Here is a 72,089-nt window from a genome sequence, read left to right on the forward strand (position 1 = left end):
TGAGGGCGTGTCTTGCTAAATTGTCAAGGCTGGTCTTAAACCTGACCCTCCTTCCTTAGCTTCCTGAACTGCTGAGCTTTCATGCATGCACCCATGCAACTACCACTTCCTGGAATTTTTTTAAGAAATAATAGGATTTTTGCTTGCTTTTCTTTGGTACCAGAAATTGAATCCAGGTGCACTTAACCACCAAATGACATCCCCAGCACTTTTTTTTTCTTTTTAAAGAGAGAGTGAGGAGAGAGAGAGAGAGAGAGAGAATTTTTTTTTAATATTTATTTTTTTTAGTTCAGTGAACACAACATCTTTGTTGGTATGTGGTGCTGAGGATCGAACCCAGGCCGCACGCATGCCAGGCTAGCTCGATACCACTTGAGCCACATCCCCAGCCCCATCCTCAGCACTTTTTATTTCTATTTTTTATTTTGAGACAGGCTCTTGCTGAATTGCTTATAGCCTCACTAAATTGCTGGGCCTAGCCTTTAACTTTCCATCCTCCTTCTTCAGCCTACTAGGCAGCTGGGATTACAGGCATGTGCCACTGTGCCTGACTATGATTTTTTTTTTTTTTTGGTCAATGGTAACCCGTGACTGCTGAATCCAATAAAGGTGATCTCCAGTGTCACTCTTATTGCTTTATTCTTGATATTTCTATTGGGGGATGTGACTTAGTGGTAGAGGGTTTGTCTAACATGCCCAAGGCCCTGAGTTGAATACTCAACACCACAAAAAAACAAATATGATCGCCTGTATTTCTGACATATTCCTTGACTGGTTTTTGTTATATTTTGTTTTGATGATAATGGTAATTGAACTTCTTCAAACTAAGCAAAGTGCTTTACCAATGACCTAATACCTTAGCTTTTGCATTTTTTATTTTGAGACAGCATCTCATTTGCTGCCCAGACTGGCCTCAAATTTAGGATCCTCCTATCTTAGCCTTTGTAGTGGCTGAGATTAACTCCAGATAACTTTTGAGCAGTGTCAAACACAAATACATTAAGTTCTCACTCTTTGAAATTTTTATGTTAAAATTCCTAACAAGGCTGGGCGTGATGGCACAGGCCTGCAATCCCAGTGACTTGGGAGGCCAAGGCAGGAGGATTACAAGTTTGAGACCAACCTGAGCAATTTAGTGAGGCCCTAAGTAACTTACTGAGATATAAAATAAGCCAAAAGTGCCCCTGGGTTCCATCCAGAGTTAAAATAAATTAATAAATAACATAACATAAAATAGAACACACATTTTTTGTCGGGGGGAGGGTTACTGGGGATTTAATCTGGGGACATTCTATGACTAAGCTACATCCTCAGCTCTTTTTTTCCCCATATTTTTTATCCTTGTACATAATGATGGCATTTGTTGTTACATGTTCATACATGAACAAAATATTTTTTAAAAAATTGGCCAATATCACTCCCTATCACTTCCCTACTCCCTTCCCACCTGCCTCCTCTGATCCCTTTTCTCTGCTGTTGTCCCTTGATTTTCATGAGATTCCCTGCCCACCCCCACGCCCCACACACACTTTTCCTTTTTCCTCTCTAGCTTCCACATATGAGAGAAAACATTCAACCTTTACCTTCTGTTTTGCTTATTCACTTAGCATAATGGTCACTAGTTCCATTTATATTCCTATAAAAGAAATGATTTCATTTTTCTTTATGGCTGAGTAAAATTCCTTGTGCATATATACCACATTTTCTATTCTTCCTTCTTTTGGGGGGGGGAGGGTGGTGGTGGTGCCTGAGGATTGAACCAGGGGTGCTTTACCACTGAGGTGCATACCCAGCCCTTTCTTTTTATTTTTTATTTTGAGAAAGAGTCTCACTAAGTTGCTTAGAGCCTTAATGAATTGCTAAGGCTGGCTTTGAACTTGCAAACCTCCTGCCTTAGCTTCTGGAGCCCCTAGGATTACAAGCATACCCCACCCAGCTAAACTACATTTTCTTTATTCATTCATCCACTGATGGACATTTAGGCTGGTTCCATGGTTGGCTATTGTGAATTGTGCTACTGTAAACAAGGGTATGCATGTATCACAGTAGGATGATCTCTTTAATTCTTCAGGATAAATAACCGAGGAGTCGCATAGCTTCTCTTGAGAAGCGTCTCTTTTCCAATTTGTTAATTGGGTTATTTGGTTTTTTGATGTTAAGATTTTTTAGTTCTTTATGTATTCTAGATATTAGGCCTCCATCAGAAAAGTAGGTAGCAAAGATTTCCTCCCATTCTGTGGGTTCTCACTTCACATTCTTTTTTTTTTTTTTAATTGTAGATGGACACAATACCTTTATTTAGTATTTTTATGTGCCTCATGCGTGTGCTAGGCAAGCGCTTTACCACTGAGCCACAATCCCAGCCCTCTCTTCACATTCTTAATTGTTTCTTTTGCTGTGCAGGAGTTTTTTTGTTTTGTTTTGTTTTTTATTTATTTTTTTTTTAAGAGAGAGGAGAGAGGAGAGAGAGAGAGAGAGAGAGAGAGAATTTTTAATATTTATTTATTTTTTAGTTCTCGGCGGACACAACATCTTTGTTGGTATGTGGTGCTGAGGATCGAACCGGGGCCGCACACATGCCAGGCGAGCGCGCTACCGCTTGAGCCACATCCCCAGCCCTTTGTTTTGTTTTTTAATATTTAATTTTTAGGTGTAGCTGGACACAATACCTTTATTTTATTTATTCATTTTTATGTGGTTCTGAGGATTGAACCCAGGGCCTGGCACTCGCTAGGCATATTTTTTAGTAGTAGGTGGACACAATACCTTTATTTTATTTATGTATTTGTATTTGGTGCTGAGGATTGAGCCCAGTGCCTAGCACATGCTAGGCGAGTGCTCTACCACTAAGCCACAACTCCAGCCCGAGTGTTGTTCTATCAAGATGAGAGAATATCTAAATACTCATGAGAAAAACCTAATATTGTTGCAAGTTGCCTTAAATTAGTATGTAGTAAAAAAAAAAAAAATGTGTGTGGGGATGAGGGTTGCTGAGGATGGAACCCAGGGTCTTGTATATGCTAAGTACCTTCTCTACCACTGAGCTACAACCCAGCCGCTTAGATTCTGGTATGTTGCATTCTCTCATAGTTCCATAGAATATCACACTTCCAGGGCTGGAGATGTGGCTCAGGCGGTAGCGTGCCCGCTTGGCATGCGTGTGGCCTGGGTTCGATCCTCAGCATCACATACAAACAAAGATGTTGTGTCCGCCAAAAACTAAAAAATAAATATTAAAATTCTCTCTCTCTCTCAAAAAATAAATTAAATAAAGATTTTTTTTAAAAAAAGAATATCACACTTCCAACTCAATATAGCTACATTAGAAAAGTTAAAAAAAAAAGTAGAAAGACATTTTTTAGAAGTGCTTGAGCAGGCTGGGGATGTGGCTCAAGTGGTAGCGCGCTCGCCTGACATTCGTGTGGCCTGGGTTCGATCCTCAGCACTACATACAAACAAAGATGTTGTGTCCGATGAAAACTAAAAAAAAAAAAAATATATTAAAATATTCTCTCTCTCCTCTCTCTCTCTCTCTCTCTCTCTTTAAAAAAAAAAAGAAGTGCTTGAGCACTGGAGCAGCTTAAATCATAACACCAATCTCTTGAAAATTCCATTTCCCAAACAAAACTCTTCCTAAGGCTTAAGTCTTCTCTATTTGGTGTTCACCCACAAAGATCATAGCAAAGAAATGGTGATAACTGCATGTAAATAGGAGACAAGGAAAAAGAGAGGAAGATCTTCTTGGCTTCACACTCAAAATAGCACCATGGGGCTGAGGGTGTGACTTAGTGATGCAGTGTGTAGCAAGCACAAAGCCCTGGGTTCTAGGTCCAGTACTGGATTCTTTTAAGTCACAAATTTTAGAACCAAGTATAATGACACACGCTGTAATACCAGTGAGTTGGGAGGGTGAGGCAGGAGGATTGCATGTTCAAAGCCAACTTCAGCAACTTAGTGAGACACTAAACAACTTAGCAAGACCCTGTCTCAAAATAAAATATTTTTTAAAAGGGCTCGGGATGTGGCTCAGTATTTACGTGCCCCTGGATTCAATCCCTGGTATCAAAATAAATAAAGGAAGGAAGGAAGGAAGGAAGGAGAAAAAGAAGTTTAGGGATAGGAGGTGAGTTCACTACAATTTGTGCTTAGCATGTACATGCAAGGCCCTAGGTTCAAGCCCCAGCCCTACCAAAACCAAAAATCTATATGGTGCCAGTTTTCCAGGGAAAAAGAATCCCACCTCCAAATTTAAAAATCACTATGAGATTTCCTTCCAATTTTGAGAAGTTAATGTTGGTCCTGTGCTTCTTATATTCTGAAAAAAATCCAGTAATATTGCAAACACCTTTTTCTCACTGTAACGTACACTCTTCCAGTTTTAGGTCTCAGTCAGCTTTTTTCATGAATGCATTCCAAGGACCTATGAGAGTGCTGAGCATATACTAAGCCATCAGTAAGGACTCAATTAATGAATTACTGATGGATTCTAATGTGGCCCAGTCTTCTTGCTAAATTTAGTAATTTGCAATAGTGACACTCTGAGTCAGTAGGTTTTCTGGGACTTCACTTTTTAGGTTTATCTACATAAAACTTTCTTTTTCCTTTTATTTCCCCTTTGAGTCCTAGCTCCCCAAGGCTGACCTGAGGTTGGACTCCTACCTTTTTCTTTTCTTTCTTTTCTTTTTTTTTTTTTTTTTTTTTATTGTGCAGGTATATTGGTACTGGGGATTGAACACAGGGCACTCTACCACTAAATTACATGCTCAGCTCTTGTGTTTTTTGAGACAGGGTCTTGCTAAATTATCCAGGCTGTCCTTGAATTTGAGATCTTCCTGCTTCAGCAAGTCGCTGAGATTACAGGCATGTATCACCATGCTCTGCCTTTTTAAAAACATACATATTTAATTTACATTTTTTGTGTGACTGGGGATTGAACCAGGTGTGCTCTACTACTAAGCTACATCCCCAGGCCTTTTAATTTTGAGACAGGGTCTCTCAGTTGCTGAGGTTCTTGCTAAATGGCTGAGGCTGGTCTGAAACTTCAATCCTGCCTCAGCCTCCATTGTTGCTGGGATTGTATGCACTTGCCACCACATGTGTGGCCGTTTTTTAGGAAAAAAAAAAAAAAAAAACAGGATCTCCATATGTTGTCCAAACTGGCCTCAAGCCGGCAGTTCTTCTGCCTCAGTCTCCCAAGTAGCTAGGATTACAGGCACATGCCAGGGTGCCCAGCTCCTGCTCTCTTACTTAAGAGCAGGTGCACCATATTGAGGAGCAGGAGGGCTTCTAGGCAAAGTCTGCATGTGTTTCACTCTCAGGCTGAAGCCCTGCTCCATGATGTTCAGTCCTGTGCCCCAGTTGTTGATGTCTACTACTCTGTGATTTCTTAGGAGACCGAATCCTACCACCTACGGGGCATTCCCCACCAGTTACCAATGAACCCCAGGAGAAAATATTACCCCAAATTTCAGAATGCAAGCTGGTAACATTGGCTTTCCTAGCCTGTACTTCTAAGAGGATGATGAGGACCAGCGTGTGGCACTGGGTCCTCCAATAGGGGAGTTTTTTTGTGTGTGGCATTGGGTTTCAAACCCAAGGCCTTTTACATGCTAGATAGACCTCTACCATTAACTCCCAGCCCTCCCCTTCAGCTTTTGAATCCCCCCAGGACTTCACTAGGCAGCTGACTGCCCTCCTGTCACCATTGTACTGATAATCTGTTTCACACAGGAGTTGCCCTTTCCTTTTCATTTGCTCCAGCTGAGTTGTACCTGCCAATCCAAGTGCCAACCCCAGTGCCAACTGAACCCAGAGTTCGATCTCAGTGTTAACCACTGAGCCATATACCCAGGCCTTTTTATTTGTATTTATTTATTTATTTAAATATCTTTATTGTCTAGTTGTAGATGGACAATACCCTTTTTTATCTTTATGTGGTGCTGAGGCTCAAACCCAGTGCCCCACGCATGCTAGGTGAGTGCTCTACCACTGACCCCCAGCCCGTATTTTAAGGAAGACTCTTAAGTTGTTTAGGGCCTTACCAAGTTCCTGAGGCTGGGCTGGAGCTTGGGATTTTCCTGTCTCAGCCTCCCAAGTAGCTGAGATGACAGGCATGTGCAGCCATGCCCAGCTTCCAGCTAAGATGTTTGTTTTTTGTTCATTTATTTCTGGTACCAGGGATTGAATCCAGGTGCGCTCAACCAATGCACCACATCCCCAGCCATATTAAAGAATGCCTATATGTTCCTCAAATAATAGACCTGTCAGTCATAGAGTGAAGTTTCTATTATAGTCAAAAGCAATTTCAGGGGCTGGGGATGTGGCTCAAGCGGTAGCGCGCTCGCCTCAGCACCACATTCCAACAAAGATGTTGTGTCCGCCGAGAACTAAAAAATAAATAAATAAATAAATAAATATTTAAAAAAAAAATTCTCTCTCTCTCTCTTTCCTCTCTCACTCTCTCTTTTTTTTTTTTTTTAAAGAGAGAGTGAGAGACAGAGAGAGAGGAGAGAGAATTTTTTAATCTTTATTTTTTTTTTTAGTTTTCGGCAGGCACAACATCTTTGATTGTATGTGGTGCTGAGGATCGAACCCGGGCCGCACGCATGCCAGGCGAGCGCGCTACCACTGAGCCACATCCCCAGCCCCCTCACTCTCTCTTTAAAAAAAAAAAAAAAAGCAATTTCAAAAATATCACCTGAGGACTGGGGTTGGGCTCAGTGGCAGAGCACTTGCCTCACACATGTGAGGCACTGGGTTCAATCCTTAGCACCACATAAAAATAAATAAGTAGCGCGCTCGCCTGGCATGCGTGCGGCCCAGGTTCGATCCTCAGCCCCACATACCAACAAAGATGTTGTGTCCACCAAATACTAAAAAATAAATATTAAAAAATTCTCTCTCTCTCTCATCTATTTAAAAAAAAAAGAATACTAATCTGTCCAAATGCTTACTCGAAATATCAATGACATAAATTCCTATTAATAAGGTAAATCACAATTTCACTTATGAAACTGGCAAAGATTCTTAAAAATTAATGGCACTACTCAGTGTGTTGAGGTTTTAGAAAATGACTCCTCTTATAATTGCTGGTAGGAGTGTAAATTTATATAATCTTTCTGGAAAGAAAAGCAACATATATCAAAAAGTTAAAATGTAAATTTAAACAAAAATATTTATTAAAGTATTGTTCATGATGGGGGAAATTAGAGATAATATACATAACTTGAGTAGTCACATAATATATCATCCAAAATGAGATTTTTGAAAGCAAAAGGACGCACTATTTATAATTATGCCAAGAAAAAAGGCAAAAATCAAGCCTGTTTCAGGCAAACTAGGATAATAATTGTTATCTTGTGTATAATCAATGATCCTGGCTTAACACTATAATGTTACCAAACACCAGAACTCAAATTGTTAAAATATGGTTATATATATTAAAATTCTATATCAATTTGGGAAAAAATTCTGAGAGCACTTATTCTCACCAGCCTGCCAGGCATAGTAAATAGCTTTCCTTTTAGGACTGATAGTATATGTCCCCCGAGTGCCCAGGGTAAAAAAAATTTTCTAAAGAGAGTAGTTAAATTGTATCAACTTATCTGGATTTTGCCAGGGAAAGAAATCTGTTTGTCTGTTTTATTTAAAGGGGGCCTCCCTGTGTTGCCCAGGCTGGCCTTGAATTTGTGATCCTGCTGCCACAGACTGCAGAGTAGCTGGGGTTACAGATACATGCCACCCAACAACACTTGAATTTTTTTTTTCAGTGCCAAAGATTGAATTCAGGGCCTCATGAGTACTACTAGATAAGGGCTCTGCCACAGAGCTAAATGCTAAATTCCTAAAATTGCTAACCCTTGGAAATAAATAAATATATGTACTGTGTGTGTGTGTGTGTGTGTGTGTGTGTGTGTGTGTGTGTCTTTTTTCCTGATCCTGGAGATTGAACCCAAGTGTGCTTTCCAACTAAACAGCATTTCTGGCCCTTCTTCTTTTTTTTTTTTTTTTTTTTTTTAAGACAAGGACTCCTGAGTCACATAGATTATAGGCATGTGCTACCCCACCTAGCTGGATCTATATATTTTAAAGCATGTGGATATATATATTTTAAAGCATGGAAGACAGATTCTGTTTTCCAGAAAACCAAACCTAGAAAATCTCAGGTCCACTGAAAATTTATTATCCATCCAATCCCTACCCCTACAAGACCTGTGGAACTTCCTCTCAAACCCAGGCTTATGCAAGTCAGTGTCCCTTTCAAGGAGAATTTCTGGGCTGGGTGTGGTAGTGCGCACCTGTAATCCCAGCAACTCCGGAGGCTGAGGTATGAGGATTGCAAGTTGGAGGCCAGTCTCAACAACTTAGTGAGGCCCTTAACAACTTAGGGAGACCCTATCCCAAAATAAAAAATAAAAAGGGCTGGGGATGTGGCTCAGTGGTTAAGTGCTCCTGGATTCAATCCCCACACCAAAAAAGGAGGAGGAGGAGGAGAGAGCTATGGGATGAATGGCCTGTGACACTATAGGCAACAATGACAGCCCCAGTTCAGCTCCTTTCAGATGGTTGCACACTTGGTTTACCTGATCCGCCTGCCAGCAAAGCACTACCCTCAACAAATTGTGCACATTTGGCTACCGCCAACAGATCCAATTGCGTCTCTCCTTTAGGCATTAACAAACTGGAATCAGATGTCAGATCCCGTGTAGGCTCACACAAAAGTCAGTCTCTAGGACTGATTCTGTGACACTCTTTATTCATTTAGCTGGGGTGGGATTAAACAAGTGTTTGCTGATCAAAATAACTATAATATATTGTTTTTTAAAAAGAAAGTTCCACAGAATGAGAACTGTCACCATGCAAAAACATTTGTTTTTTGTACTGAAGATTGAACCCAGCATGTTTTACCACTGAGCAATGCCCCCAACCCTTTTATTCATTTTTTGTTAATATTTTTCAGTTGTAGTGGACACAATACCTTTATTTTATTTATTTATTTATTTATATGTGGTGCTGAGAGTCAAACCCAGGGCCTCACACACGCTAGGCAAGCGCTCTACTGTTGAGCCACAACCCCAGCCCCCCTTTTATTCATTTTCAGCTTGAGATGGGGTCTCACTATGTTGCTCAGGCTTGCACCAAGCTTCAACATGTAAATTGTAATGAGAAAGATAGCCAGATACAGTAATACCAGCTACATGGGATGCTAAGACAGGAGGTTTGCAAGTTGGAGGTCAATTTTGGTAATTTAGTGAGACCCTGTCTCAAATTTTTAAAATATTAAAAGGGCTGAGACCAGTGACACAGTCCTTAATCTCAATGATTTGGGAGGCTGAGGCAGGAGAAACCCAAGTTCAAGGCCAGCCTCAAGAACTAAAACCCTTTCTCAAAATAATAAAGGCTAAGGATGTAGCTCAATAATATAGTACCCCTGGGCTCAATCCCCAGTACCAAAAAAAGAAAAGAAAAGAAAAGAAAACCTGACTCTATGATGTGCATGTGCATTTTCCAGCCTGATAGAACTTTGACCATGGAATTCTCAAAATAAGAACTACTGATTATTCAAATATACACTATGAAACAGAACATGTGAATGAATAAATAATTAAGGCTGAACAGATTAGTGCAGTGGTAGAGCACAGGTTTCCTGTGTGTAAAGCCCTGGTCCCAGCACCAACAGCAACCACAAGAAAATTTATTTTATTTTCAATAAAATTAGATAAATAAATTTAAAATTGGGAATTTAGTAAATTCAAGGATTTTCATTTTGTTGAAATACAGATGTTTTGGAAAGTTATAATTTACTTATTTACTTTTAATCTCTTTTAGGACTTTTCTTAGGTAAAGGCATCTGGTATTAAGAATATTTTTATCTCTAAAAAAAATCAGCTTCTGGGAGAGAAGATCCAAAACAAAACAATCATGAATGACTATCAGCAAGGGCTGGAAGTTGATGACAACTTCATAAAACCAAAAAGCTCCAGTAAGTAAAAAAAAGAATCTCGGTGCGGTGGTATACGCCTATAATCCCAGTGGTTTGGGAGACTGAGGCAGGAGGATCACAAGTTCAAAGCCAGCCTCAGCAAAAAGCGAGGCACTAAGCAACTCAATGAGACCCCGTCTCTAAATAAATACAAAATAGGGGGCTGGGGTTGTGGCTCAGTGGTAGAGCGCTCGCCTAGCACATGTGAGGCCCTGGGTTTGATCCTCAGCACCACATAAAAATAAATAAACAAAATAAAGATATTGTGTTCAACTACAACTAAAAAATAAATATTTTTTAAAAAATAAAGTAAATACAAAATAGGGCTAAGGATGTGGCTCAGTGGTTGAGTGACCCTAAGTTCAATCCCTGGTCCCCCTCAAAAATAAAGACCCAGGGGTCTTTACCGCTGAGCTACATCCACACATCTATTTATTTATTTTATTTATTTACTTATTTGTCTTTTAGTACTGGGGAACCCAGCAGTGCTTTACCACTTAACTACATCCTCATTATTATTTTTGTTTTTCAGACAGGTTCTTACCAATTTACTGAGGCTGACCTCCAATTTGTAATCTTCCAGCTTCCCAAGTTGATTATTTTTCCAAGCTTATTACAAATATTTTATATCAAAATGGCAAAATAGGTGATAAAAAAAAGAAAAAGAGAAGATGCCAGATGTCGTGGCACATGCCTGTAATTCAATTGTTTTAGGAGGCTGAGAACAGGAGACTGCAAATTTAAGGCTATACTGTGCAACTTACAAAGAACCTGTCTCAAAATTAAAAAAAAAAAATGGGGCAGGGGCTGGGAATTAGGTCAGTGGTAGAACATCTCTGGGTTCAATTGATAGTACTGCAAAACATAAATTAATATAAATATTTTTTAAAAAAGGACTGCAAGCGTATATCAGTGGGAGAGTGTATAGCACTCACCTAGCATGTGGAAGGGAGTGGGTTCAATACCCAGAATAATAATAGTGTCAATAATAATAACAAAGTCAACTCCTAGAAATTCTTTACTGATTCTCATTTTAGATGACACAGGCATATCCAGTTCACAGAATAATTGGATTGGCCTGAACCAAAATGTAAATCTGCCTTTGGAAGATGTTGTTGATAGCATGAGCTTTGAAGAGACCCTGAGTTCAGTTCTACAATTTTTAGCTCAAGATTCACAATATATGGACTGCCTGCAACATCTCCACAGCACAAAGAAACTTAAAAAAGGCTTCCTAAAGCACTCCAGTGCTTCTCCACATTCAGGTATTGTATGGGGCTCATTAATGTGATCATTTTCCTTAATATACCTAAAAACAAATGCACTGACATTGTATGTGGGTCAAACAATACAGTGCAAAAGTGTCCCTCAGTCACTTCCATTTCATTTCATTTCATTCCCATTTTATAACCACTGTTAGAGTTATGTGGATGTCATTCAACTCTCCTTCCATACTTATTCAGTTATGTTATTCAAATTTTTGCATCCATGAGATAATATTAAAACATTTTGTAATTTGCAAAACACCTATTTAATAGAATAAGTATAAAATACTTATGCATTCTTCCATTATGAACATTAGTTTAAAATCCAACAACAGCCAGGTGTGGTGGTACATGCCTGTAATCCCAGTGGCTCGGGAGGCTGAGGCAGGAGGATCACAAGTTTCAGGCCATATTCAGCAATTTAGCAAGACTCAGCAACTTAGGTAAGACCCTAAAAAATAAAAAAGATCAGGTATGTAACTCATAATAAAATATCCCTGGGTTCAATCCCCAGAAAAGAAAGATCTGCGTGAGGAGGCGTACCTATCGTCCCAGCTACTTGGAAGGCTGAGGCAGTAGCATAGCTAGTTCCAGGCTAGCCTGGGCAACAGTGAAACCCTGTCTCAAAGTGGAAATTTTTAAAAAGTAGGTATGCTGGGGGGGATAGCTCTGTGGTGGAATGTTTGTCTAGCACACACAGGGCCATAGGTTATATCCCTAGTAATATAAAACACACACACACAAAATCACAAACCAAAAAAGGGGAGAGGGGAAGAATAAAGAAAACATAAGTGAATTAATTTCAATTTGTACCTTTTATGAAAATATTCCACAATTTTGATAATGGACTTTCCCTTTCCTCTCTGCTTTCCCCCAATATACAACATTGATACAAAAATCAAATACATTCTCATGTGTCTGTTGGTTTTATTCACAGATCTTGTCACTCACAAAGAACCAGCTATGCCACGGAGCCAAAGTCCAGAGCATTTGCTCGAGTGTCCTAGTGAAGATGAAGGAAAGGAGGAGCGCAACTGGAGAGAAGAAGCCGAAGAAGAAGAAGAAAAAGAAGAAGAAGAAGAAGAAGAAGAAGCAAAGCTAAAAGACACCCTGAAAAATGCAGAGGAACATGAGGAGCTGTGTCCCAGGAAGAGACCAGTCAGCAAATCCCTCATGGACACTCTTTGGGCAAAGTTTAAAGTAAGCGCGTGGCCCACAGTACAAGACAGGCTGTCACTCTCATTTGAATTCAGCATGACAGATAATCAGGTATAACGACTTATTTCTTCACAAAGTCACTTCTGTAGCACTATTATGCATATAACCAGCATCTTGATTCCTGTACTAATCACCCCACCTGCCTCATTTTTTGCAGATACAACAATGGTTTTCTAAAAAGAGGAAGAAGTACATGAAAGAACTGTCTGAGCAAAAGCGTAGCAAAAGACTCAAGAATAAAAAAGTTTCCACACATAAAACTTCTAAGTTGCAGTGAAGGAAGAAGGACTATATTGACTGTCAATTCTATTTGTGTTTCCATAGTAACTGAGTGTCCTGTCACTCTTTCATGTCGCAGCCAGGGGTACAAAAACAATTTCATTTACTGCTCGTTTTACATGTAGTTGTATATCACACAGACGCTATAGGCATTCGATGTTTATTGTTTTGTTTTGCAGTAAGGGAGATTGTACCTAGGGCTTCGTACATCGTTGGGCACTTAAGTGCTGCATCACTGAGCTACACCCCCAAATCTTAGATTTTTATTGATTGCAGTACAGAATTACATCAGCTTAAGTCCCAAAGTTCTGAAGTTTAATTGCTGTGTTGGCGAGCCAGAGTGCCAAATAATCCTCTCATTTTTTTTTTTTTTTTTCGTACCAGTAAATTAACCCAGGGAGTTTAACCACTGAGCAACATCCCCTGCCCCTTTTTTATTTTTTATTTTGAGACAGGGTCTCCCTAACTTTCTTAGGTCCTTGCTAAATTGCTGAGGCTGGGTTTGAACTTGGGATCTTCCTGTCTCAGCGTCCTGGAGCCACTGGGATTACAGGGGTGCACCATCACACCCAGCTTCCTCTCACTTCTTAAGACCTTGGAGGGTCTGCTGTGCATCTCTCTGCCTTTTGGCTAGAAAGCCACACTACTATGACTGTCTTGGCAAGCACAGGCTATCCTGGAACCTACACCAAGGGTGTGGAAGTAGATAACATTTTTTGAGACTGTCCCAGGCAGACACTACCCTCAAAGATGGCAAAGTAGTGGCCACCTGGGTGGAGCCCTTATAGTATCAGATATCCAGGAAAATCTCATATTAGCCCTTGAAGAAGCTAAGAAGGAATTCACTGCCATTGTTTTTTTTTTTAATATTTATTTATTTGGGGTTTTTTTTTTAGTTGTAGTTGTCAATACCTTTATTTTATTTATTTATTTTTTATGTGTGCTAAGGATCAAACTCAGGGCCTCACACATGCTGGGCGAGCGCTCTACCACTGAGCCCCAGCCTTAGCCCTTCACTGCTAAACAGTTTGAAGCAGCGATTTATCCGAAGGATTTATATAGGTAAGCTACAGCTTCCCTCTAGCAGGGCAATTAAGTCTCCTGAGGCATTTATGGTGACTGGGTAGATAATTCTGTTAGCTCCATGCTAATTCATTCTATACTTTTCTCTGGGACCAAGCTGTTCTTGGTATGTTCTTTGTTTGAATCATAGCTATTTACAGCAATATTCAAATTAAATGGAAACACTTCATGATATTTCCTTATTTTTGAAAATTTATCAATATCAGTGATGATAAGAATTTTTATTCCTTGTATTAGCAGATAAATATTGTTATTTTGATTCATAACTCCTGGTTTTGTCAAAGAACTCAAGATGAGACTTATGGTCATTTGACTTTATAACTTAATTTGAGTATCCTATAAATTTTGATAGTCTCATTGTATTGTTACTCTTATTGAGTCATTTACTGATGTGTACAACTGTTCCCTTGTAAAATCAATAAACTACTTGTTGCAGTTTTTGTTGTTGTTTTTCTTTGGATTTGGGGAGGGCGTTGTTTTTGGTACTGGAAATTGAGCCCACAGGCACTAACCATTGAACCACATCCCCAGCCCCCCCCTTTTAATATTTAGTTTTTAGTTGTAGTTGGACACAATACCTTTGTTTATTTATATGTGGTGCTGAGGATCGAACCCAGGGCCACTCATGTGCTTAGGCGAGCGCTCTACCATTGAGCCACAACCCCAGCACTCCCCCAAGAGCCCTTTTTTTTGTATTTTATTTAGAGACAGGGTCTTGCTGAGTTGCTTACGGCCTTACTAAATTGCTGAGGCTGGCTGTGAACTCAATGATCCTCCTGCCTCAGCCTCCCAAACTGCTAGGATTATAGGCATGTACCACCAGGCGGCAGGTTGCAGTTTTAAACAACAAAACAAAAAACACCTTGGTTTATCACCGTGGCTCACATGTATAATCCCAGCTACTCAAGAGGGAGAGGCAGGAGGATCACAAGTTCAAGGCCAACCTCGGCATTTATGGAGAACTTGACTAAAAAAAAAGAATTTTTAAAAAGAGCTGGGAATATAGAGCAGTAGTAAAGCACCCTTGGATTCAATCCCTAGTACCAATAATGATAATGATAATAATAATAATAAAAAAAACATGAGCTGGTGTTGTGACTCAGTTGTAGCGTGCTTGCCTAGCATGTGTGAGGCACTGGGTTTGATTCTCAGCACCACATATAAACAAATAAATGAATAAAGTTCCATCAATAACTAATAAAATTTTTTAAGTGCACATTTAATAACAATAAATAATAATAATAAACCAGTATGTGGTTTCTGTTGCTTTTATATGCCAAATATATATATATAATTTTTTTAATTTTTTTTTTTTTTTTTTTTTAGTTTTCGGCCGACATAATATCTTTGTATGTGGTGCTGAGGATTGAATCCAGGCCGCATGCATGCCAGGCCAGCGCGCTACCACTTGAGCCACATCCCCAGCCCCCAAATATATTTTTGATAATTGTCTTTCCTCTCTATTGGTGATTTTGGAAGGAATTAAGATACAAACAATATCAACTTTTTCCCCAAGTATTTTTTTTTTTCTTCCAAGTATTGAGAATTGAACTCAGGGCCACTCTACCACTGTATTATATCCCCAGCCCTTTTAATTTTCTATTGTTTTTGTTGTTTTCTTTTTGGTACTGGTGATTTAATACAGAAACCCTCTAGGTACTGGCAGAGGTGGTCCAGGTACTACTAGGTAAATCCCCAACCCTTTTACAGGGACTTGCTAAGTTGCTGAGGCTGGACTCAAAATTGAAATCATGTTGCCTCAGCCTCTTGAATAGCTGGAGTTATAGGCTTATACCACCATATCCAGCTAGAATTCTTATATATTATTTATATATATTTATGTACTATTTTAGTTGATAAATTTCGAGCAGAATGCCATGTACCATTATCAGTCCAAGGGAAACAGACACAAAATATCAATATGTCAATGAGGAACGGAAGCCCAAACCCTTCCACCCATTGTACCTCAGTATTAGAGTGCCATGAAACACCACACAGATACAAGATGCATCAACACTTTACTTACACTGAGATGAGACAGATCAAGATCAGCTTCAATTTCATGCATTGAGAGCTCAGTGTGTAGTGTAGCTCAGTGGTGCAACGCTTGTTTAGCATGTCAGAGGCCCTGGGTTTGATCCCTAAAGTCACAAAAAAAAAAAGGAAAAAAATATGTGCAATAGTTCCCATAGCAGTTGCTACTGACAGCTAGCTCAGGGTAATTAATTATGTACATCCTCTCCTAACCCAATAAAAGGACCAGTCCCCTCCTCTTAGAGGACAATTATGGCATTTAACACAAATTCTTAAGCAAAACAAAGGAACATGCATTCAGTTTGCCACAAGGAAAGATATTCCCACTCTAGGTGATGAGCCTCTGGGTCTCACTTTGTCCTTTCATGTATTCACTTCAAAAGCCGTGTTTTTCATTGTAATCTGGGAAATATTCCATGCTTCACCAATTTGTGTTTCACATGTAGTGTTTACACACTCTTAATGTTCTCTGGTGTGAGATATATATATATATATATTTTTTTTTCTACACCCATACCTTCCTTCCTTACCTCTCATCTTTTTTTTTCTTTTTAAGAGAAAAAGAGAGAGAATTTTTTTAATATTTGTTTTTTATTTTTCAGAGGACACAACATCTGTGGTGCTAAGGATTGAACCGGGCCGCACGCATGCCAGGCAAGCGCACTACCACTTGAGCCACATCCCCAGCCCCAACTTCTGATCTTCTTTTTCCTTTAACAATACTTGGGATGGAAAACAGGCTTCGACACACTAGGCATGTGCTCTACCACTGAGCCTACCTCTTTGACATTTTCACATGTGTTTTAGGAAGAGCCCTGCATTTTTCAATGGAAATTATTTTCCAGATGTAATATCTGTTGATATATGTTAAATACATGGACAGTGTTATGAAACATCTGTCTGACACCATTCTCATGTATAAATGAAAAAGTAACTCATTAATTTTGTATAGTAGAACAAACAAGAAATAAGGTATGATAGAACTAGGTGAGGAGATTCAAAGGAATTTCTAAACATGGTATTTTTACCCTATTGTGGATCTGAAGTTTTTATTATGTGTGTTCATTGATTTTATTTAAGAAAAAAATCAATAAAGAAATTACCAACTTCTGTGGAAATAGATTTAATGGGTTTAATGCATTTCGAAAACTGTCATGCACCTCTGAACAACCCTTTCTACCTTCTCTGCAAACTTGATAGGGCTCCTGATTTTGTTTGGGGTGTGTCATAAATTAGAGGACCAAATTTCTTCAGTTTTTTACAGGAGCAAGTTAGAGGGTGAAATAAGGAAGGCAGGGAAGACAAGAAGATATCAATGGATATGATAATGACTGATAAAATAAATTAGGGGTCAAATAAGAGTATGGAAAATAATTGAAAAGGAAATTTTAGAGCCAGGCTCAATGGCGCACACCTATAAGTTCAGCAACTCAGGAGGCTAAGACAGGAGGATCTCAAACTTGAGGTCAGCTACAGCAACCCTATGAAACCCTTAGCAAGTTAGCAATACCCTGTCTCAAAATAAAAAAATTAAAAAGACTGGGGATGTAGCTGAATGCCCTTGAGTTCAATCCCCAACACCAAAGAAAAACAAAACTTAGGGGCTGGGGTGGTGGCTCAGTGGTAGAGTGCTTGCCTAGCACATGTGAGGCCCTGGGTTCGATCCGCAGCACCACATAAAAATAAAATAAAATAAAAGTATTGTGTCCAATTATGACTAAAAAATAAATATTAAAAAAAAAAAGAAGAAACTGAAGATCATAGTTATCTCCCACTGCTCTGGTCACTTCCCAATTCCATCAGAAATTTAGACATAGATATGATTTTTCATAATTCATATGTATTAACCCTCTAACATCTATACTCAATATGTATATAAATATATGTAATATATAAATATACATATTTATTTGGGTGATACTAAAATTTAAAAAATAATAATTTTTAAAAAATTTAATTATTGGTAGACCTTTATTTTATTTATTTATATGCTGTGCTGATGAAGCCAGAATTAGACGGGCAGTCAGTATAGATAGGTAAATCGAGTCAGGTGATCAAGGAGACCAATTTTGAGTGAGTCTGGCAAGTTGGAGACTGTCCCCTGAAGGACTGAAATGATAATTCCTTCAGAGCCCTTCCTCCACCCTTATCAAGAACCTGCCCCCTACTCCAACCTGTTGCCAAAATAACCTGTCCCAGGAATTGCCCTTCCCCACTGGGAGCTATAAAGTTGTTAGTTAATGTGTCCTGGGCTGCACCATCCTGCCCTTTCCCCTTCAGCCCTCCTGTTTCCCACCTTTTTGCCATCCCACGGAGCATTCCTGGGTCTAGTGAGCGTTCCTGGGGTTAGTCACATAGGCAGGAAGGAGAAAAATAAGGGGGAGAGAGCAGGAAAATAAAGGAAGCCTAGGACATAAAAAGGGCCGAACACCTTGCTTCTGGGGATATCAGCTATGGCCCGCTTGTCCCTCCAGGGAGAAGTCTATGTTAGCCCTTTTTAAATAAACTCTGCTTTATTTGCTTGCCTCAGTGTGCTTCTCTAAGGTTCAAATTTTAACATGTGAGGCAGGAGAACTCGTCAGCAATAACTGATAACCAGTGGTATCACTGAGAATCGAACCCAGTGCCTCACACAAAGTGCACTACCGCTGAGTTACAGCCACTGATACTGGATTTAAAACAGAGGCACTCTACCATTGAGCTATATCCCAAACCCTTTTTGGTTTTTGTTTATATGTATTTTGTTGTTGTTGTTGTTGTTTCCTTTTGGTACCAGGTATTGATTTCAGAGTGCTTTGCCACTGAGCCACATTCCCAATCCTTTTCGTTTAAAAAAAAATTTTTTTTTTAACAGGAGCTGGGCACAGGAGCACAAGCCTGTAATCCCAGCTACTCAGGAGTCTGAAAAGGGGGAGTTCAAAGTCAGCTTCAGAAAAAGCGAGATGCTAAGCAACTCAGTGAGACTCTGTCTCTAAATAAAATACAAAATAGAGCTGAAGACATGGCTCAGTGTTTGAGTGTCCCTGAGTTCAATCATTGGTATCCAAAAAAAAAAAAATTGTAACAGGGTGTTCCTAAATTGCTTAGTAACACACCAAGTTGCTAAGGCTGGCCTGGAGCTTGTGATTCTCCTGCCTCAGTCACCTGAGTCACTGGAATTATAGGTGTATGCTTCCATATATTTTTTCCCTTATACTGGGGATCGAACCCAGGGCCTCTTTTATGGAAAGCAGCAAGCTGCATCCCCATCCCTGTGTTGGTCTCTGCTGCTTATAGTTTGGGGCTTAGCAGTTTGTGGCCAAGTCAGTCCTAGTGAGTTCAAGTCCATGCTGTTGACTGTTGAGTTTGTCGAGCATAATCTCTCTCTTTTTTTTTTTTTAGAGAGAGAGAGAATTTTAATATTTATTTATTTATTTATTTATTTATTTATTTTTAAAGAGAGAGGAGAGAGAGAGAGAGAGAGAATTTTTTAATATTTATTTTTTTTTAGTTCTCGGCGGACACAACATCTTTGTTGGTATGTGGTGCTGAGGATCGAACCCGGGCCGCACACATGCTAGGCAAGCAGGCTACCACTTGAGCCACATCCCCAGCCCCAGGCGAGCATAATCTCTATTCCTCCACCATGGCCACTCTGTTCATGAGTCCACTGGACAATAACTGGAGAGGTTGGGGAGAGAATCTCACTGGACCCATAAGACAGTCATCCTACCCACTTGATTATTAAAACCCTCCTCTGCTTAGGTCAGCCTTTCATGAACATTCACATTGTACAAATATCTTCATGGTTTTTGGAGTTCTAAGGAACATTGGATTTTTAGATTTGGGGGCCTTAACAAAAAAGGCAAGCCAGCCCACTGGGCCACAGGAAATACCCTCAGTATTCATTTGGATGGTGGCTACATGAATTGTATGTATCCAGTAAAAATTAATTGAAGCTGTTCTAAATTCATTGATTTGTTCACTGGTGAAGGCATTTCAATTTAAAGAAAAATGTTTCCGTTTTGGGGTTGTTAGACCAGGATGCAAGAAAAGACCACTGACTCCAATTAAAATCAAATTAAAGCAAGCTTATTATTTCGACCGGCCGGGCTGCCTTTCCCTCCCAAAACGGCGGGAACAAAACAGCCCCCTACCTTTCCTACAGCCCAGCTTTATAGCCCAGAAAGTTACACAAAAGGAGGTTTCAGATAACAGAACTCTGACAAGCATCACACTAATGGTAGTTTACATTTTTTTTTTTTTTTTTGCTGGCCCCAACATCAGAATTTATGAGGACCATTAGAGCCTCAGAGAGGGTTGTTGTCTGGCCAGGGAAGGCCAATATTTATGAGGTGTCACTAAAGTTTCAGAGAGGACTGCTATCTGGTCAGAGAGCCAGGCATGGGTGAGTTCAAGGCACAGGCAGGCATTCCAAGCAGGTTCAGAGTTTGCAGTAATTTATAGTAAAGCCGAAATTAGCTTTTCATGGCTTTGTGGCAAGATGGCTTCCAATTTTAATAAAAGATCAGGTTGGGTCTATCATTCCCCCCTTTTCTTATGTGTCCCTTTCAAATCTTTGATAGGGTAGGGGAAGAGCACTGAGGGAATTTTAATCCCTCAGGTAACAGTCTCTAAATTTTTAGAACTCACCCAAAACTGTTCTCCCTGATTTTACCTGACTTAATTAATTACTTATATTGATAATCTATTTATTTTTGGCTCAATTGTTGTAAGAAGAGAGGCATCACTCATTTTGGCTTCTTCTGAGCTGAGAGAGGGTGAAGTGAGGGGGCACGGCGTGAGGGACATGAGTTGCCTTTTAGAAGTCAGTTCGGTTTGAAGTCTGGTTGGGGAAGAACAGGTTGTAAAGTCATCTGGGGATGGGTGCTTCTATGAGAGAAACAAAAACCATGAGTACTGAGTAAATGTTGCAGCAGCTGGAACGTGTCACTGTATAGAAGTTTCCTCACCAGGCTTTAACGGTTATCAGGACTGTAAGCATAACATTTAACTTTTAGTGTTACAGATGTCCTTCCCCATAAGATACAGTTTAATAATTTAATGTCATCTGATCTTGCAAAATTCTTTTACTAGTATGAGCTCTGTGTCTAATAGAGAAACCTTTAATTCTGTTACTCAGGGCTGGATAATCATACTAGCAAACACGAAGCCGACCTGTGTAGGTTAGGAATATCTGTAGGCCTTAAACTAAAAACTTCTGTCTCTGGCAGTTCCTCTTGATAGTCTCTTTTTATAGTTATCAGACATTTCTGTCTGAGAATCCTTCTTTGTAGCCTCCAGTCTTACTTATTTTGGGAGGCTAACATAAAGTGTATACCTTAAATTATTATTATTATTATCATCATCATCATTATTATTATTTAAAATGCCCAGGAATGGCTGTATTTTGGTTTTAACTGTCTTTGCTAAGTGTTCAAGATGAAGCAGTCAAACTGACTTTTGTTTCTATCTATTGTTAACAGTGAGCTGAGCTTTTATGGGAGTCATTCCTGGGGAAACTTCTCAGTTCTGCTAGTGCCATTTGCGCTAGGATGGGTCTAGGTCTTGCTTGACCATGTGGCTTCCCTCGGAAGCACCAGGGATGTCTCCCTTCTCTGATGACTCTCCTCTTCATAGCAAATGCACTGATTGGCTTTCTGTTCTCCAGTGGTCTCATTAGTCTCCCTGATCCGGAGGTTATGTGGCCCAGAGTTGCAAAGCTCTTTAGAGAAGTCCCCTGTTCCCTGGATTCAGACTGACTCAGAGGGCAAGAGCCAAATATTGGTTTTTCTGGCCCTTTTAATTTAACTTTAATTTTAAAACTTAATCTTAAACATCCAGCAAACAAATTTTAACAGCCTTATATTAAGAGTACTGGGCTTTAATGTCTATAACTTTATAATTATTCATCTTTTATTAATTGGGATCTGTATTATCCTATCTGTCTTGTAGGTGATGGCTTATTATCTTAAATTAACCCATGTTGTGTTCTTAAAGCAACACTTCTGTAAAACACTAACAGGGAATCTTTAGATCACTTATAAGGAAATTACAAAATAAAATTAGCAAGAGTAAAAACACTTAGTTCGTGTAACAGCTACCCTGAATTTTTGGCTGAGTTATACATTATATCCCCTGTTTGAGATCCTAGTAATCTTGACAGAAAAAAAACAACAAAAAAACAAACTTTTGAACATAACTTTAAATGAACTAAAATCTGGCCTACTGTTTTCATAGTCATTCTCTCATGTAGTAAGATGGGACACAGAGCCTCATCTCAGGTAAGGCAGGGCTCTTTATAAGTCTTAATTGTTTTAGTTCTAAAGCTGATCTTTGTATTTTTAATTATCATTTTACAAAGTTTACATAAATTGTTTGAGGTCACATGAACATTAGCTAACACCATATGATATCACATTTAAAACATGAATTAAAGAAAGGCTGAAAGTTGTTAACCTTTACATAGATTAGGCTCTCATTAACTTAAAAATACATTTAAATTGTTCCCCAATGTAAGAAGTAACAAAACTTTACATATCTTATTGATAACAGGTAAATAAATCCCCAATATATTTTTTACCATACAACTTCCGAACACCAGCTTGATATAATGCTCTTCCAAAGTTTCTACCTTACAGACTTGTATACCTGGAAGATATGAGCACATTAATAGCATCACAATTACATTGATGTTTCTACATTAACCAAGTTTAGCTTTTAAAGAAATGGCAGTGCAGTGCTCTAAAATAACAGTTCTTATTTAACCAGTTGTTTAATTTTTATGGTTGCTTGCTCTAGAAAAAAAATAAAACTTAATAAACACAATGTTATGGGTAAACTTATGTTTTAAGAAATTTTTGTCTCTTTAACACATGACTGATTTTTACAATCTTATACAGACTTTAGTACAAACTTATACAGACCTTAGTAAATCAATCAGATATCTAACAAAAGTACTCATGAATGAGTAATCCCATATCAAATTTACTTTACTTATTTATCAAAATATTAGACAAATGTATTGAACAGTGTAAACCATTTTTTTTTTGTTGAAGGAAAAGTCCTAGAACCAAGGCATATTAGATATTTTATAGACATTAATATTTTATGAGTTTTTTTTGAACACCTAGAAAAACTTGTAAGTTAAATTTAAAGACATTTATTTTTATCTGTTTATCCAATTTAAATTGAACCATTTAAATCACATGAATTAAAGACCTTTGGATCCATTTTTTAAAATTTGTTTTTATGATCGCTCCTTATATATGTTAATTTGTATATCATATATATGATATACGGACATATGTATATATAGACATACAACACATAACAAAAGTGTGCACACATAATAATAGTAAAGGCCTTGTAGCTTTTCACAGGTGAAATCTCCATTGCAATGTTTCAAAAACTCCACAGTTGGTCAAAGATAGAACTGATCAGAAAAATATTAACCTAGGTCTGTAGGATCAAAATCAAGAGCTCAGAAAAATGCAGAATCTAAGGAAAAAAACAAGAGTCCTAGGGAAAAAAAAAAATACTGGCCAGTAATTAGTAAATACCATACAATTTACTTTTTTTTTTTTTTTTTTTTTTTAAGGCCTCAGATCAGTCTCCCACTGAGCTTGCAGGCTTCTTTCATTTGCATTTCAACAAGTCCTGGCTGAGGTCTGAAGGAGCAGGGAAAAACTGCTATTTTGAGCAGACACCTCGGGCCTAAGGCATTTTAACCATAAGTCATAATTTTCAGGTTCCGATGTTGAAAATTATGATACAAGTTTAAGATACAATTTACAAAATTTTATATCTTTACATCTTGTTTTGTCAACAGATACCATACTATGATTTACTATCCTTGTCCAAATTAATGCACACAGTAACATTTTCCCAGGCTACCCAATTCAAAATTGGTGAAAAAAAAGACTGAATGATTGGGAAGTTACTTGCCAACTTGGAAGTAGAGTTCTTTAGTTTTCCATCCTAAGTATTTAAGTTCTCCGGCATGAATTATCTGAAATCATAAACTAAACAATTACCTAAACCCAACTTTTAACTGCAGCATTGTGCAATGCATCAAAAACCCATTCAGATACCAGATTGTTACAATAAAACATCATCTTTTAGACACACATTCAGCCAAGATCATTCCCAAGAAACAATTTATGCCAAAGCCAATGTCTCGGCTTGGCACCAGAATCACGAGGCACTCACAGCTTTGTAGGTTCAAACAGCAATTCTTTATTCCAGCTCTCACACCACCTCCACACAGGTCCAGGGGCAAAACGCGTTCTGCCGTCTACCCGCACAATCCATCTACTCCACGAGGCTATCTCCAAATCCCATTTTAATCTCACGAGAACTCAACGGGAACAAGCAGCAGGAACACCCTAATCCCAGCAATAATCTTCAACCGCCAACTTCCCTAAAACCCATTATCTTAAACTGGCAACGCCTTAAACTCAAGGAGCCGGTTACTTCCTCAAACCTGATCAGCTCTAAACCCGGATCTGCCTTGGTCCTTGAGCAAGGTCACCTCATTAAAGCATGCATGCAATGTCCCATCAAATGTCCTCTAAGCAGCATGGGGTACGCTTGGCAAGGAAATTTCGATGCGTCATTCCTACTTGGTAATGGCCCTCAGCAAATTTATAATATCAACACACTATTGCACATGTCTTAAAGGGTCAGAAACAAAGACACAGGACAGACAGAGAGGAGCTCCAGACTATGGCTGACAGACAGAAACCTTTAAAACAGAGCAGATAAGAGAAAAATCTCCTACACCAGTGGCACCATAGATGTCCCCACAAGGGGACCAGATGTTTTCACAGAGGGGCAACCTGAAATATAAAATCAAGGGTCTCCATGGCGACTTTACTGCATTAAGTGTCTCCTTTTTCTTTTTCTCTTTTCAAGAAGATAGAGGTGGCATAATCCTTACAATGCAGGGAAAGAAGGAGGGAATCCCCGAAGCAACAGGGCTTCGGCAGCTGCTGGGAGTCCCTCAGTTTCTCCTTTTACTTACAGGATTCCACCTCAAGCACACTCCATCTCCTAACATTTCAGTAGTCAGCTCTCAAAAAGTTCCGGGGGGGGCGGGGGGGGTGGTATCAAAATTTGTAACTGAAAGTTCGGTTCCTGACCTTAGAGCCAATTAATGCCAATTTAATAATGAGAACAGGGTTTTGAGAAAAAGAAAAAGGGAGTTTTATTGCTTTGCTAACAAAGGAGAAACACCAGGGACTCTGCCCAAAGGTTGTGACTCTCTTGATCTGGAGGGACAAGGGGTTTTAAAGGAGTCTCACTTGTTAACCTGGGAGATACTCAGTTCTTAGATCCCCAGCAGGCATTGCCCTCTGCAGTGGGTGTGCTCCAGCAGCCAGCCAGGGGCTTCTCTCCTCCTGCTTAACAAAGGGGGGTAAAGTTCATCGCAGTTCCTTAAAACACAGTCCAAAGGGGTGTCAGGCTGACTTGCTTTATTACCCTTTTTCACATCCAATATCCTTAAGTTTTCACCACAGAAATCACACAACAAAACGCACAAAAACAAACAAACAAAAAACATATAGTGTTAAGGTAAAATTTCCAAGCTGATTCTAAGTCGCAGAGCCTGAGTTAAAGTGTAAAAGACCAGGCATCCTAAAGTTTCCAAAGTGCAGAGATTGGGTTAAAAAGTAAAAGACTAGGTATTGTTAGAGTCCCTCTGCTACCCCCAAAACCTGTAATCCCTGCAGCTGTTAGGACAATACTGGAACTGCCCAGTAAATATTTCCACTGACTTTCTGGTTGTTTAATAGCTAAGGGTTCCGAGTTGCTTGGCACGTAGAACATTTTCCCGCGCCTCATGATGATTTGTTCTGATGTATGCAAAGCCCCCCACCCTCTCCAAAAGTGTACTTAAACTCCGCTTGAACTCTGCTCTGGGCTCTGGGCTGCTCTCCCTTCTTGAGTGAGCACAGAGTCCCAGCGCGCTGGAATGGATCCCCAATAAATATCCCCTTTTGCCAATTGCATGGAGTCAGTCTCTTGGGTGGTCTCTCCCTCCGACGTTTCGCCAGACCCTTACAATAGAACACAGAACAAAACACAAGAAAACAGAAACCCGGGCGCCAAAACAGAAAAACAGAGGAGCAATGCAACATCTTGCTAAAGCTCCGGGGTAGGAGCATGTGTGTGCCCGTCGGCACCTCTCTACCCTTCCAGAGGAATTCCCTACAGAACAGAAGACAGAACGATTTCTCGTTACTGTCCGGACAGGAGTATATGTGAGCCTCGCCAGGCCACCTCTCTGTCATCAGAAGAGATCTCCCTTAACCGGATATCAGATGTTATAAAGGCGCCACTTACCTATGGAGGCCTCCTCCACCAGATGCTTGCTAATAGTTTTAGTGCGGCAGTTCACTGCAGTGCTCCAGGGACCAAAGGCTCACTCCGAGGCCTTGGAACGTCTCAAGTTGCGCACCCCCTAGAGTGGCTCTCCAGCCCGGAGCCCTGGAGCGAAGGCCTGCTTCAGAATTTCCAGCAGTCTGGTCTTGTGGTCTGGTCGGGCAGGGTCATCTCGCTGGGGAACTCCAAAATGTTAGACCAGGACGCAAGAAAAGACCACTGACTCCAATTAAAATCAAATTAAAGCAAGCTTATTATTTCGACCGGCCGGGCTGCCTTTCCCTCCCAAAACGGCGGGAACAAAACAGCCCCCTACCTTTCCTACAGCCCAGCTGAAAGGAAAGTGACCACAACACTTGGAGTGACCAAAAGATCTTTATTGCAGCAGTGCAACAAAGAGAAAAGAAAGAAGGAAAGAGAAAGAGAGAGAGAGAGAAAGAGCAAGAGAGAGAGAGAGAGAGAGCAAGAGAAAGAGAGCAAGAGAGAGGGGGGCCTGGCAGGAGGGAGTTTTTATAGCCCAAATCTAATGGGGCCTCTGGGTCTGCAAGCTGCCTTGTTGGCCCAAGGGGGGTTGAGTGCTCAGCCTTGAGCGGGACTTGACACAAACAGGTGATAAAGGACAGATAGAGGGGGGTTTGAGTGTGTGGACTATCTTGCAGCCAACATCTGTTCAGCCTGCCCTGCAGACAACACAGTTCAGCCTGCTCTGCACCCAACATTCCTCCCTTTTTGTTTTTGTAAGTGACATGGGGGACAGCGTAAAGTCCTCTGGCTTCTTCGTGCTTAATGGTGGGCAGAGTTAGACCTAGAAGGGGAAGTGGAGGAATGTTCAGGAGACAGGTCTGAGAACACCAGGGTAGCCAGAAATAACACTCCGTGGCTACAGACAACTACTGTGGTAGGGTAAAGTCCATAAAAGTTTCTTGAAGCCACAAGTCCTCGATGGCATCAAACCAATCCTGGATGGAGGAGATTCTTAGTATCAGCCACTGGTCCTGTAGCAGGGACTCTAGGAAGTATTGGAGGTGGCTTGGTTGAATCCAGTAATGTTAAGGGTGACAGCCTGATTGTAGCCAGTGGAAGGGCAATCGCCTTGACCCATAAACTGAGAGTGGGTGGTGTCATCCTGGTGTCAAGTCACATTGATGTAGAAGCGGCATCTGTGGTTTGAGATAAAAACTTGAGAGAGAATAATGATTAGTAAAAGAAGAAGAGGGTTGGCGGGAGATTTTGAGTTTGGTGGGTGTGGTGGAAGTCCAGGACTGGACATTTGGAACAAGTGCCTTTTTAAGGTGGGAGACATGGCACCAGGGGGAGTTTAGGTTTGATGCTTCCTTGTGGGGATACTGTAGAGCAGACAGAATAAGCAGAGTGGACGTGCTGGAGAGTAGTTCTCATTCCTAGGAAGTGAAAGAGGGGTTGTGAAAATTGGAAAAGGGAGTTAGAGAGGGTTTTAGATGGGCACAGAGTCTCTGGAGCCAGAGGAGTTGGTCATGAGTCATAGGTCTCTGTCTTGGGCATCAGGGGCTGGTAGTCTTAAAGAAGTAGTTGATTGACTGACTTGTTGGTGAATTTGTGTATCTGATCTTGTAGGAACTTCTGTAGGCAATTTAATAGACATGGTCCTATTAGGAGAAACATAGAGAGGACTAACGGATCCTGTGGGGGTGGAGCCAAGGCCATACTTGACTGAACATTCCCCATGGAGCCTGTTGGCTTAGTTGCTGTTTCCTCTTTTCTAGGTGTTCTTGTCTTTCGCTACTCCCAGGAATGACTGTGTTTTTGTTTAACTGGTTTTGGTAGGTGTTTAAGATCAAGTTGGTCAAAATTGACTTTGTTTTTATCTATTAAGAGTCAGCCGAGTTCCCATAGGGGTCACTCGTGGGGGAACCTGAGAGCAGCTTCTCAGTTCTGCTAGTGCCATTTGCGCTAGGATGGGTCCAGGTCTTGCTTGACTATGTGGCTTCCCTTGGAAGCATCAGGGATGTCTCCTGTCTCCAATGACCCTCCTATTCACAGCAAATGCACTGATTGGCTTTTCATTCTCCAGTGGTCTCATTAATCTCCCTGATCAGGAGGTTATGTGGCCCAGAGTTGCAAAGCTCTTTAGAGAAGTTCCCTGTTCCCTGGATTCAGACTGACTCAGAGGGCCAGAGCCAAATATTGGTTTTCTTGGCCATTTTAGTTTAACCTTAAGTCTTGATCACAAACATCCAGCAAAGTCAGTTTCACCCTAAATTAAGAGTATTGGGCTTTATCTGAAATCTGGCCTACTTTGGAGTCATTCTGATATGTAGTAAGATCGGAGGCATAGCCTTATCTCAGGTAAGCCAGGGCTCTTTATAAATCTTAGGTAAAGTGTTCTAGTATTGAAGCTGATCTTTTTTTTTTTTAATATTATTTTATAAAGTTTACATATATGTTGTTGCTTGATGTCACATGAATACTAGGTAATACAGTATATTACATTTAAATTGTACCCAGTGTATAGAACTTTATATTAATCTTATTGATAACAGGTCCAGTTATAAAACATTAAATGATATAAATAAATCTCCGATATGCTATTTTTATAAGCCTAAAATAACCATGCAACCTTTTGGAGAACACCAGCTTGATATAGTTTTTAAGCTTCTATCTTAATGACATATACCTGGAAAATATGAAAGCATTTAATATACAAAGAAGAGTAATAGCACCACAATTACTATTGATGTTTTTATGTTAATCAAGTCTAGCTTTTAAAGAAATAACATATTACAATATTACAAAATAACAGTTGTTATTTAACCATAGTTGTATACACAGACCTTCTTTAGCACTTACTTAAACCCTCTTATTTACTTAATAGACTCTCTTACCTAGAAACACATTTTCCTTCTATTAAATCCATACCTAGAACCTTCTAATTTCTCTTTCCTATCTGTTAACTCTTTTTTTATCCACACTTTGAAACAATCCTTGTAAATTTCTGAATTTAGGCAAATTATTCCATTTTAACAAGAGATATTTTGTTATTTGCAGCACACAATTAATCACATCTGTTGACCATTTCATGAAAACATGAACAATGTTTAAGTATATAGAATTGTAGGGACAGACAAGGCAAGGCACCTAAGATAGCACCGAAGATAGGGAAACAGTCTTATTTGGTTGCAGCTGGATTCAGAGGGCACTGCTTCTGTTGTAATCAATTAATTCCCTGAACTCCAAGTTTAGGTTGTTTCAGAATTTTGTACCCAACATGTAAGGGAAGGGGCTCAGAAGTTCACAGTCTGCAGAAGTTCACAAAAAGCATTTTTTTTTCTTCTCTGTTCTGGGCAAGTTAACCCTTCAAGGACACTTGGAAGGGGGAGAGCTTTTTCTTCCCTTTCTCTCCTCTTTCTTCCACCCTCCCCACCCCTGCCAGCTGTTATCATGGAGCCCAGTTGGTAACCTCCTTATCTTAGACATGTAGCCTTCTCTGTGAAGCCCCAGCTCAAAGCCAGAGGCCTTGTTCACATATTTTGTGAAAAACTAGTAAGGGGTGTCTAGCTTTTTGAGTGCTGATTTTTCCAGCCAGTGACCAAGTAAAACAGGGCAACAGGAAAATAGGAAGTTTATCTACATTAAACTTTTTGTAGAGATTCTTTTGCTGAAAGTCCTAAAATCAGCCATGGTGAAGATTTCTGGAGAAGATCAGTTAAGCCTTTTCTGTGGGCCTGGGTAGGGAGGGGGAAGACGGGAAGGCAGGGCTGAGAGCAGCTGTGGATCTGAGAATGAGGAAGGAGTGATGTAAAAGAATAGGATTTTCCCTAGCAAGGAAAACTTGAGCAGTAGAACAGGTAGAGAGGGGAGGATGGGAGTGAATATCCCAAAAAGCCTGTAAGGGACTGCTGAGGGCCATTACCAAGTAGGAATGACGCATCGAAATTTCCTTGCCAAGCGTACCCCATGCTGCTTAGAGGACATTTATGGGACATTGCATGCATGCTTTAATGAGGTGACCTTGCTCAAGGACCTAGGCAGATCCGGGTTTAGAGCTGATCAGGTTTGAGGAAGTAACCGGCTCCTTGAGTTTAAGGCGTTGCCAGTTTAAGATAATGGGTTTTAGGGAAGTTGGAAGTTGAAGATTATTGCTGGGATTAGGGTGTTCCTGCTGCTTGTTCCCGTTGAGTTCTCGTGAGATTGAAATGGGATTTGGAGAGAGCCTCGTGGAGTAGGTGGTTTGTGCGGGAGACAGCAGAACGTGTTTGCCCCTGGACCTGTGTGGAGGCGGTGTGAGAGCTGGAATAAAGAATTGCTGTTTGAACCTACAAAGCTGTGAGTGCCTCGTGATTCTGGTGCCAAGCCGAGACATTGGCCTTGGCATTTTGGTGGCCCGTACGCGGAACGTCTGAATTTGGAGGTGAGTAAAATCGCTCCCCCCTGAGGGAAGGCGAGAGAATGGGTGACCATTTCAAAAAACAATGTGTTCTTGTTTTGATTTATTTCATTTTTGTTTCAAGCTGCCTATCCCTAGAAATTTCTCAGGCAAACTGGGAAAAATGGTTGACTCAAGGTTTGAAGTTTGTTAGCCCCGAGAAAGAGAAAATTGATACAGTGAATTTTTATTCAGTTTTTGTTTCATTCAGTTGTGGTTTTGTTTTGTGTTATCTTATTGGGTTGCGTTATCTTTATAGAAGATTAGAAATTATTAAAAAAGAAGCCGAAAAAGTGTTAAGTAAATTGTTAGAGATTCAGACCATGGAGGAAGACATTTTAGGTCAAGCAAAAGAGAAGGTCTCTCGAGCTAGTCAGAGAAAGGGAGAAAATTTAAAGGAAAAGGGGTTATTAGGAAAAAGGCCACAACCAGAGGCTGTCACTAACTCCGTTTTACCAGAGGGTGTAATTCAACCAACAGCCCCACCGATGGAGACAGCTGAGTGGCCCTCAAACCCCGTAGTTGATAGATGGGATCCTGAGACAGGACCTCAAAGATTAGCATGCCCTGTATTTGAACAGGCAGGAGGGCGGCGAATTCACCGTATTTTAGAATTTAACACAGTGAAGCAGTTAAAGGAGGCTGTAACAACCTATGGTCCTCAAGCCCCCTTCACGGTAAGCATGGTGGAGTCCATTACTAACTTGGACATGACGCCAGCAGATTGGGCTAGCATGTGTAAATCTGTGCTAAATGGAGGACAATATTTGTTATGGAAGGTTGCCAATGAGGAATTTTGCATGGAGACAGCTAGGCGAAATGCAGCAGCCGGTTACCCTCAAAGAAATCTTGAAATGTTATTAGGAAGGGGACCTTATGAGGGTCAGCGGCAACAAATGGAATATGATCCTGCTGTATATGTACAGATTGCTGCAGACGCAGTTAGGGCATGGAAGACTTTACAAGGACATGGAGATTTACAAGGTCAGCTATCTAAGGTAATACAGAGACCTAATGAACCTTACGCTGACTTTGTAGATAGGCTTATTCAAACGGCTGCCAAAATTTTTGGTGACACAGAACAAGCAATGCCATTAATAAAACAACTGGCTTATGACCAAGCAAATCGTTGCTGCAGAGAGGTTATTAGACCATGGAGACATGAAGATTTAAACACATATATTAAATTATGTAGAGATGTTAATGAACAAGGGCAAGTCTTGGCAGCTGCAGTACAACAGGCTTTAGATGCCAGGCTAGAAACATGCTATAATTGTGAACAAACAGGACATTTTAAAAGGAGTTGCCCCATAAGAGGAGGGTTTAACAAAACTAGAAATCAAAGGAATAGAATACCGGGTATTTGCCCACGATGCCGTAGAGGGAGACACTGGGCTAATGAATGCCGTTCTCAAACCACCATAGAAGGTACTCCCTTATCAAAAAACGGACAAGGATCAGGTATTTACCCACGATATCGTGGAGAAAGGCACCAGGCTTCATTGCCAAAAAACGGACTGGGGGGCCCAATGCTCCGGGGCCCACAACCACAAATATACGGGGCAGTGGAGGAACCCAGAAACCCCATCAGGGTGGTGCCCAGGACACATTGTCCATTAAATCCCTCATCAGACAAACCCGAGGGAGCGCAGGGTTGGACATCTGCGCCTCTGCCAGAGCAGTATTAACTCCAGAGATGGGAGTTCAAATCATTCCCACAGGAGTAAAAGGACCTCTTCCCCAAGGAACAGTAGGCTTATTGTTGGGACGTAGTTCATCTACATTAAAAGGACTTATGATAAGTCCTGGGGTAATTGATCCCGATTATGTAGGTGAAATAAAAATTATAGCTAGTTCTCCAGGAGGTATATCAGTAATTTCACCTGGAGATAGAATAGCACAGTTGTTAATACTACCCAGCCTACATAATAAGTTCTCTAGTCTTAATGTAGAAAGAGGTTCCAAGGGATTAGGCTCCACAGGTGTAGATTGGGCTATGTTGTCTTTAAATTTAGATTCTCGCCCAATGTTAAAACTAAATATTCAGGGTCGTGACTTTAATGGACTGCTGGACACAGGTGCTGACCTTAGCATCATATCTCTTCAAGAATGGCCAAAACATTGGCCATTACAACAAGCCACTCAAACGCTTCGAGGCCTAGGAGTGGCGACTAATCCCCATAGAAGTGCTATGGTATTAGATTGGAAGGATCCTGAAGGATGTGAAGGAACTATACAGCCATATGTTTTGGATCACCTTCCTATTAATTTATGGGGACGAGATGTCCTAGATCAACTAGGTTTGATGTTAACAAATAACATCAATCCTAATGTGCCCACTACTAGGGCTAGACAAGGTATCAGGAAAGAAAAAAGATTAGGAAAACAAGAACAAGGTATAGCAGCGCCAATTCAAATAGATCAAGGAACAGACAGACATGGGTTGGATTTTCAGAAAGGGCCACTGAGACAATCAAAATTACTTGGAAATCAGAAAGACCAGTGTGGGTTCCTCAGTGGCCCCTGACTAAAGAAAAGATACAAGTAGCCCATGATCTGGTCAAACAACAATTAGCGGAAGGACATTTACAACCTTCCGTATCTCCCCATAATACTCCCATTTTTGTTATCAAAAAGAAATCGGGTAAATGGAGATTATTACAAGACTTAAGAGCAATTAATAATGAAATGGTCATTATGGGACCTGCTCAATCAGGGATTCCTCAATTGTCTGCTTTACCAAAAACGTGGCATGTTTTAGCTATAGACATTAAAGATTGCTTTTTTTCGATTCCAATTCATCCGGAGGATAGTCCACGTTTTGCATTTACTATCCCTGCATTAAATCATGAAGGTCCTGATGAAAGATATGAATGGAAAGTACTCCCTCAAGGAATGGCTAACAGTCCAACTATGTGTCAAATATATGTTAATAAAGCAATCCAGCCACTTAGAAATCAAAATCCTGAACTAAAAATATTTCACTATATGGATGATGTATTATTGGCACATAAAGATAAAAACACATTGCTGGAATGTTATGCCACACTTACAAACTTATTAAAAAATTATAATCTAGAGATAGGAATAGACAAAGTACAATTAAATTTTCCAATTAATTATTTAGGAGTTCTATTATCCTCAACCATGGTCCGTCCACCTAAAATTCAAATACGAGTAGATCAACTCAAATCACTTAATGACTTTCAAAAGTTGTTGGGAGATATAAATTGGATAAGGCCTTATCTAGGCATACCAACAGGAGAGTTGGGACCTTTATTTGATATTCTAAAAGGTCCATCAGATCCAAATTCACCCCGAATGTTAACTCCTAAAGCTAGAAAGGCATTAAAAATTATTGAGACATATATGGAAAATATGCATTTAGATAGAATTGATATAAGTTTGCCTTTATTATTTATTGTACTACCAACAAGAAATATTCCTACAGGAGTATTTTGGCAGGAAGGTCCATTATTGTGGATACATTTATCTTATTCTCCTAACACTATTCTTACTAGGTATCCTGAGGCTGTAGGACAATTAATACTCAAAGGTATAAGAGCAGCAAAGACAGTGTTTGGAATTTCTCCCAATAAAATTATTACTCCATATACTATGGAGCAAATTGATGAGTTAGCTAATGAATTAAATACTTGGGCAATAATCATGTGTAAATCGAATGTTTCATTTGATAATCATTTACCATCTAATCCTTTGTTGTCTTTTTGGTCTAAGCATCCTGTAGTTTTTCCTAAAATGACAAGAAAAACACCTATCATGAATGCTCCAAATATATTCACTGATGGGTCTAATAATGGTACAGCTGCAGTAGTTACCCCTGATCAAACTTTTACATTTTTAGTTCCCAAACAGTCAGCTCAAAAGGTAGAGCTTAATGCAGTTCTACAAGCTTTTGTGATGTTCAAAGATTCTGTATTTAATTTATTCTCTGATAGCCAGTATGTAGTTAATGCTATAACATCCCTTGAAGATGCTGGTAGGATTTCCCCTTCCTCTACTGTTTTCTCTTTGTTTTCCACTATACAAAGTCTAATCTGGGATAGAAAAGATCCATTCTTCATAGGACATATCAGGGCACATACAGGATTGCCTGGAGCCCTTAGTTTGGGCAATGATTTAGCAGATAAAACTACACATGATATACATATTTTTTCTACTGTAGAAGAAGCTACAAATTTTCATAAAAGGTTTCATGTTAACGCTAATACTTTACAAAAGCGTTTTAAAATAACTAAGGAACAAGCCAGGCATATAATAAAACAATGTCAAAATTGTGTGACCTTTTTACCACAAGTTAATCTTGGAGTCAATCCTAGAGGACTGATACCTAACCATATTTGGCAGATGGACGTCACACACTTGCCAGAATTTGGAAAATTAAAATATTTACATGTTACAGTTGATACTTCTTCCGGATTTTTGATGGGCTCCCTTCATGCCGGAGAAAAAACTAAAGATGTTATAGCTCATTGCTTACAAAATTTTGCCACTGTGGGTGTTCCTAAACAGTTAAAAACTGATAACGGTCCTGGTTATACGTCTAAATCTTTTAAACAATTTTGCTCATCATTTGGTATTACTCATATAACAGGAATCCCATACAATCCACAGGGACAAGGCATAGTTGAAAGAGCTCATCAAACTATTAAAACGTACCTATTAAAGCAAAAAGAGGGAATTGGAAAGGGGTATATATCCCCCAAAGATAAACTTAAAATAACTCTTTTTACTCTAAACTTTCTAAATTTGGATTCATCAGGACTTAGTGCTGCGGAAAGACATATGTATCCGAAAAATGTACATAAGCCTAAGGTACTTTGGAAAGATATTCTAACAGGACAATGGAAAGGTCCCGACCCAGTTATTGTCTGGAGTCGGGGTTCCGTTTGTGTGTTCCCACAGGGAGAACAGCAGCCGATTTGGATTCCAGAGAGGTTAACCAAAACAATTTCTACAGAAAAAGAAGATGATTTGACTGAAATCCATAACAGCTGAAATCCAGAGCTCCAGCTTGGCTATTCTTACATCTGCGACAGTGATTAACCACGGTGCCTTTTTTTTTTTTTTTCAATATCTATTTTATTATTGCATTTTTCCCATATCGTAGTTCTATTTTATTTTTTGAGCTCATACAAACCTAGGTTAATGTTTTTCTGATCAGTTTTGTTTTTTGACTGTGTTTTATTTTTTGACTGTGGAGTTTTTAAACATTGCAATGGAGATTTTACCTAGGTAAAGCTACAAGGCCGTTATTATTGTCTTATGTGTTGTATGTTATGTCTGCACTGTTTTGTGTTGCATGTCAGTATGTGTGTATGTCCATATTTTTATATGAGGAGCGCTCATGAAAAAATGGATCCGAATTTTTTTTTTATTCACGTGATTTAAGTGGTTTAATCTAATTAGGTAAACAGCTGTTAATGATTGTTTTCAAGGGTGGTTAATAGATCTGTTTGCTTACTATTGTTTTTAAAGGTGATTAACAGATCTGTTTGTTTACTTTCACTTTTCCTTTTCATTATATTTAATAATTCTGTTCAGGATAATGTCTCTTTAACATCATTGCCAGAATTCCCATCTCCATCCCAGTGCCGGTGAAGACTAAGAAAACCAAACTACAGCTTCTATGATAGCTACCACAGTAAACTGTATAAACTGATGCATCAATGAATATAACTCAACAAGTAATGCTCAATCAAGGACTTGATTTACTTTGGGAGGAAATGGATATATTGATAGACTCTTCCACTTTGAACTGCCTGCAGAACTTGCCTGGACTATATATCAGTTGCATGCATCGTGAACTATCGTCTGGTGCAGCGAATTGTGGTACTGCTGGCATATTTTTGCTGATGGTGTCACCAGTGATGCAATTTCCTTGCCAGCGCACCCCATGTTAATTGTGGTAATGCTGGCATCTTTGCTGATGGTGTCACCAGTGATGCAATTTTTCCAAAGGAGCCGTCAATTGGCTTGGTGTCGTGGCATTTCTGTATCTTCCTCCCTTCTACTAGTGATGGTCTAAAATTTGGGGGTCAACAGAGGTGAGGCAAGAACCTCACCCCCCCACTGGCACCAAGGTTAAATTTGGGGGCCAACAGAGGTGAGGCAAGAACCTCACCCCCCCACTGGTGCTTAGGCCTATCCACAAGCATGGCTGAATGCTGGACCGGTAGTCAGCGACGGGTTGATCTGATTGCAGTGGATTCAACCTAAGACAGGGGACTGACGCCTAGAGGTCAGTTCATCCGATGACGGGTAAGAACCATATGTTGAATTGGACAACCTACCAGGCACGGTCCTAAGCCGCATTGCTTGTTGTTTAATTAATCAGAAGGGGGGAGATGCTGAGGGCCATTACCAAGTAGGAATGACGCATCGAAATTTCCTTGCCAAGCGTACCCCATGCTGCTTAGAGGACATTTATGGGACATTGCATGCATGCTTTAATGAGGTGACCTTGCTCAAGGACCTAGGCAGATCCGGGTTTAGAGCTGATCAGGTTTGAGGAAGTAACCGGCTCCTTGAGTTTAAGGCGTTGCCAGTTTAAGATAATGGGTTTTAGGGAAGTTGGAAGTTGAAGATTATTGCTGGGATTAGGGTGTTCCTGCTGCTTGTTCCCGTTGAGTTCTCGTGAGATTGAAATGGGATTTGGAGAGAGCCTCGTGGAGTAGGTGGTTTGTGCGGGAGACAGCAGAACGTGTTTGCCCCTGGACCTGTGTGGAGGCGGTGTGAGAGCTGGAATAAAGAATTGCTGTTTGAACCTACAAAGCTGTGAGTGCCTCGTGATTCTGGTGCCAAGCCGAGACATTGGCCTTGGCAAGGGACAATTCTTAGTAACCTGTTTTCAGTGATGACAAAGCAACTTTAAAGGCCATTTTCTCCAGATCTCTGATAGGGGTCCAAGGGCTCTCTTCAGCTTGTTTGAGCTTTGGGTTAGCTGGTAAGGGGACCTGGTGGGACCTGGTGTGAGCGCTGACAGAAGAAGAGAGGAGTGAGTGGGTGAAGGGATTCCTTCAGTACCTGCTACCTCAGAAAAGAGGCAATGGTTTGAGGAAAGGCGGTTGTTTAGTTTTTTGATCTAGTGAGTGGAGAGAAGAAGTCAGGTTGTTCAGGTGGGGGAGACAGTGGAGGGGCTGGGGCAGAAGGTTGAGGGTGAGGACCTATTTGAGCCAGGCGATAGGGTGGAAATTCATCAGTAGAGTCAAAAGTAGTGGATGAGTCTGGAGGAGGAGAAGATTGGGGATCAGTGGTTGTGGGTGTTGGTTTGCAAGCTAGAAAAATTTGCAGAGATCTGCAAGAGGTGCAGAGAGTACAAGCAAGAAGAAAGCTTTGATGTAGCAGCTTTTTACCCATTTTTTCGAATGCTCACAGTAATTGTAGAGATCCCTTAGAATGGAGGGATCCAGGAACCCAAAAGGGGGGCCATCTGCTTTGGTTGTCTAAGGGATAAGTAGGCCAGGCCTGGGTGCTATATTTGATCAATTTTGAGGGTTTGATGTCTGGTGTCAAGGAGAGAGTTTTGAGGTTATCCAAGAGGCATTGTAGGGGAGAGTCGACTGGCAGAGAGGACACATAACCCATGTCGCAAAGTAGTATAAGGAGGAGGGAAGGGGACACAAACTTGGTATAGAGGAGAAGGAAGGAGACGCAACCGTAGTATAAGAGAGAAGGAGGAAACTGATTTATTGGCAAAAGGGGTGTCCCCGCTAGAGCCAAAAATCAGGAGTGCCTTAGTGGCAGGTTCGAGCTGCAGAGATTGGTTGTCAATGAATCCTGACAGTCGAGGCTCTTGTCCTGGACAGAGCCATAGCAGTGGGAGACCTTGGCCAAGGCTTTTCTTTTCGGGACCCCTCCTGGAGAGGCCGGAGACTCTCGCAGGGCCGCAGGGCCAGAAAGAGGGGAAAGAAAGAGACCAGGGAAGAGAGAGGAAGGGGAGGGTAAGCGTCTCTCTGGCGGCAGAGTCTTGAAGGTGAGGACTAGGATTTTAGGAGAGCCACCAAGAAGGTCTGGGTGGGATGTGATGTTCAGTTTTCTGTTTTGTGTCCCCGGAGGTTACACAGTCCTTTGAGGGAGACCTACAAAGCCTATGCTGGTAACTAACAGCTGGGAGGGGGAAGGGGAATAATTTTGAACCCAGGAGTCTATTCTACCAGAGGAAGGAGTCCCTGAGGGCCACCATAGCCTTAAAGGCTGTGGTGGGGTGTTTTCCTCCCCGCAGGTGGGCAAAGAGGTTTGCCTGACAATCAATGGTCAAATCCTCCTGACACCACCTTTGGGTTTAGGACTCCAGGAAGGGGAAACTCACCAATCGAAGGTCGGTGGTGGATGGAGTTCTGGCAGTCGAGAAAATGGGTTCAGGCCTGGGTTCAGGCCATCTGGTGAGTGGCACTTCCGAAGGAAGAGGGACCCAAAAGTGGGTTTTAACCCTCTCCCAGGTTTCGGCACCAATGAAAGGAAAGTGACCACAACACTCGGAGTGACCAAAAGATCTTTATTGCAGCAGTGCAACAAAGAGAAAAGAAAGAAGGAAGAGAAAGAGAGAGAGAGAGAGAGAATGAGCAAGAGAGAGAGAGAGAGAGAGCAAGAGAGAGAGAGAGAGAGAGAGAGAGAGAGAGCAAGAGAGAGAGAGAGAGCAAGAGAGAGAGAGCAAGAGAAAGAGAGCAAGAGAGAGGGGGGCCTGGCAGGAGGGAGTTTTTATAGCCCAAATCTAATGGGGCCTCTGGGTCTGCAAGCTGCCTTGTTGGCCCAAGGGGGGTTGAGTGCTCAGCTTTGAGCGGGACTTGACACAAACAGGTGATAAAGGACCAGATAGAGGGGGGTTTGAGTGCGTGGGCTATCTTGCAGCCAACATCTGTTCAGCCTGTCCTGCAGACAAGACAGTTCAGCCTGCTCTGCACCCAACACCAGCTTTATAGCCCAGAAAGTTACACAAAAGGGGGCTTACAGATAACAGAACTCTGACAAGCATCACACTAATGGTAGTTTACATTTTTTTTTTTTTTTGCTGGCCCCAACATCAGAATTTATGAGGACCATTAGAGCCTCAGAGAGGGTCGTTGACTGGCCAGGGAAGGCCAATATTTATGAGGTGTCACTAAAGTTTCAGAGAGGGCTGCTATCTGGTCAGAGAGCCAGGCATGGGTGAATTCAAGGCACAGGCAGGCATTCCAAGCAGGTTCAGAGTTTGCAGTAATTTATAGTAAAGCCGAAATTAGCTTTTCATGGCTTTGTAGCAAGATGGCTCCCAATTTTAATAAAAGATCAGGTTTGGTCTATCAGGATTTTTGTTTGTTTGTTTGTTTGTTGATACCGGGGTTAAACCCAGGAGTGTTTAACCACTGAGCCATATCCCCAACCCTTATTTTTATATTTTATCTAGAGAAAGGGTTTCACTGAGTTGCTCAGTGCCTTACTAAGTTGCTAAAACTGGCTTTGAACACATGATCTTCCCTTTTTATTTTTCATTTTGAGAAATCACTGACTGGCTAAGGGTATAAGTTGCTTAGGGCCTTACTAAATTTCTGGCTTTGAATTTATGATCCTCCTACCTCAGCCTTCCAAGTGGCTGGGATAACAGGCATGGACCACCTCTTCTGGCCTAAATGTTTCCTTTAATGTGAGTTTCCTGTTACTTATTTATTTAAAAAGTAGAATTTTAGAGATCAGGTCTTGCTGTATTGCCCAAGCTAGCCTTGAACTCCTGAACTCAAGAGATCTTCCTGATTCAACCTCTTGAGCAGCTGGGATTACAGGCACAACCTGACCTAACTTGAATTTTCTTTTCAACTGCATGTTGTGTGCCTTAGCTTTGAATTCTATTGAGAAACTAATGTGACTCCATTTTTTTAAAATAAATAAATAACAGCAGCTTCTAAGGCCTGTCCTAAGGAAGGGGGGCGTGACCCTTGTCCTTGGAAAAACCCACTGAGCACTCTTAAGCACATACCCACCCTGCTGAGTTGTTTGTAAATAACAGGAGAGGTCTGCTGCGCCAGGTGTCCCTGACTCAGTTAGGCTAAATGAAGACCCATAGCAACCCCTCTAGCAACCTCCAATCAGCATGAGACAGGGAAAATACCTGGAATGCCAAATGACCTCCAAGTAATTTATGGTGGTTGATAACATGTTGGGAAACCATGTAGTTTAGCTCGTACACCCCTCATGGCCTAAACCAATCAGTTCAAACGAATCCCGCTCTTATATTAGCCAATCACTCCTACCCAAATTGTTCCCACCAGTGAATGTGCTAATCAATGTTAAGAGTTGTTGTTTGATTTTCCCATGGTAGGGAATGATTTGCTGTACGATGTTGTGACACATAGAGTATCCCCCCAAAACCTATAAAATCTCACTGAACAAAGGACCGGGGCTCACTCCGTCAGGAACGGTTGTGAGTCCAGACTCGAGCTTGCAATAAAGACTCTTGTGTGCTTGCATCGGATTCGGCTCCTGGAGTTCTATTGGGGTCCCACTGTTAGGGTCAGGCAAACGTCAGAGGAAGAGACCACCAAGAGACTTGTCTCATGCAAAAGCAAAGGGTTTATTTTGGGGGGGGGGACCAGCATGCTGGGGCCCAGAGTTCTCCTGAGAGAAACTGGAGGCCCGAGTACAGCTTAAGCAGAGTTTTTATACAGTGTTTAAACAGGGAAGTTCATATGGCAGTAAGGGTGCTAGAGTGGGGTTGTTACAAAACAACCATTACAGAATAATCATGCGTTTTGTCAGGGGGTGTTGGGCCAGGGTACATTTTGACATAAGTAACTGTTTTTAACATAAGTTTTGGATTCCAGGAAAACAGAATTCAAACTTACAGAAAAGAAAAACTTAAACTTAACAGGAGAGAAAAACTTAAATTTAACCTTTACACCACGAATCTGGCATAACACTATCACATGATTAAATTTCATAATTACTCTTGTTTGTTTTCCTCTAATCCCTTTGTGAATAATTAGGATACTGTGATATCTTGAATTTTTTTTGGGGGGGGAGGGTTGTAGGGATTGAACATAGGGGCGTATTGCCACGAAGCTACAATACCAGTCCATTTTTTAGTATTTTATTTTAAAACAGGGTCTTGCTAAATTTCTGAGCCTGACCTCGAACTTGGGACCTTCCTGCTTCTGTCACAGGAAAGCAGGAAGCTGAAAAACGTTCAGCTTCTCTGTTCTTATGTTCCAACAAAAGGAAATTTAAAGTCAAACATCAAAAGCCACGCAAACGAACTTTATTACAAGTAACAGTAGAGTGGAAGTGAGGTGAGGTGAAATGAAACTAGAAGCAACATGAGAGTCAAACTGGGAGCACTCTCAAGGGAGTATGGGCTACCTCCAAGCAAAGAAAGACAAAGGAGACATGTTCTCTCCAAATTTATTACCATTTGAGGTCTACCAGGAGAAACTGAGGTCCACTTTCTGTACTCTTTGCCAATCAGGTGTTCAATTCCTCCATTAAGTTGGGAGGTAGAGTTCTTGTTCTTTTTTTTTTTTTTTAGCTTTTAGTTGTCAATGGATCTTTTACTTTATTTATTTATATGTGGTGCTGAAGATCAAATCCAGGGCTTCACACATGCCAGGCAAGTGCTCTACCACTGAGACACAACTCCAGCCCTTTGGGTGGTAGAGATTTTGACCTTAGTTGGTCCTCTCTGGAACTGTCAGGGAGGTCATCCTACTAGGGATATTCATCTACAAGTTAATCCCATGTTAATGTGGGCATTGGGGTCAATAAGCAGTCAGAAGGTAGCATCACTAAAGAATTACTCTCCCGGGCTGGGGATGTGGCTCAAGCGGTAGCGCACTCACCTGGCATGCGTGCGGCCCAGGTTTGATCCTCAGCACCACATCCTCAGCACCACATACAAAGATGTTGTGTCTGCTGAAAACTAAAAAATAAATATTAAAATCGCTTTCTCTCTAAAAACAAAAATAATAATTCCCCCCCCCCCCGCACATACACACACTTCTGAGCTAGTGGGAGACCCTTGGCACCAAGTTTTATCTTGAGCTTTATGGGTCCTGTCAAGGGTTAGTCCCATAAATCAATCCTTCTTTCCCGAGGCATCCCCTGCCCATTATCTCTTTTACTTCTGTCTGTTTATCCTCAAGGTTTTTATACTGATGTTTTTCTACAGGTTATCTGCTACAAATTATTTGCTTATTTTTCTTGGCAGTAACTTAGAAAACTTAGTCCAGGCATGGTGGCACAGGCCTATAACCCCAGTGGCTCAGAAGGTTGAGGCAGGATCATGAGTTCAAAGCCAGCCTTAGCAAAAGTGAGGCACTAAGCAACTCAGTGAAACTCTATTTCTAAATAAAATACAAAAAGGGGAGGGGCATGTGGCTCAGTGGTTGAGTGCCCCTGAGTTCAATCCCCAATACCAAAGGGGAAAAAACAAAAAACAGTAAACCTGTGATCTTGCTGTGTATTTCACTGCTCATTGCTAGCTACTACCTAACACTTCAACCTCCCAAAGCACTGAGATTATGAATGTGCACCACTGCATTCAGTCTGAAATATTTTAAGATTTCTTTCAGTGGTGACTGAACCAAATTCAAGGCCTTGAGCATGCTAGGCTAGCCCTATACCACTGAGCTACACTCCCAGCACCTAAGTATAATATTTAGATACAATATAACTAGGGTCAATAGCTTTGTGTTGTCCTATTACAGCGAATTACAGCAGCAGCTGAAATCAAGATAGAATAATCTGCCAAGAGGCAGAGGCATGAAGATCACACATTCAAGGCTAGCCTAGGCAATTTTCCAAGACCCCATCTCAAAATAAAAAGGGTTGGGGATGTAGTTCAGTGGTAGAGTGACAGACCCAACCTGATCTTTTATTAAAATTGGGAGCCATCTCGCCACAAAGTCATGAAAAGCTAATTTCGGCTTTACTATAAATTACTGCAAACTCTGAACCTGCTTGGAATGCCTGCCCGTGCCTTGAACTCACCCATGCCTGGCTCTCTGACCAGATAGCAGTCCTCTCTGAAACTTTAGTGACACCTCATAAATATTGGCCTTCCCTGGCCAGTCAACGACCCTCTCTGAGGCTCTAATGGTCCTCATAAATTCTGATGTTGGGGCCAGCAAAAAAAAAAAAAAAAAAAAAATGTAAACTACCATTAGTGTGATGCTTGTCAGAGTTCTGTTATCTGTAACCCCCCTTTTGTGTAACTTTCTGGGCTATAAAGCTGGGCTGTAGGAAAGGTGGGGCTGCTGTTTTGTTCCCGCTGTTTTGGGAGGGAAAGGCAGCCCAGCAGGTCGAAATAATAAGCTTGCTTTAATTTGATTTTAATTGGAGTCAGTGGTCTTTTCTTGCATCCTGGTCTAACAAGAGCACTGAGTTTAATCTCCAGTACTGCTAAATAAATAAATAGAATTAGCATTTTTCCTTTACTTTCCCCAATGCTATTACCATCTTCATTTCACCCAATTCCTTGGCATTTTTTTTTTGAGAGAGAGAGAATTTTTTAATATTTATTTTTTAGTTTTCAGCGGACACAACATCTTTGTTTGTATGTGGTGCTGAGGATCGAATCCGGGCTGCACGCATGCCAGGCGAGCGCGCTACTGCTTGAGCCACATCCCCAGCCCTGATAGGCATTTCTTGATACTCCTCTGATTCTTGGAGGCTAGACCTAGCAGAAGTGAAAAAAAAAAAAAAATCCTTTTTTTCACTTTAGGTCAAAGATCCCCTGAGGGTAGGGTGGGAAAGAGAGAATAATACATATTTTTGTAAAAACAGGGTTGCTCAGGCCAGGGGTCTTGACAATTCAATTTGACCTTTTACCCTTCTCAGCTTCCCTCCTGGAGACCTTGGAATTTGGTACAATAAAAATAATAATTCAGTCTTTGAATGTTAAAGGCCTTTAATTAAAGATCTAACAAATCCAAACTGACCCACAAGTCATAAGTGTTTTAGCTCTAAGAAATCATTGATTCATTAATTTTCAGTACTTTGGATCATGAGGTATATCCCCAGGCCTTTCTAAATTTTATTTTGAGGGCTGAGGATGTGGCTCAAGCGGTAGCGCGCTCACCTGGCATGTGTATGGCCCGGGTTCGATCCTCAGCACCACATACAAACAAAGATGTTGTGTCTGCCGAGAACTAAAAAATAAGTATTTAAAAAAAAAAAAATTCTCTCTCTCTCTTTCAAAAAAAAAATAAATTTTATTTTAAAGTAAAGACTGGGAGGGCTGGGGATGTGGCTCAAGCAGTAGCTTGCTTGCCTGGCATGCGTGCGGCCCAGGTTCGATCCTCAGCACCACATACCAACAAAGATGTTGTGTCCGCCGAAAACTAAAAAATAAATATTAAAAAAGTTCTCTCTCTCTCTCTCTCTTAAAAAAAAAAAAAAGACTGGGGTGGTGGGAAACAGTCTCATATTTTTTATGTCAGGTGAATCTTTTATTGGATTTCAAAATTGTACTCACACTAAGATCTTTAATAAAATAGTAGCTATGTTTCAATTACTTAAATGAAATGATACATGTTTGAAGGTCTATCATATTGCTCAATAATGAAGTTTTAATTTTTTTTCATAATAAAGAGGTCCTTTTGCAGGGTGTGGTGGCACATACCTGTAATCCCAGACTGAGGCAGGATTGGGAGTTCAGAGTCAGCCTCAGCAATTTAGTGAGACCCTGTCTCAAAAAATAGAGCCAGAGAAGTAGCTCTGCAGCAGAGTGCTCCTGGGTTCCATCCCCAGTGCTGGAAAAAAAGTCCTTTTGTAATCGAAAGCTTGGTCCTTGTCCTAGATGCCAATCCAATAACAAGGACATGGTTTTGAGGAAAAGGAAAAAGGTGGTTTATGCTTTGCTAGCAAAGGAGAAACACAGGTGACTCCTGTCCCACAGGCTATGATTCTGCCCATCCCCAGGAATAGGGGTCTTTTATAAAGGTGATTCAGAGAAAATGAGATTAGGGAGGAGAGAACAAGAAGGAGAAGATGCGGGAAAGGAAGATCAGGAAGGAGAAGTTCAGGGAAAAAAAGATTGGCAAAAAGAAAAAAAAACACACATATAAATTTCAAATCCATAGGGATATAGTCAAAGTATCAAGTGAACCGCTGATACACTTTTGGGGTGAAAAATGTATGTGCTTACAGGGATGACAAGCAAGATAAGTGAAGTGGGCTGGGGAGTGAAGTGGTTCAGTGAAGTGGTTCAGTTGATAGTGTTCATCTTGCACAAGGCCCTGGGTTCCAGCACCACACACACACACAAAAAAAAAAAAGTGAAGAATAAACTATGCAAACCAAGAGTAAATAAGTGAAATAAAATCAAATTTCAAAACTTCTGCACAACAAAGGAAACAAGAATGTAAACAGAGAGGCTACCCATATGAGAAAATATTTTTCATCTGAATCTCAGAAAATTAATGTACAGAATTAAAAAAAAAAGATTTAAAAATGAAACCCCCAATTACTAATTGGGCACAAAATCTAACACATTACTTAAAAGAAGAAATACAAGTGGCATATATATGTTCAACATCTCTAGGAATCAGGGAAATGCAAATCAAAACTACAAGGAAGACAAAGTCTGTTATTATTGTGCCCTCACTCTTTCCCTATACTTCAATAAAACTATTAGATTCAAAAAGAAAAAAAAAGAATAAACTATGCAATTTCATTTGTAATTTCTAAATTATTAGTGTTCGGGCTGGGGATGTGGCTCAAGCGGTAGCGTGCTCGCCTGGCATTTGTGCGGCCCGGGTTCGATCCTCAGCACCACATACAAAGATGTTGTGTCCACCGAAATCCTCCCTCTTCCTCTCTCTCTCTCTCTCTCCTCTCTCTCTCTCTCTCTCTCTCTCTCTCTCTCTCTCTCTCTCTCTCTCTCTCTCTCTCTCTTTAAAAAAAAATTATCAGTGTTCATAGTTGAGTAGTTCCTCTTTACAATATGGGTAATTTGAAAGTAATCTATTTCTTAGAGAAAAGATTGTTATAAAGACTCATTGAATTGTCAGTTTAGGGGACCTCAAGCAAATAACATTCTTGGATTTTTTTTGTTTTTGCTTTTATTTTTGTTTTCCTTTTTGAGCTCTGGAGATGGAGAGATGGAGGCCAGAGCCTCCTGTATGCTAGAAAAATGTTCTTGTATGTCAATTAAAAAGTATTTAACTGGCACAGTGGGGCACGCCTATAATCCACACAACTCCAGAGTTTGAGGCAGGAGGATCTCAAGTTCAAAGCAAAAGAGAGGTGCTAAGCAACTCATTGAGAACCAATATCTAAATAAAATACAAGGGCTGGAGATTTCTGGGAGGGGGTTGTTTTTAGCTTCTACATGAATTGCAGGTTCCAGGAAAACAGAACTTAATTTCACTTCATGAAATTGCAATTTAACAGAACTTTAAAAACCTCACAGAACTTGAAACAAATCTTAATCTTATCCTTTACATTTTAACTTAGGCTTTGTAGTTTAAAAACTTTACCCTTTCAATAGGACCTTGCTATATTGCTAAATGCTGGCCTTAAACTTTCAATCCTCCTGCCTCCACACCTGTCCCCCACCATCACCACCACCCCACCCCATCACTGGGATTACAGGCATGTGCCACTGCACCCTGCCCAAGATTTTTTTTTAATATTTATTTTTTAGTTGTAGTTGGACACAATATCTTTGTTTTATGTATTTATTTTTATGTGGTGCTGAGGATCCATTCCAGGGCCTATGAGTGCTCCACTGCTGAGCCACAACTTAAATGCTATTTTGTATCTCACTGAGTTGCTTAGTGCCTCACTCAAAACAGTCTTCTAGCCAGGCTCAGTGGTGCACCACTGTAAACAAAGTGACTCAAGATGCCTAGGCAGAGGATAGCAAGTTTGAGGCCAGCATTCAACAATTTAGTGAGGCCCTGTCTCAATATTTTAAAAAGGGCAGGGGTGTACCTCAGTGATAGAGCAATGCTGGGTTTGCTCCTTAGTACGACCAAAACAAAAAAAAAACAAAAACAAAACTTATCTGGTCAATACATTTGTACCAGATTAAAGGAAGGTGCAAACAAAAAATAGTAGGGGAAGTTGGAATAATCCAAATGAAAAATGAGAAGAAAAGGATAGATGGTGGTTTGGATAGGGCAGTAGTCTTGGAGATCCTTAGGAAAGGTCAGCACCAGCATGGGTTAGCACACATGCCAAATGTGAACTTACTCTTTGTCAAGAGACACAGGTCATCTCAAACCCCCAACTTCCTATGCCACAGGAAATAAAGAGAGAAATAGGTCGTGGCACATGCCTACAATCCCATCAGCTCTGGAGGCTGAGACAGGAGGATCACAAGTTCAAAGCCAGCCTCATCAACTTAGTGAGGCACTGAGCAATTTAGTGAGATACAAAATAGGATTGAGGATGTGGCTCAGTGGTTGAGTGCTCCTGAGTTCAATTCCCAGTACCAAAAAAAAAAAAAAAAAAAAATCAAATTAGTTACAGTGGTAAATACTTGTAATGTAATACCAACAATTCTAGATGCTGAGATGGAGGTTCACAGGTTCAAGTTTAGCCTGGGCAATTTAGCAAAATAAAATTTAAAAATCTTAAAATAAAAAGGGTTGGGAATGTAGCTCAGAGATAGAGTGCACCTACCTGAGGCCCTGGGTTTAATTCCCACCAACATGAAATAAATAAATATATAAACAAACAGGCATGGTGGTGCATGCCTATAATCCAGTGACTCAGGAGGCTGAGGCAGGAGGATCCCTAGTTTGAGACCAGCCTTTGCAACTTAGTGAGGTCCTAAGCAATTTAGCAAGGCCTTGTCTCAAAATAAAAAAATAAAAAATGTTGAGAATGTATTCAGTGGTAGAGTACCCCTGCAAAAAAGAAAAAAGACAAAATTGGGCATGGTGGTGTACGCCTATGATCCCAATAATTGCCTATGATCCCAGTAATTTGGAAGGCTGAGGCAGGAAGATTTCAAGTTCAAAGCCAGCCTTAGCAGATTAGCCAGGCATTTAGCAACTCAGCAAGACCCTGTCTTTAAAAAAAAATATTTTAAAAAAGGGCTGGGGACATGACTTAGTGGTTGAGTATCCCTAGGTGGTTCAATCCCTGGAGAAGAAAGAAAGAGAAAGAGAAAGAAAGAGAGAAAGAGAGAAAGAGAAAGAAAGAGAGAAAGAGAGAAAGAGAAAGAAAGAAAGAAAGAAAGAAAGAAAGAAAGAAAGAAAGAAAGAAAGAAAGAAAGAAAGCGAACGAGCAGGAGGAAGGAAGACAAAAATAACAATTTCTTGACATTGCTGCTTCACCAACTTGTGATCCATGTGATGGTCAAAAATTCACTCAACTGTGGGGAAAAAAGGAAACATGGAAGAAAAAAAATTGAAAGAAAGAAGTAATTGGACTCTTAGAAATTGGATTCTGGGGGCTGGGGTTGTGGCTCAGAGGTAGAGCACTCGCCTAACATGCGTGAGGCACTAGGATAGGTCCTCAGCACCACATAAGATAAAATAAAACTATTGTGTTCACCTGTAACTAAAAAAATAAATATATTTTTTAAAAATTGGATTCTGGATACACTTTGAGGCACATAGCCAACAAAGATGGCATTAAAATTTTGACCCAGACAACTGAAAAGATGGAATTGTTACCCACTGACATGGAAAATAGGACAAAGAAGAGGTGTCTACCAGGAATTCAAGGAGTTTGGCCCTGGATATATTAATTTTCTGGTGAGATCCAACTGGCCATGTTAAGTAGGCAGTGGATATATATGAGACTTGAATTTGGGAATAGGCCTGGAATGAAGCTACACATTAGAGTCAAAAGCATGTATTTAAAATCATAGAACAGGGATTCCACCTCTTGAGTCCCCTTCTTCCTCCGGGAGAAGTCTTTTCTGCTGTCCTTTAATAAACTTCTAATTTCTACTCTGAAAAAAAAAATAAAATAAAATCATAGAACAAAACTGTGAGCAGTGGCACAGGACTAGACCATCACTCCAGAGACTCACTCTGGAGGCTGAGGCCAGCCTCAACAATTTAGTGAGGACTTAAGTAATTTAGCAAAATGCTGCCTCAAAAAACAAAAAGGGCAGGGATGTGGCCCAGTGGTAAAGCATTCCCAGTACCAAAAAGAGACAAGACAGATAAGGTCATCAAAGAAGTGTGAATAGAAATAGTTTGAAGACCAGTCAGTAGAGGAGCAGGAATGAGAGCAAGAAAGAAGGAGGGAAAAAAAGAGATACTAGGGAATGAAAATAACCAAGGTATATTGTGTGCATGTATGAATATGCGTAACAACAAATCCCACTATTATGTATGAATATAATACACTAAAAAAGACAAATAGTAATAATTTTTAGAAAAAGTTTGAGAACTAAGTTTTGGTAAAATCTAACTTTTATTTATTTATTTATTTAAGTGTGTGTGTGTGTGTGTGTGTGTGTGTGTGTGTGTGTGTGTGTGTGTTATTGGAGATTGAACCCAGGGATGCTTAACCACTGAGCAACATTCCCAGCCCTGTTAATTTTTTACTTTGAGACAGGGTCTCGCCAAATTGCTTAGGCCTTCACTAAAATTGCTGAGGCTGGCTTTGAATTTGCAATCCTCCTGCCTTGACTCCCAAGTCACTGGGATTATAGGTGTGGCTATTTTTAGATTATGCAGGATCTGTGGGAGAACCAGAAAGGAGGCTGAGAGAGAAGCAGGATAATAGGAGGAATACCAGGAGAGAATAAATAAGAAGAGATTTAATTTAAAAAAAAAAAAACACGGTCTTTTTACTACCCATGGTCACTTCTTTCTGCGTCAGGTTTCTTGTCCCTAATTTCCAGTGACTTCATTTGACATCTCCATCTGTACTGATTTTATTAAAGTCACAGTGATCAAACATGCATGTACATGTATCAGGCACTGGGCTAGATGCTAATGGAGCTCACCATATCTTACCATAGCCAAGAGTGTACCATATTGCCCTGTTATCTCTGAGACTCTCTCCTATTGCATCCTTGCCTTGGAGCTTTTTGTAAACATTAATAATTGGAACCCATCGTTTTCTCTCATTTGTTAACTTTCTGGAATCCCCTTCCCTGTTCTTTCCTTATTTTATCTTTTCCGCTCACCTGAAGTCCTCAGCAGTTTTCTGATCCCGCTCCCACTTCCTCCCCTACTTTGTATACCTCATTCTTTCTCAGTATTTATCACACAACTGACTTTTTGGTGTTCTCCAACCTGCTCTACCAATTGTTAGCTCATTTTAACATACTCTTCCTCCACTCACACAACCCATTCCAGCAAAGTCTCCCCACAGCTTCAGAAATTTTTCTCAACCTTATTCAAATTGCTGTCCTTGATAAAGAATGTGGCAAACCTGCCTTCCAGCTACCAGCCCCCTGGTCTTTGATCTTTCACCCCAGAGACTCGCCCTAGACCCAAAGAGACCCTGATGGGGGCAGGGGCATTCATCCAGGCTCTTATGCAAAGAGGCTTCAGCAAAGAATAAAACTTCTCCTCGTGTCTGCCTTTTAGAGAGATGCGGGTAAACTCAGATATTTGGTGGCCTTGACAGCACCCATTTACCAAACTGTACTGATTGAGAAACAGGAAGTCAAGTTTTTCTCTCTTTTTTTTTTTTTTTTTTTTTTGGTGGTACTGGGGATTGAACCCAGGGCCTTTGTGCAAGTGAGACAAGCACTCTACCAACTGAACTACACCCTCAACCCAAAGTTTTTCCCTTTTAAAAGATTTTTTTCCCCTGTGCTGGAGATCGAACCTAGAGCCCTTGCACATGCTATTATTATATTCTATTTCTAATGAGACAGTGACCATCTACTTGAAGCACAAATCATCCAGTTCTATTCACTTTCTCTCTGAGGCCTCTATTCTTACTTTTTTTCTAAAGGTGATAGTTTAAAAAGACAAAAGATTACACAGTATAATATCTCCTTGGTTTGAGCCCAACCACACACCTACTCTCACAAAATGACATCATCGTTTGATTGTAAATGAAAATCAGCCTGTGAGGAGGGAAGGCCAGCAGTACTGGGTGGTGATCCAAGTCCTACCGCTGCAGGGGAGGGTTAGAATCATGCCTCAGAAAAATACATATTTGGGTTTTGCTTTGAGGAGTGGAAGACAGGAAAAGAGCAGGAAATCTTAGGTTTCTTGAATGTTGGATTCAGGAATGGGGAAAAAATGGAAAGCTATAGATTGTTACTTTTGTCCTTAAGTATGTTAGTGCTGAGACTTAATTCTGAAATTTTTGTTTGATAAATATACTCCTCATCCCTAAAATTGTAAAGTAGGGATGGAGATGATGTTGAAGGACATGACAACATTCCCAGCCTAAGGGGGAAAAAACAAAAGAGTCAAAGGCGAAGAAGTCTGAGAGGTTTCTCTATACCTTCTTCCTTCCAGTTGGACTGGCTTAGAGGTCAGTAAATCTCATTTTATATCAAGAAATGTCCCTAATTAAATAAGAAGCTGGTGTTTTTATTCTATCACATTCACTGTATTAAAATGATAATCATACAAAAAAATGGTCATTTCAAACATGGTTTGGAGCACAGGCTCCTCATGTAGCACAGGATCTATGAACAAGCCACCATTACATTATGTAGATCACTGAGAGGACAAATATGAATCACTAGTATATCTTCTTTAATTCCTACAATAATACAAAAGTGATTTATCTTTATTTACAGATGAAGAAATTGAGACATAAAAGTAAAATGAACCAAGATTCTAGCGAGTAAAATGTATATAAAAACTAATTTAAAATCTTCCTGTAGGCTGGAGTTATAGCTCAGTTGGTAGAGTGCTTGCCTAACATGCATAAAGCCCTGGGTTCAATTCCCAGCACAACATAAATAAATAATTACTTCCCGTAATAAAGGTAGATAAATGTTTAACAGGATACTAAAGTGTCTTATGTGAGTAGTTCACATGTCCTTTCCTCTGGTTTTTGTTAAAAACCAACAGTCCTGAAGGAAAGACTTTTTGTCTTTGGAAGAGCTAAACAACACTAGAAGGAACTAAGGTGAGTGGTGTAAACAAGCACCTTGTTTAACATAAACTAATCCCCTTAGGCAAAGCATTTTAATATTTTATTCTCCCTTTAGGGTAAATTAAAGGAGAGAATGAAGATAGGTTGAAATTTCTAGAACTTGGAGGTGCATCTTTGATTTAAAGGTGGAAACACTGTGAACCTAAAAGTATTTAATCGCTGAATTTGTTTACAGATTTTATATATATATATATATATATATATATATATATATATATATATTTGTTTCTAGATTTTGTGGTCCCACTGGTTCCCCACCCAGTCAGAGCTACTCCACAGCTACTTTTGCATTACAATGGCCTTGGTGAGACTGGTTGAAGGGAATCACTAGGGTGTGGGGAGGCGTGGGGCTGACGGGAGGGGCGGGTCTAAAGGTGATAGAATCTATATTACAAATCCAGAAACTAAAGTTTTAGACTTCTACCGGATTGGGTTGCCTGCTGAGGCGGAGACTGGCTTCATTCTGGCTTCTTGATATTTTTTTTTTATCAGATCTTCATTTTCTTAGGTCTTTACCTAAGTCTTAAAGACTTGTTCTTTTTATCTTTTTTTTCCCTCTTTTTGAGGAACATGAGCATGGATCCGGCTTTTCCGCAAAGTTTGCCTTGCTTGGAAGCATCTGATTCTAGGGTCTTTTCACCAATACCTGTGATTAATGGTCCCGAGGAAATTTATCCACCTGTTCAAATGTCATCTGCTGAGATGCCCCTCACAGAGACTGGTAAGGAAATATTTAATCCTTAAAAAGCCAAGCTCCTTAGGAGAGAGGAAAGGAAAGGGGTTAAGGGTCCATTGCCCTCTTGAGAAATTACAGTTCATTCATATACAAGTGTCATTATTGTCCTTTGGATGGAGGGAGAGACCACACAAGAGACTTACTTCATGCAATCACAGGGGGGGAGTTTATTGGGGATCCGTTCCAGCGCGCTGGGACTTTGTGCCCACTCAAGAAGGGAGAGCTCTGTGCCCACTCAAGAAGGGAGAGCTGAGGTCAGGCGGAGCTTAAGTACACTTTTTGGAGAGGGTGGGGGGCTTTGCATACATCAGAACAAATCATCATGAGGCGCGGGAAAACTGAACAACATCTCTGAGACATGATTAGTACATACATTGGCGGGAACAATTTGGGCAGGGGTGATTGGTTACTTCTAAGTGGGGTACACATTTAAACTGATTGGTTCTGGGGCCTAGATGCTTACGTGCCATGCTACCTAGAGCCCTTAGCTATTAAACAACCAGGGAATCAATGAAGACATTTACTAGGCAGTTCCCGCATTGTCCTAACAACTTTACAGAGATTACAGGTTCGGGGATAGCAGAAGAATTGTAACAATAGACTTTTACAATTGTAACAATCGTCTTTTACTTTTTAGCCCAGGCCTTGTAATCTAGAAGCTTTACAATGCCCTAGTCTCTTACACTTTAACTCAAGCTTTTGCAGCTTGGAATCAGCTTAGAATTTTTACCTTTACACTTTGAATTGTAATTTGGGGACATTTTCAATTATGCCACAGGTCTCAGGAATTATGGACTAAGATGAGGGGCATGGAATTGAGCAGTTTGTATGTTTTTGAAAACCTATATGCTTGGGGCTGGGGATGTGGCTCAAGCGGTAGCGCACTCGTCTGGCATGCCTGCCGCCCGGGTTCGATCCTCAGCACCACATACCAACAAAGATGTTGTGTCCGCCGAAAACTAAAAAATAAATATTAAAAAATTCTCTCTCTCTTTAAAAAAAAAAAAGAAAAGAAAACCTATATGCTTTTAGGCATTGTGGAAACAAAAGTGTGTTGTCACAATTAAATAAGAGATGTACAAGTCCTAAACAGTGTTGGGCACCCGGTTACAGTAAATATTATGGTTCATTAGCCAGAGGAACTAATATCCCAGCTTGGGGATAAGCATCATATTTTTGGTTGGTCAAAATGGCAAGTCGAGTCAAGGTGAGATTATCTAATTAGTGTATGATTTACATAGATGAATTTCTTCTGCCATAGTTGTGGTTGGTTCTTTTAACCTTTGGATGTGTGAATGTTAATGAGCAGTTCCAAGTTTGGACGTATCTGCTATGTTCAACTGTCCTAAATCCCAAACAAATGTTGACCTAATTTTATGGTAAAGATAATTCCATGAAAGTTTTGTTTGTTTGTTTGTTTGTTTGCACCTTCCTGAGGCTGACTTTGAACTTGTGATCCTCCTGTCACTGCCCCTGGAGCCACTGGGATTACAGGCATACACCACTCATAAAACTTTAAACTTGTTAACAGTCAAACAGAATGTGGCTAGAGCTCAGATTTAAAATCCATTTGCAAAGTGGGGGGGCGCTAGGGTTGAGGCTCAGTGGTAGAGTGCTTGCCTCGCACATGTGAGGCACTGGGTTCCATCCTGAGCACCAGCATACATACATAAAGATATTGTGTCCATCTACAACTAAAATAATATATATTAAAAATAAATAAAATAAAATCCATTTGGGCTTTAAAACATATGCCTAGGCCAGGTAGAGTGGTGCATGCCTATTAATTCCAGCTACTTGGGAGGCAGAAGCAGGAAGATCATAAATTCTAGGCAATTAAAAACAACAACCACCACATTATCTTGAAATAAAATAAAAAGGGCTGGGTATGTAGCTCAGTGTAATTAACCATCTCTGGGCTCAATACCCAGTAAGACCCCCCCCCCAAAAAAAAAGTGAAAAAAAGAAAAGTAAAGAAAATGATAACTATACATATATATTTTGGGGGGTTGCCTGGGATGGAGCCCAGGGCCTGGCACATGCTAGCCAATTAATCATTCTACCAATGTGGTAGAACCCTAGTGTGATGACTGCTGTAGTTGAGCATTGTGGTTTTTTGTTTTTGTTTTTTACCAAGGATTGAACTGGGCGGCAGTGGGGTTGGGGTCGGGGCATGAACCACATTCCCAGCCTTATTTTTATTTTATTAGAGACAGGGTCTCACTGAGTTGCTTAGTGCCTTGCAATTGCTAAGGCTGGCTTTGAACTCCCAATTCTCCTGTCTCAGTCTCCCGAGCAGCTTGCCGGCTCAAGCATTGTTTTTCATGCACAAATGTGTGTAGATAGTTAAATTTTAGGACATGATCCATTTCTCATGCTTGGTTGAAGATTTTAAAAACTATATGTAAGAAGCAGAAGAGTGTGCATTTTTGCTGTTTTAAGGCCTATGTATTTCAAGACCACAGGGTACTATTGGTGTTGAATCACTAAGAATACTTCAATGCAAATAATTAATGGAGGTGGCTGCTGAGTTTATGACTGAGTGTAGCTCAGTGGTGCCCTCGACTAGTGTGTGCAAGGCTCTGGGTTCCATCCTCAGCACCCCAACAAAATGAATAAATATATTTATAAAATACAGATACTTATAAACTTTTTTTTTTTGTGTGTGTGTGTGTGTGTGTTTTACTGGGGATTGAACTCAGGACTTCATCATGCTAGGCAAGCACTCTACTACTAAAACATTTCCACAGCCACTTGTAATACTTTGCATTTTTGTACATAGGTTGGTAAAGTGTTCAGGGTTGGTTAAGGAAAAAAAAAAAGAATTATTCCTTATTCACCTTATGTCTAAGGTTGTGATGATTATAAAAGTGCTTTGAAAAGAAAAAATTTAATATTTAAGTATTTGAAAAATATTTATAGAGTTATAGAGAAAAGCATCAAATTTGTTTTGTTCCCAGCAGTCTCTCCCTCTTCATCCTCCATGGACCTGCTCATTCAGGATAGCCCTGATTCTTCTACCAGTCCCAAAGTGAAACCATCCACTTCTGTACAAGAAAGCACAATAAAGAAGGAAGACAGTAAGATCCAGGTCAAGAAACAGAAGATACGCACAGTGTTTTCTCAGACTCAGCTGTGTATACTAAATGACAGGTTTCAGAAACAAAAATACCTCAGCCTCCAGCAGATGCAAGAACTTTCTAGCAATCTGAACCTTAGCTACAAACAGGTAGGGTTGTTTTGTTGTTGCAAAATAATGCCAATTTACAGATAAATGTGGCTAACCTCTCTCTGATGTATCTCAGTATATACTCCCCATCCCAGCTCTATTTATGTATTCATAAATTATTTGATACAGGAGGTTGAACCCAGGAGTGCTTAATCACAGAGCCAAATCTCAAGCCCTTTTTATTTTTTATTTTGAGACAGTCTCGCTAAGTTGCTTAGGGCCTTGCTAAGGTGCTGAGACTGGTCTTGAACTTGTGCTCCTCCTGCCTTAGTGCCTGAGTTGCTGGATTACAGGTAGGTTACCTCTATGTATACTATGTAAAAGCACCCCTCTACAAATAATTTAATTCTAAAATGAAAATGGAATCTTTTTCCATTATATTTAAAAAAATTTTTTTTTTAGTTGTAGATGGACACACAATATCTTTATTTATTTTTATGTGGTGCTGAGTATTGAATCCAGTCCCTCACACATTCCAGGCAAATGCTCTCCCACTGAGCTACAGCCCCAGCCCTCATTATATTTTTTTTACCTGTGTGCATTTTTTTACTAACAAGGTCAGTCATTTTTCATACATTTATTGACCATTTTCTTTCTCCAGTTGCTTTAACCTCTTCTATCCTTTATTTTCAGTCTGTGTTCACTTATATTGAAAATGAATTTGTATCCAGGCACAGTGGCATGGGCTTGTATTCCCAGTTACTCAGGAGGCTGAGGCAGGAGGATGGCAAGTACGAGGCCAGTCTGGGCAATTTAGCAAGACCTTGTCTCAAAATAAAAAGGTTTGGGGATTTAGCTTAGTATTGGAGCACTTGCCAACCATATGAGAGGCACTGAGTTCAATCCCCAATACTGCCCCCCAAAGAATAAAGAATTTATATAAAGCTCTTCATCCTACTTAATAGTGTACAAGTGTGTGTGTGTGTATGTGTTTTGCATCACTGAAGTCCAGGAGATGTTTGGTTGTCAAATGTTTTACGGTTTTCCATCTCTGGTGCCAAAATATAATTGTGCTCCTAGGGTGATGAGGTGTTGCAAACAGGTTATCTATAACTAATAGTGTTGGAAAAACCTAGAAGCAGGGAGATCAGTAGTCTTTTAAATATAGTGGGTCTTATGATCTTTCCTTTTGATGATCTTTTAGTTTTATTCCATTTCTGAATACATTCCTTGTATTTTGTAATTCCTTTTTATTTATTTTTTTTTTCTGAAGGTTAAGACCTGGTTCCAAAACCAAAGAATGAAATGTAAGAGATGGCAGAAAAACAACTGGCCAAAGAATAGCAATAGTGTGACTCAGGTAACAGGAAATTTTATCTGGTCTTTCCTCCCCCCCCCACCCCTTTGGTACTATGGATTAAACCCAGGGCACTTCACTACTTAGCCACATCTCTAATTCTTTTTTTGTATTTTATTTTGAGACAGGGTCTCTATGAGTTGCTTAGGGCCTTGCTGAGTTGCTGAGGCTGGCTCTGAATTCATGATTCTCTTGCCTCAGCCTTTCCCGAGCCCGTGGGACTGTCATTACAAGTGTGTGCCACCACACCCGGCTGGTCTTTCCTTTTGATGATCCTTTAGTTTTATTCCATTTCTGAAGCGTACAATTCCAGTTAGTTATTTTCCTTAAACCGCTTGAGTCAACTCACTATTTTTTCCCATATTTTTTGGTGCCTTACATTTGTACATAGTGGTGGGATTTGTTGCTACATATTCATACAGGCACCCAATATAATTTTAGCCACTATTATTTCCAAGTATTTTCCCTTTCTCTCCCCCTGGTCCCTTTACTCTACTCTACTAATCTCCCTTTGATTTGCATGAGATTAAATCCACCATTTTCTTTTCAAAGGGCTCACTACCCACTGAATATTCAGGTCCCTACTCTAATTATAACCAGGGGTACCAGGTTAATTCACCTGGAAACCTTCCACCATGGAGCAATCAGACCTGGAACAACCCAACTTGGAGCAACCAGACCTGGAACAGCCAGTCTTGGAGCAGCCAGTCTTGGAATAGCCAGTCTTGGAGCAACCACTCCTGGAATACTCAGACCTGGTATACCCAATCCTGGAACAATCAGGCCTGGAACAATCAGACCTGGAACAATTCATTCTATAACTATGGAGAGGAATCTCTGCAGCCCTCCATGCAGTTCCAACAAAATTTTCCTGCCAGTGATTTGGAGACCACCTTGGCAATCACTGGTGAAAGCCATAGGTATTTTAGTACTCCACAATCCATGGATTTATTCCTAAATTACTCTCTTAACAGGCAGTCTGAAAATATGTAAGGATGGGTACATGATTCATTTTTGGTCTGGGCAGTGGCTCAATTCCTTCCTTGAAGGATTTTTTTAGTATTTATTTTTTAGTTTTAGGAGATACAATGTTTATTTTATTTTTATGTGGTGCTGAGGACCAAACCCCGTGCCTCACACTTGCTAGGTGAGCACTCTACCTTGAGCCACAACCACAGCCCGATTTTTGTTTTTGTTTTTGTTTTTAACTTTGTAGCTGTATACTTTTCTGCTTGATAGCCTGGTTCTCATTGTGCTACTGTGCCAATTTGAGGATTTTGAGTCTGATTAGAGACTCATCAAAAACAAGTTTTTGTGTGTATATGGTGCTGGGGATCAAACTCGGGGCTTCATGCATGCTAGGAAAACACTCCACCACTGAGCCATACCCCGGCCCTCAAAGAGATTTATATATATATATATATTAGTTTTCGATAGACCTTTATTTTATCTATTTATATGCAGCGCTGAGAACTGAACCCAGTGCCTCACATATGCCAGGCAAGGGCACTAGTGCTGAGCCCCAGCCCCAGCCTAAAGAAGTTTTAATAGCCTTGCTTGCTACAGACAAGATGTCTCTGGCTACAGATAAGAACTATTACTAGTTTGGATATCTTTTTTTATTTTTTATTTTTAGATGTTGATGGACCTTTATTTTATTCATTTATTTATATGTAGTGCTGAGAATTGAACCCAGTGCCTCACACATGCTAGGCAAACACTCTTCCACTGAGCCACTACCCCAGCCCCTAGTTTGGATGTCTTTAGGATATAGAATCTTAACCTTAAGAATAGGAAGTATTTGCAGGGAAATGGATGGCATTAGAGCAGATTATGCTAAGCGAAGCTAGCCAATCCTTAAAAAACAAATGCCAAATGTCTTCTTTGATATAAAGAGAGCAACTAAGAACAGAACAGGGAGGAAGAGCATGAGGAAAAGATTAACATTAAACAAAGACGAGTGGGGGGAGAGAAAGGGAGAGAAGGGAAAGCATATGGAAATGGTAGGAGACCCTTAATGTTACACAAAATTACATAGAAGAGGTTGTGAGGGGAAAGGTGGGGGACAAGGGAGAGAATTGAACAACAGCAGATGAGGTAGAGAGGGATGATGGGTGGGGAGGGGAGGGGGGATAGTAGGGGATAGGAAAGGTAGCAGAATACAACAGTCACTAATATGCCATTATGTAAAAATGTGAGTGTGTAACCGATGTGATTCTGCAATTTGTATTTGGGGTAAAAATGGGAGTTCATAACCCAATTGAGTCAAATGTATGAAAGATGATATATCATGAGCTTTGCAATGTTTTGAACAACCAATAAAAAAATATTTAACTACAAAAAAAAGAATAGGAAGTAAAAAAGTACAAAGAAGTATAAGAAGGATTAGTTCCACTTTTTGCTACTGGAAGGTTTTACTTATTAAAAAGTCAGGTGTTGCTGGGCATGGTGGTGCACACTATAATCCCAGTGGCTCAGGAGGCTGAGGCATGATGACTGTGACTTCATAGTTAGCCTCAGCAACTTATCAAGTCCCTAAGCAACTCAGACCATGTCTCTAAATGAAGTATAAAAAAGGCTGGGGATGTGGTTCAGTGGTTGAGTTCCCCTGGGTGGTTCAATCCCTGGTACAAAAAAAGGCAGTTGTTGAGGTGAAGAGTAGAGGGTTAAGCTACATAATGTGCTTCATTGATTTCCTCCACCTGTTTGGACTCTCATTTTACTCTAATGCCTAATTTGCTCATTAATATTTGTAGAAAGATACTTAAGATATTTTATACTTAGTTAGATACTTAAGATATTTTATACTTAGTCGCATTCTGATAAATCAGTACCCATTTGGCTAATTTAAGTACAAATGAATAAAAGATCTATTTTACCTTTAGTTGTCTCTTTTTATTTCACTTTGTAGTTCCACTAGTAAACATTTGGTTTAAATAGTGGGGGTGGGGTTTTATTACTTTTGTTTTTGAGGTGTCCTTCACTAGGTTGCCTGGGCTAGTCCTAAACTAGCTTTACCACTGCACTGAGCTATAGCCCCAGGTTGTTTTTTTTTTTTGGAGATGATTTCACTAAATTTCTGAGATTGGCCTCAAACTTGTGCTCTTCTTGTCTCTGCCTCCACAGTTACTGGGATATGACCAGTGTGCACCACCACTCTTGGCTCTTTATCACAATTTGCATGCTCTCTGCACTGAGCTGTACCCCAGCCCATTCATTACATTTTTTGATATGGGATGAAAAACTTTATAATCTTATATAAATAAGGAAAGGAAAGGTAACCACATATACAGTGCTAGGTGACTTAAGCAAACTTTTTTCCTCCTTTCATGTGTAATTTTATTAAAATTGTTAAATTTGCAGATACAGAGTGCCATGTCAGGAGACCAACCTGGACAATTTAGCTAAATCAAATCTCAAAAAGGCTTAGGGCTCTACAGCTCAGTGATGGAGCACTCCTAGGTTCATTTTCCAGTACCTGAAAAAAAGGAGAAAAGAAACAATCTGATCTAGTAATAATTAAAGACTTACAGCACCCCCAGAATTGCACACAAAAAAACAACCCAGCAACAATAAAACAAAAAAACAAGCACTTCCCTAGGGCATGTAAAAGGTAGAGTATGAGTAAATAAAAGGAACCATTTTTATTGACCTAATGAAATAACAAAAAGGAATCCAGAAGCATGTAATATTCTTATCTATACTACATATGTATACGTACTAGAGGCACACCAGCACTCACGCTCAGGAATGCAAGTAAATTCCACAGCTATTCATCAAGCTAAGGAGAGTTGCTGGGGCTGGGAATGTGGTTCAAGCGGTAGCAGGGCCCGGGTTGGTTCCTCAGCACCACATACAAACAAGATATTGTGTCCGCTGGCTGCTGTGTAGAAGTGGCAAGGAGGCAGGTCATAAACATTGCTACCCATCCACCCCATATGGCACCCATCCTAAATATATTAAGGTAGGCTACCATACTTTGTGCCTTGTCTTTATAATTGATGTAAAGTGATTTCTAGGGCTGGGGATGTGGCTCAAGTGGTATCGCGCCTGTCTAGCATGCGCGCGGCCCAGGTTCGATCCTCAGCACCACATACAAACAAAGATGTATCTGCCGAAAAACTAAGAAATAAAATATTAAAATTCTCTCTCTCTCTCTCTCTCTCTCTCTCTCTCTCTCTCTCTCTCTCTCTGTCTCCTTAAAAAAAAATAAAGTGATTTCTAGATTTTTTTTCCTTGTAGGCAAGTGTTCACTGAGCTATACTCTTTGCCCTGAGTTTATCTAAATTTGTGTCTTGATAACCATAGTTGGAGTTGGTGATACCATTACACAGAAGTAAGTTTGTAGACACTCAACCTTAAAAAATTACTTTTTAATATTTTTTTTTAATTGTAGATGGACACAATACTTTTATTTATTTATTTTATGTGGTGCTAAGAATCGAGCCCAGTGCCTCACACGTGCTAGGCAAGCACTCTACCTGAAACCACAACCCTGGCCTCTCAAAATTCTTAGACAACTTTTTCTAGAACCATACGATTTATATCAACCACCCAAGGACCAGGAATAATTTTGAGAGACTGGACCAGCTGCTACTTTTACATCAGGTTTCACTACAACCTCACACCAAGGGACCTGTGCAAATGCCTACATTTTGGTATCCACAGGAGCTAATTTCCTGTGCCAGAAGAATTTGTCAGACCTGGTTGACTTCTAGGAATTAAACCAGAGACCCTGCATCTAAAAGAAGAAAAAGCAGGCCCTAATCATCATGTAAGATTAGGCCCCAACTTCCTTAATAAGACTCCTATATTGCAAGAATTAAAACCAAAAATCAATAAATGGGATGGAGGGCTGGGGATGTGGCTCAAGCGGTAGCGCACTCACCTGGCATGCATGCGGCCCGGGTTCGATCCTCAGCACCACATACAAACAAAGATGTTGTGTCCACCGAAACTTAAAAATAAATATTAAAATTCTCTAAAAAAATAAAAATAAAAATAAAATGTCAACATTAAAAAAATTAAAAAATAAATGGGATGGATTCAAACTAAAGTTTCTCAGCAAAAGAAACAAGCTGTGAGGTGAATAGAGAGCCTACATCTTGGGAGCAAATAGTTACCCCTCACTCATCAGATAGAGCACTAATCTCTAGGGTTTATAAAGAACTCAAAAAGCCAAACATGAAAAAAACAAATAACCCAATCAGTAAATGGGACAAGGACCTGAACTGACACTTCTCAGAGATGTCAATCAACAAGTATATGAAAAAATGTTCATCATCTCTAGCAGTTAGAGAAATGCAAATCAAAACCTGGTTGACTTCTTTATGTAACCAATTCCCTTGATCTCTTGCTTGAGGCAAAGTTCTCTTGGCCTCAGAAGACAAGCAATATATCAACAGCCCTCCCCCATTTTCCTGCACCTGTCTGTAGCTCTTTGAATTTTTTGTTTTTTAAAAAGTTGTAGACACTAGGTCTTCTGATCAGTGGTATTATTCAAAACAGAATACAAATGTTTGTTTTCTTTTAGGTTCAGAATAAAGTAGAAATATAAGCTGAAAGACCAAAACATTGAATTTTTGAAACTTTCATTTTCTTTTATTATTATTCTTTGCAATTACTGTTTTTTGCTTCCTTAATTTGTTCTTTTTTGGTATACATGACAATAGAGCATATTTTGACATATTTTACATACATGGAATCATCTTATTCTAATTAGGATCACATTCTTGTGGTTGGTTTTTAAAACTTCATACATTTTAATAAAGCAATTCACCTACATAATTAGAAGTAACATCCACCTTATAGAAGGAGAAAAGAGAAAGTAAAAATTTTAAATTTATTTATTTATTTATTTTGGGGATATCAGAGATTGAACCCATTGAGCCACATCCCCAGTTCCCCCTTTTTAATTTTAATTTTTAGACAGGTTCTCACTAAATTGCAGAGGTTGGCTTTGAACTTGCGATCATCCTGCCTCAGCCTCCCGAGCTACTGGGATTATAGGAGTGTGCCACCATGCCTGGCCAATTTTTTGTTATTTATTTATTTATTTTAGTTGTAGATGCACCTTTGTTTTATTCATTTATATGTGGTGCTGAGATTCGAACCTGGTGCCTCATACATGGTAGGCAAAACACTCTGCCACTGAGCCACAACCCCAGACTCCCCACCTTTTTTTAATGGTTCTGGGAATTTGGGGATTAAACCCAGAGCCTTTACATAGGCCAGGCAAATACTTTACCATTGCACCACATTCCCAGTCCTCAGGGAATGAATTTTTTTTTTTTTTTTTTTTTTTTTTTGGTATGAGGGATTGGACTCAACCACTGAGCCATACATACCCCTAGCCCTCTCTTTTGTATTTTATTAGAGACAGAGTCTCATTGAGTTGCTTAGTGCCTCGCCCTTGCTGAGGCTGGCTTTGAACTCAGGAGCCTCCAGGCTCAGCCTCCCAAGCTACTGGGATTACAGGTGTGAACAATTGTGCCCAGCTAGGGAATGAAATTTCTAAGGGAAAAAGAGGGATGCAAAAAAGAATGAGACTGGCAACATGCTATAGTACTCTCCTATAATCCCAGTGGCTCAGAAGGCTGAAAGTAGGAGAGTTGCTCATTCAAAGACAGCTTCAGTAATTTAGGGAGGTCTTAAGCAATTTAGCAAGACCCTGTCTCAAAAAGTAAAAACAGCTGTGGATGTGGTTTAGTGGTTAAGCACTTCTGGTTTCTATCCCTAATACCAACAAAACAAAACAAAACAAAACAAAACAAAGAATTGAGGCTGGAAGGTGAATTTGTAACTAATTTTCTTTTGGTTCACCTTGTGCCGATGAAAAGCCTTAAATTAGATTTGCACCTCTTCTAATTTTTATAACATTTTCAAGTCTTTTATGGTGATTTGCTTACACAGAGAGTGAATTTTGCTTTAATATTAATTTGCTTTGTTAAATTGCTGAGATTGGTCTGGAACTTGAAATACTCCTACCTCAGCTCCCGAACTGCTGGATAATAGGCATGCACTATTTTGTCAGGTTTTTTTTCCTCTTTTATTTATTTATTTATTTTTTAATATTTACTTTTTAGTTGTAGTTGGACACAATACCTTTATTTTATTTATTTGTATATGATGCTGAGGATTGAACCCACGGCCTCACACATGCTAGGCAAGCACTCTACTGCTGAGCCATAGCCCCCCCCCATCCTCTTTTAATCTTATGTAACAATCTCTGATAAAGTAACCAGTGATGAGTTCTCATTTGGCCATGAAAACAGAATGATCAAAAGAATGACTAATCCAAAAACACTGCAGCTTTGAGACAATTTTCTATTCTGTTTATGAATGCATTTTTTAATGTTTAAAAACATCTGTCTTAGCATTTTTAATTAAATAATAACAAGATGTTAATAGCATTATTTGTAGTGGCAAACAACCAAAACAAATATCAACAAATAACCAAAATAAATATCAACAAAATAGATTGAATTGCATCTGTAATGTGTAATATCTAAATTTACACTGTGTAACAGATTTAAATTTCATGAAGTAGAAATATATCTGATATACTAAGTAGAAAAAGCTGGGCTGGTAGTATATAGCCTGGTTGGTGGTGTTTAATGATAGGAAAGAAATCATCTTAACCTTAGCTAATAGATTTAAGGAAAATAGGGGAATTTACTGTTTTTGAACATAGTTACTATCTTGATTATTTTATATTTTTATATTATTCCAATTAGATAAAGAAGTTGCATTTTAGCACTGCAATCAAGAAGCCTGTCTAGCCAGCTGTGGTGGTGCATGCCAATAATCCCACCAACTTGAGTGGTGGAGACAGGAAGATCTCAAATTCAAATCTAGACTCACCAATTTAGCAAGATCCTAGGTAACTTAGCAAAACCTTATCTCAAAATTTAAAAATTAAAAGAGCTGGACAAGTAACTCAGTGGTAGAGTGCCCCTGAGTTCAATCCCCAGTATATATGTGTGTGTGTGTGTGTGTGTATATATATATATATATATATAGATAGATAGATAGATAGATAGATAGATAGATAGATAGATAGATATAGATAGATATAGATATATATGAAGATGAAGCCACAAGTTAGTTTTCTTGATGTCCTCCATTATAGGATTAATTAATTATAGGATTCCTGGGGAAACATATTGGTAAATTAGTATCAGTTTGTCGTTCAAATTATGGAGCTTTTTGTTTGTATGGGGGTTCTTTTGCGGTGCTGGGGATTGAATTCAGAGCCTCAAGCATGCTAAGCAAGCACTCTACAACTGAACTACAACCACAGCCCAAATGTTTTAAAAAGTTCCACCTCTCATCATTCTTAATTTCTCCCTACAAATTGTTAATTTGTGCCATATCTTTTATTTTCTTCTGGTGGTACTAGAGGTGTTACTGTACCTATAAACTACATCCCCAGTATATGTGTGTGTGTGTGTGTGTGTGTGTGTATACACACACACATACATACACATATGTGCACACAACTATAAGCTACATCCCCAGTATGTGTGTGTGTGTATATTACATCCCCAGTATGTGTATATTTCTCAGAAGAGGATATACAATCAATCAACAAACATGAAAAAATGTTCAACATCTTTAGCAATTAGAGAAATGCAAATTAAAACTGCTCTAAGACATCTCACTCCAGTCAGAATGGTAGCTATCAAGAATACAAACAACAATAAGTGTTGGCGAAGATGGGGGGTGTGTGGGTGTGTGTGGGGGGGTGGGCGGGGGGGTGGGGGGGTGGGGAGGCGTGGGGGGGCACACTTATACATTGCTGGTGGGACTGCAGATTGGTGCAGCCAATCTGGAAATCAGTATGGAGATTCCTTGGAAAGCTTGGAATGGAACCACCATTTGACCCAACTATCCCACTCCTCGATCTATACCCAAAGGACTTAAAAACAGCATACTACATTGACACAGCCATATTAATGTTTATAGCAGCACAATTCACAATAGCTAAATTATGGAACCAAACTAGATGTCTTTCAGTAGAAGAATGGATAGGGAAACTTTGGTAAATATACACAATGGAATGTTACTCAGCATTAAAAGAGAATAAAATCATAGCATTTGCAGGTAAATGGATGACATTGGAGAATATAATGCTAAGTGAAGCAAGCCAATCTCAAAAACCAAAGGGCGAATGTTTTCATTGATATAAGAATGCTGAATGGGCTGGGGTTGTGGCTCAGCGGTAGAGCACTCGCCTTGCATGTGCGAGACCCTGGGTTCGATCCTCAGCACCACATAAAAATGTATGAATGAAATAAGGGTATTGTGTCCAACTACAACTAAAAAATAAATGTAAAAAAAAAAAAAGAATGCTGAGTCATAATGGCGATGGAGGTGGGGGGAGGGAGCATGAGAGGAATGGAGGAACTTTAGATAGTACTAAGGGAAGGGAAGGAGGATGGTGGTAGGGATGATGGTGGAATGAGTTAGACATCATTACTCTAAGTACATGTACGAAGACACGAATGATGTGAAAATACTTAGTGTTCAATCAATGACTTGAAAAATTGTGTAATATGAAATGAATTGCATTTTGCCATCATGTATAACAAATTAGAATTAAATCATTTAATTTAAAAATTCCAAGAAATAAGAAAAATCAGCTTGAAGGCAATATAGTATGTGAAAATGATGTATGTTAATAATTTAATCCTGGTTTTTCTTTCTTTTTTTTTTTTTAATCCTCATTTCTTATATTAAAACATTTAAAGTGAAATCTGTAACCAGGCTTGCAGGTTTACAGAAACATATCTAGAAAGAGTCAGTAATAATTAAACTGAGATAGAAACCAGGCATGATGGTGATTGCCTGTAATCCCAGCAACACAGGAGGCTAAGGCAAGATAGTTGAAAGTTGAAGCCAGCCTCAACCATTGTCAAGACCCTCAGCAACTGAGCATGACCCTGTCTCAAAACTTAAAAAAAATAAAAAATAAATAAAAAAAATAAAAACAAAAAGGCTTGAAATGTAGCTTAGCTAAGGTAGAGAGCTCCTGGGTTTGATTCTCAGTAATATACGACATACAGTATATAACATCCAGAAACATCATTTACGTAGTATAGACTGTATCAAACAATCATGAAATGACAGTGATAACTTACCTTTGTGGGAACTAGATTTAGGATTCACATTTTGAGGAAGTTCAAATTTATTAAACAGTGCTAGATGTGGTCGCACATGCCTGTAATCCCAGCCACTCCAGAGGCTGAAGTAGGAGGATACCAAATTTAAAGCCAGCATGGCAACTTTGTGTGACCCTGTCACAGAATAAAATAAAAGAGCTGGTGTTGTAGCTCAATGGTAAAGCCCCTGGATTCAGCCCCTGAAAAACCAGCCTCTACCTCAGAGCAAAGCCTGTCCTAGAAAGGGGAATGACCTTTGTCCTTGGAAAGACCCACAGAGCACTCCTAGGCACATACCCACCCTGCTGAGTTGTTTATCTACAAATAACAGGAGATATCTGCTGCCCAGGTGTCCCTGACTCAGTCAGGCTAGGTGGGAATCCATAGCAACCCCCTAGCAGCCACCAATCAGAATGAGACAGGGAAATACCTGGGATGCCAGATGACCATCCCAGTAGGTTATGGTGGTTGATAACGTGTTGGGAAACCATGTAGTTCAGCACATACACCCCTCTTGGCTTAAACCAATCAGTTCAAACGAATCCCCCTCTTGTAGTAACCAACACCCCTACCCAATTTGTTCCCGCCAATAAATGTGCTAATCATGTTTTAGAGGTGTATGATGATTTGCTAAGAGATGGTATGATGTATGTGAAGTCCTTGCTTTCCCCAAAGAGTATATAAAACTGCTGCAAACCCTGGGCTCGGGGCCTCTCAGCGTCACCAGTTGCTGTGTGTGCAGAGGACCAAGCTAGCTGGCAACCAACACCTCTTTGCTGCTTACATAGATCTTGGTCTCTGGTGGTCTTTTGGGGGTCCTGAATTCAAGCATAACACCCCCAGTACCAAAACAAAGACAAAAGAATGTTTATCAGCCAGTGCCACAGCACAACTTTCTGTCATCACAGAGAGGAGAATGGCTACTTGCAGCCAGGAAAATACTTGGATTTCATCATTGGTGAGCCAAGTGCCCAAATGATCAGAAAAGGAGACAAGCAGTGTCCTTGCTGAATGTCAGGATTGGTGGAAGATAGCACAAGTCTTTCCAGAAAATTCTCTTAAGCAGGTTCTGGACTTGGCTAACAACCACTGCAGCTGAAAGGGGCTAGGGAGCCACTGAGGTCCCTCTGAAAGGTATTTTTTAGAGAGAAAAGGGTGTGGGGCCGGGACCCTGCACGGCTAAGACAAAGGTGGAAATGTACCATGAGTCCCCTGACAGGTAACTCAGAGCTGATACTCAGGACTGGGCTCCCTTTTTGTATGAGATGTGACTCCATGTAAAAGAGTTGGGGGCCTTAGAGGGCAGCCACAGCCTCCAGGCCTACACACCCCCTGCAGCATACCAAAGGCCACCCAGTCTCTCAGCAAAGGTCACCCCGCAAGCTGCCAGCCCTGATGGTCTAGTTGTAGACTCCTTTGGTCTGTCCCCTACTCAGCAGGTTGAACAAAGCAGGTCTTAGTCCCTTTGAGCTCTTAGACCTCCCTACTCCGCCTGCAAGGCTCCAGGTGTGATTCAAAAAGAAGGGGCTTCGAGAAAGGTCCTGCAGGGCCCATGGCCTTCTCGGCACTCACCATTGGTGAGTCCTGCAAGACTCCAGCAAGCACCATGTCAGATCTCATCTCTTTGGTCTCCTCACCATCTCCAGCCTCTCAGTAATTTTTTTAAATTTTATTTTTTTGGTCCTGGGTATTGAACCCACGGGAGCTTAACCATTAAGCCACATCCCTAGCCCTTTTAGTTTTGAGACCGAGCCTCTGCCAAGGTACTGTGATCTGTCTCCAGCTTTTACGAGTAGATAACATTGTCCAATATTTCTGTGAGGATGAAATGAACTAGTAATTTGGGGAGTTTTGTTTTATTATATATATTTTTTGAGCCCTGAATTTTGGATTGAAAACTTGATGTCATGAATTTTATTTGTAGCAATTTTGGATTGTGTTGTATTCTTATGGAGTTTTTTTTTTTTTTAATTAAGAGCACAATTTTATTGCATTTTCTTGTCAAACAACTTTACTTGAGGCAACAACTGAAATATAATTTAATTCAACAGGAAATATCACACTGGGAGGGGAAAACAGAGAAATAAAAAGAAAAAAGAAAAAGAAAAAACCTTAAATTAAAGCCAAACATTCTTTCCAAGGCACAGCATTAACATTTTCAGATTGACAGCAGAGTGAGTTTGTTTCCATGAAACACAATCACGAACCCAAAGTCTGCCTTTGAAACAGTTCCCACTTCGTCTCCATTGCTTAGGCTTAGGGAATGATACTTATGGCCTAACTTAGAGCCAGGTAGCCAGTGATGACATCAGATGGCAGCCTCCTAATATAGGAGAATTCTTCAATGGTGCTGAACCGCTGCTTTCTCTGGGGGTCTGTGTAGTTGGCCCTTTCTGTCTTGGTTGATATGCAATGTTTATATCCTTTTAAAATCCTTTGGTTCAGTTCCATGTTCCCATCAGTCACAGTTATCCAGTATTCCTTGATTGCCTTTTATATACTAATTACTGAGTGCCGCAGTCTGGCTGGGCACAAAATCACGAGCCACTCACAGCTTTGTAGATTCAAACAGCAATTCTTTATTCCCGAACTCACACTGCCTTCTACACACGTTCTGGGGAAATTCCAGTTCTGGGCCCAAATTCACGTACTCCACCAGGCTTTGAATCCCAAAAACTTTCTCAATTCCACAGAACTCAACGGGAACTCAGGCAGCAGGATACACCCTATTCCCAGCAGGAATAACCTTAAACCTGGAACTGCCCTAAACCCAGATTGTCCTAAACCTGGAACGCCCTAAACCCAAGGAGCGGGATACTTCCTAAAACCTGCAGGATACACCCTAAACCTGGATCCACCCTTGTCCTTGAGCAGGGTCACCTTTCTCAAACGTACATGCAACGTCACAGCGAATGTCCAAGGCAAGTGCATTTCGACGAGTCCTTCCTGTAAGCGACATGGAGTACGCTGGCAAGGAAATTTCGATGCGTCATTCCTACTTGGCAATGGCCCTCAGCAACTGAGGATGAAGATAATGGACTGTTCTTAGTTCCTGCATTCAGGAGCCTCCAATCTCTCTGAAGAATCTTCTTGAAGTAGTCTATGTTTTCTCCATCACAGACTAAAGTATGTGTGAGGGTAAATACCTGTGGATCACAGGCTTACTTAGGAAGAGGTGGTCTTCTATGTTTTCAGAGCACTCCAGGCCCTCAGTGACCGTCTGCTGAGTTCCTCTTTAGTTAAACAATCTCCTCCTTCAAGGTGCTCAGCAACTTCTGCTGGGTCTCCGCCTCTTGGTCACAAGCTGGACTGTGTTGGTGAGCAAGCAGTGATGGCGGCAGGAGCTTTCCTCCCTTGCTCCCAAGGTTTGCACAGCATCCGTTCCGCTTGGGTCCCCTGGTGGTTGGCGGCGGCGGGGAGACTCCTGTGCTCTGAAGGCAATGTCAGTGGCTCCTGCTCTCTGGCTGCAGCAGCTCTTCCACTCTGGCTGCAACAGCTCCTCCTTTTGTCTTTTTTGTTCTAGTAGGCAACTAATGTCTTCCCAGCAATGTTCAGCTGCTGACATCTCTGCTCTGACTATGGCTTTTAAACCTGAAAACTTGCCTGGCCAACAAGATGTTGCTGGTCAGCTCAGGAATTTGAGCAGAGATTATACTCAGAGTATTTTTGCTTGTGCAGTCCTGGGGGAACACAAGGGGGTCCTTCTGCATGCTGGGCAAACGCTCTACCATTGCAATTTGCAGGCTTGTGAGATTACTTTTTTCTGTAGTTTATTTTTTCCTCTCTATTTTTTGGTCAGGATTTTTCATAAATTTCTTTCTTCTTCTCCACAAACCCCTACCCCCTTCGCACCCCCCGCACCCCCCCCCACTTGGGATTGAATTTAGGCCCTCATGTATGCTAGGCAAGAGCTCTACCACTGAGCTACATTCCCAGCTCTTTTCATTTTTTTTTCGGGGGTGGGGGGATACAGGGGATTGAACTCAGGTGTCCCAACCACT

The 72,089-nt window shown here is 40.3% G+C and overlaps 1 protein-coding gene and 2 long non-coding RNA genes across 3 annotated transcripts; 1 reads left to right on the top strand and 2 right to left on the bottom strand.

Annotated features, from left to right (window-relative positions):
* Positions 1-19,308: 19,308 nt before the first annotated feature.
* Positions 19,309-22,881, bottom strand: LOC144364947 (uncharacterized). The gene is made up of 2 exons (XR_013423110.1): positions 22,424-22,881; positions 19,309-20,733 (listed from the first exon to the last, which is right to left on the bottom strand). It is a non-coding gene; the product is annotated as an uncharacterized LOC144364947 (long non-coding RNA).
* A 3,707-nt stretch (positions 22,882-26,588) lies between these two features.
* Positions 26,589-39,169, bottom strand: LOC120885804 (uncharacterized). Its single transcript, XR_013440048.1, has 2 exons — positions 38,961-39,169; positions 26,589-27,405 (listed from the first exon to the last, which is right to left on the bottom strand). It is a non-coding gene; the product is annotated as an uncharacterized LOC120885804 (long non-coding RNA).
* A 13,954-nt stretch (positions 39,170-53,123) lies between these two features.
* On the top strand, positions 53,124-59,909 carry Nanog (Nanog homeobox). Its single transcript, XM_078052412.1, has 4 exons — positions 53,124-53,384; positions 56,363-56,628; positions 57,842-57,928; positions 58,478-59,909. The coding sequence occupies exons 1-4, from the start codon at positions 53,234-53,236 to the stop codon at positions 58,916-58,918; spliced, it is 945 nt and encodes a 314-aa protein (XP_077908538.1). The 5' UTR covers positions 53,124-53,233; the 3' UTR covers positions 58,919-59,909.
* The last annotated feature ends 12,180 nt before the right edge of the window (positions 59,910-72,089 follow it).

The sequence above is a fragment of the Ictidomys tridecemlineatus genome, chromosome 6, assembly GCF_052094955.1.
Source record: "Ictidomys tridecemlineatus isolate mIctTri1 chromosome 6, mIctTri1.hap1, whole genome shotgun sequence".
NCBI classification, from domain to species: domain Eukaryota; kingdom Metazoa; phylum Chordata; class Mammalia; order Rodentia; family Sciuridae; genus Ictidomys; species Ictidomys tridecemlineatus.

Coding starts and splice junctions, on each gene's coding strand:
- Nanog (XM_078052412.1), top strand. CDS start 53,234: ATGAGCATGGATCCGGCTTTTCCGCAAAGTTTGCCTTGCTTGGAAGCA. Junction 53,385..56,362: donor GATGCCCCTCACAGAGACTG/GTAAGGAAATAT, acceptor TGTTCCCAGCAG/TCTCTCCCTCTTCATCCTCC. Junction 56,629..57,841: donor TGAACCTTAGCTACAAACAG/GTAGGGTTGTTT, acceptor TTTTTTCTGAAG/GTTAAGACCTGGTTCCAAAA.